General features: G+C 44.6%; 2 protein-coding genes and 1 long non-coding RNA gene across 7 annotated transcripts; 2 read left to right on the top strand and 1 right to left on the bottom strand.

The window, feature by feature from the left end:
* Positions 1–6020: 6020 nt before the first annotated feature.
* On the top strand, positions 6021–9163 carry LOC310865745 (uncharacterized protein; the record flags this gene model as incomplete). The annotated part of the gene is made up of 5 exons (XM_083774954.1): positions 6021–6140; positions 7221–7324; positions 7820–8185; positions 8866–9060; positions 9101–9163. Exons 1-5 carry the CDS (start codon positions 6050–6052, stop codon positions 9161–9163), a joined length of 819 nt encoding a protein of 272 aa, XP_083631080.1. The 5' UTR covers positions 6021–6049.
* Positions 9164–12283: 3120 nt separating this feature from the next.
* Positions 12284–65190, top strand: LOC310866103 (apoptosis-stimulating of p53 protein 2-like). Of its 5 annotated transcripts, none has more exons than XM_083775447.1 (23): positions 12284–12330; positions 12744–12986; positions 31635–31782; positions 33633–33746; positions 37024–37091; positions 37692–37793; positions 40586–40760; positions 41926–42107; positions 42707–42871; positions 44233–44271; positions 48156–48203; positions 49405–49603; positions 53315–53464; positions 53849–53970; positions 54198–54633; positions 57600–57993; positions 58442–58593; positions 59141–59526; positions 61749–61886; positions 62664–62797; positions 63211–63377; positions 63559–63764; positions 64610–65190. In XM_083775447.1, the coding sequence occupies exons 2-23, from the start codon at positions 12960–12962 to the stop codon at positions 64649–64651; spliced, it is 3594 nt and encodes a 1197-aa protein (XP_083631573.1). In that variant the 5' UTR covers positions 12284–12330; positions 12744–12959; the 3' UTR covers positions 64652–65190. The 5 variants fall into 5 exon arrangements, with proteins under 5 accessions (XP_083631573.1, XP_083631574.1, XP_083631572.1 ...); XM_083775448.1 differs by having other exon boundaries at positions 37021–37091; positions 44239–44271; XM_083775446.1 differs by having other exon boundaries at positions 37021–37091.
* A 292-nt stretch (positions 65191–65482) lies between these two features.
* LOC310866104 lies at positions 65483–66888 on the bottom strand. Its single transcript, XR_014569881.1, has 2 exons — positions 66353–66888; positions 65483–66135 (listed from the first exon to the last, which is right to left on the bottom strand). It is a non-coding gene; the product is annotated as an uncharacterized lncRNA (long non-coding RNA).
* Between the last annotated feature and the right edge of the window lie 5201 nt (positions 66889–72089).

The following is a 72089-nucleotide window of genomic DNA, read 5'->3' as shown; positions in this document are numbered from 1 at the left end:
CCAAAGTAGGCTTTCTAATGACACAACTCGCCTTTGTTTTTATGTGTAGCAAAAACGTTCTTTTTATTTACGCCAAAGAGTAGAGGCTGGTCTGCATTCATGCGAGCGGGGAAGTTTAGAGTAACATAGCTCTAAATGAAACGCATTAGAGCTATGGACCAGAGCTAGTAGTCATAGCACTTCATGGTATATGCATAGTTTATATAGTTTCATTATAGATATATTAAACAGAGAGGACTGGAGTCAATTGGGTTATATTATGTTTAACACTAATTTGAAGCTGTCAAAATCTGACAGACTTCTGGCGGCCATGGCCACGCCCACCTTTTGGTAACGCCCACTTTCGGCCAAGCCCACAAAAAGGACCCCCCATGTCATTTGCCAGGCAGGCTCCACTCTCAGACAGATATTTGGCTCCGTCTTATGAGCTAATTTAGAACTTCCTGTCTGAGAGCTAGCTAATTTAAGACATCCGGTTGCCTTCAGAATAAAATAAGGTTATTTAATTCGTTAATTAAATAATTGTCAATGCCCCAAGGCACAGCACTTTTTTGAGCGTTGACCTCAGTAGAAGGTCTGCTGCCGTGAATTTTACACCTCTCCCACTTAGCGGAGAGTGGGGTGTGGTACAGGACATCTCCCCGAACGCGTGGGTATACTGCATCTACAAGTAGTACAAGATAAATTGAAACCATTGACACCTACTTCGATGGTTCAGTTGTCATCTATGCCGGGGAATTTAGCAGCTCTCATTCAAGGGTTTTTTCAAAATCCAGGTCACACATTTGATTGCAAAACAATCTGTGGTGTCACTCAACAACTAGTGAATAGCATCTTACTTGGCCTTAGGAATGCACAATGACCCATTAGATTTTATACACAAACTAGTAGTTTGGTTGAGTATGTGTGGTGTCCACACAGTTGTTCAAGCAAAACATACAGACATCTGTACATTCTGTGCCTGGACAGTTGAAAGCAATTAACAGAACAATAACGGAGGACAATTTGGAAGAAGATGATGATGATGTGGTTTTATGCAATGAAAGTCTAAATGACAATATGTGTGAAGCTATACCATTACCAATTCTAACATTTCTACAACAGACATCTGCTATCAAAAAATGTCACACACGGCTTGAAGAAGCAGCAGCGCAGGACTCAACATTTAGACGGAAACTTGAGAAATTCAATCTAGCCAACACATCAGTGTCATTAGTGTCTCAGAAATGTTCTAGGACAGAAGTATGCACCATATTAAATAGATTTGTAGAATACACACTTCGGTCTCCTTTCCTTGGAGATGACCTGCTTTGCCTGAAAAGTCTTAGTCTGTATAGTTGTACTCAATGTGGTGACAAGGCCTTACCATCTACAAAGAACATGTCACAATTCATAGTGCAGCCACTTGACGTGTCACAAAAAGGCATCTTAGACACTATTGCACAAATATTACCTGCTCAATCTGAACAATGTGAAACATGTCAGCAGGAAAAGAGCTTATCAACATATGAAGTAATTAACAGCCCACAGACCTTACTTCTCCTGTTAAGAGCTGGCACAAGAATTCCAAAAACGTTCAATTTATCCTGTCTGTACCACCAAAATGAGTATGCTTTGACCAGTATGTGTGTATTTTTCGACAGGCCACCATATGCGTCATTGTACATCCTTAAAGATCATAAATGGCATATCTGGACAAATGAATCGAATGACACAGCAGGCTATACCTTTGAGCTGATGCAAAGAACATCCGCTCGACAGCACACAAAGACAGTAGTCACAGGTAGTTTCTATGTCGTGTCATACGAGAAAATAAACAGTCGAGAAATAATCAAGTTTCGTCAGGACAAACAAATGCATAAATGCACAGACAGATGCAATCAACGCACACAAGTGACACCCATTCCAAAGCTAGAGGTAACTCCTTGACCTGACTTAGCTTGCGTAGAGAAAGTGATTTCATGTCAATGCCCCAAGGCACAGCACTTTTTTGAGCGTTGACCCCAGTAGAAGGTCTGCTGCTGTGAATTTTACACCTCTCTCGCTTAGCGGAGAGTGGGGTGTGGTAGAGGACATCTCCCCGAACACGTGGGTATGTCCAGATAGTTGCCTCGCGGAGGCCTCTTTGTCCAGTGTCCATTCTGGGTCCGGAAACGGTACTTTTTGTCAGCATTGACCCCAGTAGAAGGTCTGCTGCTGTGAATTTTACACCTCTCCCGCTTAGCGGAGAGTGTGGTGTGGTAGAGGACATCTCCCCGAACGTGTGGGTATGTCCAGATAGTTGCCTCGCGGAGGCCTCTTTGTCCAGTGTCCATTCTGGGTCCGGAAACGGTACTTTTTTCAGCGTTGACCACAGTAGAAGGTCTGCTGCTGTGAATTTTACACCTCTCCCGCTTAGCGGAGAGTGGGGTGTGGTACAGGACATCTCCCCGAACGCGTGGGTATGTCCAGATAGTTGCCTCGCGGAGCCGTCTTTTGTCCAGTGTCCATTCTGGGTCCGGAAACGGTACTTTTTGTCAGCCTTGACCCCAGTAGAAGGTCTGCTGCTGTGAATTTTACACCTCTCCCGCTTAGCGGAGAGTGTGGTGTGGTAGAGGACATCTCCCCGAACGTGTGGGTATGTCCAGATAGTTGCCTCGCGGAGGCCTCTTTGTCCAGTGTCCATTCTGGGTCCGGAAACGGTACTTTTTGTCAGCATTGACCCCAGTAGAAGGTCTGCTGCTGTGAATTTTACACCTCTCCCGCTTAGCGGAGAGTGGGGTGTGGTACAGGACATCTCCCCGAACGCGTGGGTATGTCCAGATAGTTGCCTCGCGGAGCCGTCTTTTGTCCAGTGTCCATTCTGGGTCCGGAAACGGTACTTTTTGTCAGCCTTGACCCCAGTAGAAGGTCTGCTGCTGTGAATTTTACACCTCTCCCGCTTAGCGGAGAGTGTGGTGTGGTAGAGGACATCTCCCCGAACGTGTGGGTATGTCCAGATAGTTGCCTCGCGGAGGCCTCTTTGTCCAGTGTCCATTCTGGGTCCGGAAACGGTACTTTTTGTCAGCATTGACCCCAGTAGAAGGTCTGCTGCTGTGAATTTTACACCTCTCCCGCTTAGCGGAGAGTGGGGTGTGGTACAGGACATCTCCCCGAACGCGTGGGTATGTCCAGATAGTTGCCTCGCGGAGCCGTCTTTTGTCCAGTGTCCATTCTGGGTCCGGAAACGGTACTTTTTGTCAGCCTTGACCCCAGTAGAAGGTCTGCTGCTGTGAATTTTACACCTCTCCCGCTTAGCGGAGAGTGTGGTGTGGTAGAGGACATCTCCCCGAACGTGTGGGTATGTCCAGATAGTTGCCTCGCGGAGGCCTCTTTGTCCAGTGTCCATTCTGGGTCCGGAAACGGTACTTTTTGTCAGCATTGACCCCAGTAGAAGGTCTGCTGCTGTGAATTTTACACCTCTCCCGCTTAGCGGAGAGTGTGGTGTGGTAGAGGACATCTCCCCGAACGTGTGGGTATGTCCAGATAGTTGCCTCGCGGAGGCCTCTTTGTCCAGTGTCCATTCTGGGTCCGGAAACGGTACTTTTTTCAGCGTTGACCACAGTAGAAGGTCTGCTGCTGTGAATTTTACACCTCTCCCGCTTAGCGGAGAGTGGGGTGTGGTACAGGACATCTCCCCGAACGCGTGGGTATGTCCAGATAGTTGCCTCGCGGAGCCGTCTTTTGTCCAGTGTCCATTCTGGGTCCGGAAACGGTACTTTTTGTCAGCCTTGACCCCAGTAGAAGGTCTGCTACTGTGAATTTTACACCTCTCCCGCTTAGCGGAGAGTGGGGTGTGGTATAGGACATCTCCCCGAACGCGTGGGTATGTCCAGATAGTTGCCTTGCGGAGCCGTCTTTTGTCCAGTGTCCACTTTATAAAGTCCATGCACTCCAGTGAATAGCATTTATCCATTTAGATAACTTTATTATTATTATTATAAGGATTTAATTACTTATTCTTACACAGAAACATAATGTGTGTCTTATAGCATCATATAGCATCATTTAAATGCTTAATTTGTAGTTTTAATGTGCAAATTAAACTTTTTTTCAATACTCTAGAGGGTACTCTTATTTTGAAGAGATCGTCCACCGGAAGTCTTAAATTAGCTCACTAGATTAGCTCACTAGACGCTGCCAACCAGGGAGCAAACCGTTCTTACCAGCACAGCAGTATCGGCAGCACAGAGACTAACCTATAACCTAGGCTATAATCTACTAATAACATCACTGGATCACTCACATCACTGGTATGTTCATGTTCATGCTCAATTTCATTTCTGATTTCTGATAAATAAATAACACTCAAACTGGATCAAAGACTGGACATCCATCTGTTGCAATTTTCTGTGTGTACTGTGTAGGATCACTCCCATACCTGTGAGGTAACAGCCAAAGGAGATTGGAAACTGGAAAAGTGGCAGTTACACCGTCTTTACTTTTAGAAAAGCGTGGATATCTCGCCCCACAGCGTGGATATCTCGCCCCAAAGCACGGTTATCTCGCCCCATGTTTATTTTACCTTATTTCTCATATTAGAACATTTAGAATCAATGTTGTTTGTCAAAGGAGAACATTTAGAACCAGTTTTGTTGTTGTTGGTCAAATGAAAAGTATGCATGGATAATGAATGGCTCACCCCTGGCCCCCTCCATTGTTCTGGAAATTCCATTCTGGAAAGGTGTTCCATTCCTCAATTTCCATTACTGAAATTGTTGTAGTTGTTGTTGTACTATATTCTGCTATGTCTGCCAGTGCCTAAAAGTACAGTACAGTTTTCTCATGGTTTTCTCCCTGGAAATAAAAAAAGGTCTGGGTTTCCGAGGCTATATAGCCTGGTTGACTACCTGCTTTTTTTGATTGATTGAAATATTTATTAACAGTTTGTAGAATTTACAGTACATTTTAAGCACAAACTCAATACAAAGACTGTTAACTGTGAGTGGACGACCCAATTAAGCATTACACTTGCAGAGCTTGTTTCAAGATTCCCATACCAAGATAGGAGATTGTGTTAAAAGTGTTAATTAAGTTAACTCTATACCTACCGGTATAGAGTTATAGAGACTATGGTCACTACTCACTCGGTCAGGGTTTGTAATTTGAAACTTCCCAGTTTCCTGAGAAGATAGAGCCATTGTCTTGCCTTTTTGATAATTATTATATCTGCATTGGACTGAAAGGTGAGTTTATTAAATATAGTTCCCACTTCCCAGATATATATTCACTAACCTGCTCCTAGACTCCCCACTCGTAATAACAGGCCTAAAGATGTGACCCTGGTCCCATCTCCTAATCCTCTCCCATGCACCTCCCAAACAGTTTGACTTAAAATAATAATAATAATATTTTATTTTTAGAAGAAAAATCCTCTCTCTCACACTTATGCCAGTGTGCCAGTGATCACCCTCCCCTATGCCAATGTAAATATGCCCCATGCATTTGCTTAAGATTGTTGTTGTCTTCCCAGACATTTAGACTATAGGATAAAAAAAATACTTAGATTTTAATTAGTTAGTAGGCCTAATAGTAGAGTGGAAATGGACTTTATTTAAATATGACAAAACAAAACAGATCACATCTCAAAATGAAGATTTATTGTAAAAGAACATATATCTTGCAGGCGTCATCATCAAATACTGCAAAGGCATCAATTATATTGGAACAGTTGCATACTTTTACAATTGTATTATTAACACATCACTTATGTTCGGGACATTCAACTATTTTACAGTTTTTAAATGTTTCTTGTACAACAATAAACGTATGCATTTCTATTTTTTATTAAAAGTTCAGATTTCTGTCTTGAAGGAAGGAACCATATAACCTTGCAAATGTTTTTGTCGGACTGTAGATAGAGTTACACCGCTACAAATCAGCAAGCCGCGGGTAAAATGTAAAACTCTTGATAGATGCATCCAAGTCAACAACTTTAAAAAGCTGTAAACAATGAATCCTGAGATATGATATGAACAACTGCTCTATGTTGTGAACAACCGTTGACGTACACGCGTTTGTTTTGACTGAAATGGCTCGATCAGAACTTGAGCCATGGATAGAAAAATGTATCCTCCGCTATGATGGCAGCGAGCAGCAGACAAACAGGCGACGGCTCAAAGGTAGGCTATTGATAAAGGTCAATTAAGGACCACTTTTCAACGTAGACCTGGTCCAGTGTAGCCTCGGTCCCAGGCTTACTTATCTGCGAAAAGAAAAAAAGGGTCTGATAATCTGATTGATTGATTGAAATATTTATTAACAGTTTGCAGAATTACAGTACATTTCAAGCACAAACTCAATACAAAGACTGTTAACTGTTAGTGGACGACCCAATTAAGCATTACACTTGTTTACAAGAGGGTCCACCATGTTCAATTCATCAAAACATTTAGAGACGTACGGTACAAATATAGACACTTCTATATAGTCAAAGAACAGAACAGGATTTCATCATAAAGGAGGTAAAAAGGGAAAAGAAACTTATACAGTGAGGGGAAAAAAGGTGGGGGAGGGGGTCCATGCAGTTGGAGTCATCCCTATGTTTCCCAGGTTCTATGTTCCCCAGGTTCAATGTTCCCGACTCACCCAGCCCCCCAAAAAAGGTTCTATGTTCCCCACTCAAAAAAGGTTGTTCTATGTTCCCCACATAACTAAGAAAAGGTTCTATAAAAGGTTCTATGTTCCCCACTCAACCATGGAGGCTGTGGACAGTTCAGAAGTTAACATGTTATTATGGAGAAAAACAAAAGGGGGGGGGGGCTGACAATGATGTGGGGGTCATCCCTATGTTTCCCAGGTTCTATGTTGTGTACAATTTTTAGAAACAACAACAACATGTCACAGAGACGGTGACTGCTTAATTAAGTTAATTTAGGACCTTCTAGGAGTTAATTTCGTTTTATTAAACACATTTCTTCCATGTAACCCATGTTGTGTAATGGCATCATCATGCTATTATGCCCATGGATATACAGAGTGAACTTAAAAATGATAAATGAATATGATAATACCTTTCATATAATCACCAACATGAATTATGTTTGTTATTTACAGCTATGTAGAGAAGAGAGTGGCGCGAGATGGAAAAGGGGCGACTGTACCTGTTACCCCCCAGAATATGGATGCTGGGGGTTCAAGTGTTAACACCTTTTTAATCAATTTGTTTTTCTTCGTTTTAACCTAAATGTATCTCTTTCCAGCTCATGTGGTTGGAGTAGGACACATGTCTCAGTCTCAGGCCCAGACAGTGCAGCAGCAGCAGGGGATAACCGAGTTGATCTTCCTGTCCGACGGAGTCGTACAGGTACGTACGGACTGTACCTGTGGGGGGAACAAGTACTCGGATCATGGCAGATGGTTTACTTAAATAAAAGTGTCAAATGTTTCACGAAGAAAAATCTCCTCTTGCAGTACTAGCAGCATCAATTGTATACACTGACTGTACGACAGTCCCTCTGAATCTTCATCATGAACATTCCAGAGGGAACCAAGCGTTGGCGCGTGGATTAAATTCATTGGAGTGAGAAAAAATTGCAACGTTTGCCTCTGAGATGTAGTGGAGTAGGCAACAGTATGAAAGTACCTCAAAATTGTACTAAAGTAAAACGTCTGTCGGCTGGAAAGAACCTTCATATGTACAACATTGCTACTCTTTATGCTTTTGTGTGACACTATGGTATGATCACGTAGGGCGTTAATTTACGAATAAACTAAAAATTAAAATATGGAGAATAAGTACTTTCTGCCCGATAGCCCAACAAATAATGTACCTTCCCACCACTGTTGTTGTTGTTGTCAGGTGCCGGCTATTCTAACTGCATCTGCCTTGGAGGACCTCCAGGAACGAGAGGACACAGACAGTCAGTCCACCCTGGTGCACAGCACGGTGTACGTGCAGTGCCGCGTGGACTTCTATGCGCATCCACGGCAGGACAGGAGCGGCTTCTTCCTGTCCGTCTGCAAGTTGGCCACCGTGGCGGCAGGACCGCCTAAAGGCAGAACCCCTCCCTGTACGACTCTGGCCTCCGTGAGGCAGCACGTCTGTAAGACGTGGAGACTGGCCCGCCAGCAGGACTCGCTTCATGGGTCTCAGAATGCCCAGCATGGTTTTGATTTGTCCCAATTGCTGTGGACGTGGGATCACGACGCCCTGCGCGATGTACAGGTAGACAGGCGCGTCACACTTATTTACTTGACCTGCCAAGGACGGACCCCCAAATTCATGTATATTTGACCACGGACCGTCCCCATCTGAAAATGTTTTGTGCCATGGCGATTGGGGACCCCCCAGAAGAGAAGATTTGTGTTGCAAAAAATGCTAAAATGATTCAAGATACAAGATTTCAGATGTACAAGCTTGCAGAACTGCACAAGTGCTGTGAGCTAGTACAGTGCATCTGATATTTTGATAACCGCTGTTCTAAACCAATCTTCTAAATCCTAAGAGTTTTCTGAAAAACTAAAATCTAAAATGACACAGATATTTTCCCAGTTTTAATTGGTTATAGGGGTGGCAGTGGCTCAGGCAGTGGCTCAGGAGGTAGAGCGGCCACTTGGGAAATAAAAAGTTCCCAGTTCAAACCCAGGCTCTCCCAGAGTTAGTTAGTGTCAAATTGTCCTTGAGAAAGTGCATTATTTATTCGGACTATTGGTACCAGTCATTTCTGTGTATTTAACTTCTAATCTGCCCTGTGTAATTTCAATTCACAAAGCCAAAAAGGTAAACATACATAACTGTAATTTGTATTTACATGTTCCAACACATTGGAACGATTACATCGTTAATCACAATCATTGTTACGACGATTCATGATGTCATGATCCTTAACAACCCTGTGTACACAGATGGATGCTCTGACAGCCCTGCAGCCCTCGACGTCCTCCTGCAACCCAGCCGGCTGCCACGCAGACGCACGTACAAGCTGGGAAGCTGACCGAATCGCATACAAGTCTGCGGAGCCTTTCGTCATCCCTGTGTGTCATCTGCTTATCCCGGAGCCAGAGGAAGAGGCTCAGCGGCCACTAAAGGCCGTCGAACAAGTGAGCAGCGAGACACCGAGCGGATTCCTCAGTCCCCCAGACGACAGAGTTGGAGATGTACCAAACCGTTCACAGGCTGTTCATCATATGGCGGGTCACTTGAACGCCCAAACCTTCCCTCCAGAGACCGTGGAGACTCTCTCTCCCCCTGGCAGTCAGGAGGACACATCGCCCCAGGAGAATACACTAAAATCTGACGAGACCAATCCTTGGGATGCCTTTTCTCCACCCATTGAAACGCTGCTGTGCACTCCTTTTTCACGCGTGGATGAATCCATAATCCCAGAAGCAATCCCACCTAAGACCCCGACTGATACAGCCGGGATTACATTCCAGGTGGAGGGTGTTCCCTTCTTGGCAACCAGCACACAAGTATTCTCCAGGGGTTCATCAGACATTTCCCAGACACCGGAACGAAGCAAAGGAGAACAGAGTTCCATTCACCCGTACCAGAAACCACAGCCCACTCTTCGCCCGAGTCCCCCGTCCGATTCTTCAACTTCTGGACGTTCAACGGGATCTGTCAACGGGTAGGCTGCAAGTTCTATTTTCTTAGTGATTATTCTATCGATTACGTTTTTCCAATTCATTGAATAATCCAGAATTGCAGTTTATTTATTTTTTAAATGTATACCAATAAATCGATCTAAGCATTGTGAGCTTGTAGTTCTGCTATTCGCAATTTTAGATTTTTTGAGGGGGAAAATGTTTTGCCTATATCTGTTTTGCGCCTCTTTTGGCAGGTCTCTGAATCTGTCTCCCCACGCAAAGAAGCGCTGTTCTCGGATCTCCACACGCCCTCTCCTGCTGACAGGGACATGGGAGGAGGTCGCACGGAGGAAACGGAAGCGAAGGTTTCATCACTGCAATTCAGACGTGTTGCCTGCCTTGGAGGAGGGGGAGGAGGTCCGCACTTCCAGCAGCCCTCCCACTTGGCTGTTTGCAAGCCAGCAGGTTTCCAGGGCTCAAGTAGGGAGCGGTTTATTAAACCAGACACGGTCTACGGAAGAGAGCGTGTTGTTGACTGTGCAGTCCACTGTCCACAGCGACGGCACACCGCTCTCGAATGCGTACGACGATGAACCTGCTGCACGTAATCGGCTGTTGCAGGAGCTGTTCAAGTTTAAAGTATCGGAAGGCATGCTGCAGTGGGCAGTCAACTACCTGAAGTCGGATATTGTTTGACAAATTGATTTGATGTAGAGGTAAAAGAAAATGAAAAGAAAAAGAGCGCACCCCAAGTACAGGGGCCAACTCGGTTCTATTCACTGCACTTCAGGGTTTATCTCTTCAGTTGGTGAAGGGGGTTAAATAGTTTCATTTTCAGTTCAGTTATTTTTATTTTATCTGATGGTTAAATGGGTCACACAGCTATCACTGTGGATCCTCACACTACAAGAGCGTTGGATTTTGTGTAGAAGGAAACACAAAACAAAAAAACAGAGGTTTAAGTTTGCCTGCTGTACAGTCCAGGTCAAAATGATCCATTTATTTATTTCCCCCATAAATTAATGTTCTGTTTCTTTGTGCATCAATGTCTCACAAATGTAGCAAACATAGGCGAATCTACAAGCCCACAATGCATCGCACTGCAACATGTTGTGAGCTTGTAGATTGTCTGTTGGGTCTATAAATATTGAACCAATAAAGTATTGGCAGGATCCTGTGACTAAATAATTACTACATTGCATCACATGTTCAGTTTTTTCCATACCCTGTAAAGTGTAAATTATGTTTTGTTTCCCAGTAATTTCACTTATTGTTAATCATGTGTTGTATTAAGAATAAATGCTGTCTTTGTCCAGACGCTGTCGCCAATTACCTGACATTACAATTTAGGTATTTACAATAAGCAAGGTATCAAAGAAAAGACAGTGAAGTGCCTCAGTAAACTAGTAAACCAAGAACCTAGCATCAATCTAAACTAACTGTCAAAATAAAATAATGTATACATTGAAACTACAGCATACCAGATAATCAATGTATCAAGCTTCTGTTTAAATAATGTGGTCAAGAAATAAACATTGACATTATTTTCTAAAAGCTTTTCTATTTTAACTGGAGACGTGCCAAACAGTTAGACACGATAAATTGAATGTGTATCGAAAAATAGGTGCTGCTTCAAGTTATGTTGGTCCCTACCAACATTTTATTTTAGGCATGATTGCCTTACAATAAGTGCAGCAATAGAATACAAAAAAAAAACAATCACATTTCAAATAGAACTGAAATATGACTATATATTGTCTCCTAGCTGGTATGGGAATCTCTGGGATAGAAACAAAGGCTTAATGTTAATTTCATGTTACATTTAATGGACAATAAAGTTGTCTTTATTTTAACCCTGTTCTACAAGGCTAGCCTTTAGGCTTGGATCAAGACTGAGATGTATTTGTATTGATCGAGTCTAATCTCTCGAGAACAGAGAAACCGAACAGCAGAGGGCGCTGTTGTTCCTTTTTGCCGATGGGTTCCCTCTGTCAGATCTATATCTAACGGTATATATCATCTATGAATAATATGATGGTTGATGGTCATAGATAGGTATGCAAATGTCTAATCCAATCGTTCTCAACCAGTGGTCCGGGGACCACCAGGTGGCCCCCAGCTAAATGATGGAGAGTTGGTAACCACATGGACCCTTATAGATAGTGTAAAATGAAACACACTCTCAAGAGTTACAATTATTGTTAACATCTGCATTACCTAATTTTCAAGAAAAGAAGTCAACACAATTTCCTATGCCTGTTGCCTGGTACCATAAGTGGACAAATTATTCTTTAGTTTGGGTCTGAGAGGCTAAATCTCATGAAATGGTCACATGTAGCTCTGATTCCATAGCTCTAATGCAGTTCATTTAGAGCAGATTTAGAGCTATGCACCAGACCAGAGCTATAGGTCAAATGGTGGTCCATGGCTCAAATGCAGAATAAATAATGGACCTTGTTTGATGAAAAATGTTGAAAACGAATCACTCCCCATCTCTACTGTCTCTACTATAAAACCTTATATCTTAATCGTGTCTAAATACATCTTTTCTTTAAGAAAAAAGAAAAGAAAATGCATACATCTAGTGTGAAGGGTCAACTGGTCTAATAACAGGTCGCGACGACCCCTAGCACTATTTAGGAGGGGGAAAAGGAAGCCTTGTTCAAAAAAGAGGCGTGGCTTACATTCCACTGTGGGATGAGTTTCCTCCCACTACGTCACTCACTTCGGGATAGGCTGCTGTGTGTGTATGTGTGCTCGGGCTGCAGCGTCCTACCTCTGGTAAATATCTACACTCAATGCTACCCATTATATCACCCATAGTACTTTTATAACAGTTGAATAGCCGAACTTAATATGTGTGTTTCTATGAAGGCAAACAAAACAACGCGCTCGCAAAAAAAGGCACGTAAAAATTAATACAAATTAAACTTCCAGTTAAAAAAGAAAAACGATGCTCAAAACGACCGCTACGCAAAACTTTCTTTCTCGCCAAGAGAAGGCCTCAGTGTGTGTTGTGTTTATAGTTAGTTTTTAGATGCAACAAGTCCGCGGCGTAGCGTAGCCCAGTGAAACTAAACGACAATATACGTATTATTATTGTTATCTCGTATTTATTATTCACAAAGATGGAAGCATGTTCTGTTGACTTGACTCTGAGCTAAGCTGCAGTGCATATTGTGTGTTCGGAACAGAACAGACAGGGGGACAGACAGACAGACAGCGGACAGGGAGGAGAAAGTCTCTTGGATACGGACGGGCTCTGCTCTGCTCTGGGAGGATTACTGGTTGACCGCATTCTTCTGTCGAAACTCCGAGCCAGCCAGCCAGCCAGGGCAGGTGTGTCTGTACTGTACTGGGATCACTGGAATTCGAACCGTAACGTTCTCGGTCTGGAAGAGGAGAACTAAATGCGGTACGACGCCAAAATGATGCCGGTGAGTTTCTTTAATCTCGCCTCTATTATTCACTACTCTACTAATTTTATTTTTTTAAAGCCCAATTTTATTATAATCCATTTGGTGCGATGGTGTCGCTTATATTGATGCCAAAGAAAAGAACAGAATCTCATCCAAACTGTTCGTTTTGAGCAGGGACAGAAGTAAGTGGGACGGGATGGGACTGCGTTAACAACTTATTATTACTTTGTTGCTGTTAAATACCTTGATGTCATATTCGACCATGGGCCTAATATTGCCTAATTTGGTTATTAAACCACTCTGGTGTCTCACGTTTTGTTTTGAAATACTAATTTTGGTCATTCGGTGCTATGGCCGACTTGGTAGCCTACTGTAGCTCAGGTGATATTTCTCATGTTAGCCTTTTATAACATCCTTATAAACACATCTCGCAGGAAATAAGACTTTACAGCAGAAGTCCAACTATACTCGATTTGTGTGACGACTGAAAAGTCTTGGAAATGAGGCACTGTTGTACTTTTTGGCAAGTGACACCCTCCTCCTCGCGAGATGGATAGGCCTACATTGTATGCATATTGTAGCTGGATATTATGTTACAAGCCGGGGTGTAGCCAGTCTTGAGATCGACTACCATACCTGGTTACTTGGTAGGCTATTTAAATTGACGTGGCATTGTTGATACAGTTGCTACTTATCTGCAAGCTTCATATTTGCAGAATAAGTTTGTGAAGTTTTGTGTGTGTTGTGTGTGTGTGTGTGTGTGTGTGTGTGTGTGTGTGTGTGTGTGTGTGTGAGAAACACCTGTGGTCTCCGAGGCTAGGTTAAACCTAACCCTACTCACTCACTACTAGTCCTACAGACACCTACAGAAGAAATCCCAACTCCACACTTAACCTATATAGCTAAAAGGGGTGGGTTACACTTAACCTAAGTATTATGTAGGACGGTTAACCATGTAACATGGTTAGCCTACATACAACTTTATAGTTAAAGCCAAACTTTTAAGTTAAAGCCAGATGTGATCCTGTATTGTTTTCAGTGATATATCCTGCATTTTCACCTACATGTGTGAAATGTGCAGAGATCGAGCTGCTATACCGCCAGCTACAGTATATTTAATTCAGTCCTCAGGCTCCACATGTGCATTTGCTGTTTTTGAAACAACAGTTCTCACAGATACCAATGTAATCTGTGGTAAACGGTAGAAAAACAATTCTTTATCATGTTGGGACAGAAGTGAGATGTATCAGTGGGACAGCGTGACATGAAGATACAAAGGCACCTGATTAAGTCATAGGGGGATGATAGGGCATATGATTACGACATCCACAGACAATTAATGTCTTAATAATTCAAAATTATCCATCAGAGGGCCTATGCAGAGCTTTGTGTGTTTGTGTCTATGATGAGCACGGAATGTGTTCAGCTGATTGGCTAGCACGGAATGTGATGTATGATGATAAGAAGAGTGCCACTCACTTCACAGGAGTGTGATTTTATTATTATTAATATTGGAACCCCTTTTGGTGTTTCAAGCATTATGTTATACCATAGCTATTGAAAAATAGCAGATCTACAATACAAGTTCAAGAACTTGTAGGTCTGCTATTTTTGAAAAATCGTGAAAATGTGGCGCAAATCTTTGAATATATATTCTTTCAGAGCAAACATTTTAAGTCAAATCTTTGCTTGTGGTGGTCCCTGGAACAACATACAGTAAATTCAGATGTGGGGTCGGTGTCCAATTACATATATTTTTGAGGGTCCTTGACATGAAAACGCTTGAGAATCACTTCAACCACTGACATAGTAGCCTCGGAAACCCAGACGTTTTTGACATAGAAACATGGGTTTTTCTGAAAACTGTCAGAATTTAGAAAGCATTTGTAGAAATGGGTTAATATTTTATTTGCACACATTTAGTGTGCTCAGAGCACCCACCCACCAACCTCTAGCTCTTAGTTCTAAACTACACTAAAAGCCTTGATTTTTGGAAATGTGCCCATGTCATCACCAGTGCCTCTGTTGCTTTTGCTGCAGTGCTAGTTGGCTCTCCAATCTCTCAGCACTTCTTTAGTATGTATTGTATACAGTGAGAGCAGGGAGTTTTGGTGTGTATACATACAGTGAGAGCAGGGAGTTTTGGTGTGTATACATACAGTGAGAGCAGGGAGTTTTGGTGTATATACAGTGAGAGCAGGGAGTTTTGGTGTATATACAGTGAGAGCAGGGAGTTTTGGTGTGTGTATGCAGTGAGAGCAGGGCGTTTTGGTGTGTGTATACAGTGAGAGCAGGGAGTTTTGGTGTGTGTATACAGTGAGAGCAGGGAGTTTTGGTGTGTGTATACAGTGAGAGCAGGGAGTTTTGGTGTGTATATACAGTGAGAGCAGGGAGTTTTGGTGTGTGTATGCAGTGAGAGCAGGGAGTTTTGGTGTGTGTATACAGTGAGAGCAGGGCGTTTTGGTGTGTATACAGTGAGAGCAGGGAGTTTTGGTGTGTATACAGTGAGAGCAGGGAGTTTTGGTGTGTATGCAGTGAGAGCAGGGAGTTTTGGTGTGTGTATACAGTGAGAGCAGGGAGTTTTGGTGTGTGTATACAGTGAGAGCAGGGAGTTTTGGTGTGTATACAGTGAGAGCAGGGAGTTTTGGTGTGTGTATACAGTGAGAGCAGGGAGTTTTGGTGTGTATATACAGTGAGAGCAGGGAGTTTTGGTGTGTGTATACAGTGAGAGCAGGGAGTTTTGGTGTGTATACAGTGAGAGCAGGGAGTTTTGGTGTGTGTATACAGTGAGAGCAGGGAGTTTTGGTGTGTGTATGCAGTGAGAGCAGGGAGTTTTGGTGTGTATGCAGTGAGAGCAGGGAGTTTTGGTGTGTGTATGCAGTGAGAGCAGGGAGTTTTGGTGTGTGTATGCAGTGAGAGCAGGGAGTTTTGGTGTGTATATACAGTGAGAGCAGGGAGTTTTGGTGTGTGTATACAGTGAGAGCAGGGAGTTTTGGTGTGTATATACAGTGAGAGCAGGGAGTTTTGGTGTGTATATACAGTGAGAGCAGGGAGTTTTGGTGTGTATATACAGTGAGAGCAGGGAGTTTTGGTGTGTGTATACAGTGAGAGCAGGGAGTTTTGGTGTGTGTATACAGTGAGAGCAGGGAGTTTTGGTGTGTATGCAGTGAGAGCAGGGAGTTTTGGTGTGTGTATGCAGTGAGAGCAGGGAGTTTTGGTGTGTGTATGCAGTGAGAGCAGGGAGTTTTGGTGTGTATGCAGTGAGAGCAGGGAGTTTTGGTGTGTATGCAGTGAGAGCAGGGAGTTTTGGTGTGTATGCAGTGAGAGCAGGGAGTTTTGGTGTGTGTATGCAGTGAGAGCAGGGAGTTTTGGTGTGTGTATGCAGTGAGAGCAGGGAGTTTTGGTGTGTATATACAGTGAGAGCAGGGAGTTTTGGTGTGTGTATGCAGTGAGAGCAGGGAGTTTTGGTGTGTATGCAGTGAGAGCAGGGAGTTTTGGTGTGTGTATGCAGTGAGAGCAGGGAGTTTTGGTGTGTATGCAGTGAGAGCAGGGAGTTTTGGTGTGTGTATGCAGTGAGAGCAGGGAGTTTTGGTGTGTGTATGCAGTGAGAGCAGGGAGTTTTGGTGTGTGTATGCAGTGAGAGCAGGGAGTTTTGGTGTGTATATACAGTGAGAGCAGGGAGTTTTGGTGTGTGTATACAGTGAGAGCAGGGAGTTTTGGTGTGTATATACAGTGAGAGCAGGGAGTTTTGGTGTGTATATACAGTGAGAGCAGGGAGTTTTGGTGTGTATATACAGTGAGAGCAGGGAGTTTTGGTGTGTATATACAGTGAGAGCAGGGAGTTTTGGTGTGTATGCAGTGAGAGCAGGGAGTTTTGGTGTGTATATACAGTGAGAGCAGGGAGTTTTGGTGTGTATATACAGTGAGAGCAGGGAGTTTTGGTGTGTGTATATAGTGAGAGCACCGGTGAAAATAGGGCCCTTCTTTACTGTTCAGCAAGATGAAAAAGGATGCAGTTGAAAAGTGTATTAAAATAGGAAAACGCAACGTTTCGGCATAGGACCTAAATGGAAACAAAAACCACAATGCCTTTTTTTGTGTGCTATCCCCTCTGTACAAAGTCAAGTGTTAGACTGTACTATGTTGCTGTTTTTACATTGTCTAATCAACTATTCAATCAATGAAAAATCGGCTAGGCCTGCCAGGCTGCCACCATCTACCAAAATGTCTTTGGTTTGTAGATCTTCTATTTTTTGGTGAATGTCTCTTGCTTGCTGGGGTTCTAGTGGTTGAATTGAGATGAATCACAGTCAGTACATTATCGTTGGGTGGGTGGGTGAATGGTTTTATCTTTTACTACATAGTGGTTTTAGCCTGCTGTGGGTGGAGGTGGATCAAAGGCCATACATGTCAGTAAAGAGTAGGGCTGTCATGATTACACATCAGTGTTGATTTTGTCGACTAAAACTATGAAAAATGTTCGATTGTTCGTCAACTACCTTTTTTCACTGACAAAAACTAAATGAAAACTATGATGACAAAAACTAAGACTAAATATATTGACAATTTCGTCAACAAATAAAAACTAGACTAAAATGTTAGAAAGGTACTAGATTATATACCCTGAAGAAGGCAACTTGTTTATGGCATCGTGACTACGAGCTGTGCGGCCTCTTTCCTCTCTCAGTCAAAGTTTTATCTCCTGCGGTCAGCACCTCCCCACTACTGGTGTGCGCTCCTACCTTTTTTTTTTTTTTGAGAAAGGTACTAGTGGACAAGAGATCCAGTATAAGTCATCTAACACTTGGTTGCATACTGAAAATGGCAGATCTACAAGCTCACAATGTGTCGCATTGTGAGCTTGTAGATCGGCTATTTTCAGTATAAAATCAGCCCGCCAAAATACCTTTCAGTCGACTAAATCAACTGTAGATTTAGTCGACTAAAACTAGACTAAACACTAAAACATTCCAGGTGACTAAAATGTGTCTAAAGCTAAGTGAAAACTATTCAAGAGACTATGACTAAAACTAAAATCTGCCGCCAAAAACAACACTGTTACACATTTAAGTTGATTAATTGTCACACAAATAATTGCCATTATCGATTTATTTGTGTTTTTTAGCATTGGACATTGGAACGTTACAAATTGTATTTCTTTTTGCCTTTTAGGCTTCGTAATCACAAATTGCACAGGGAACTAACTTAAATATACAAACAAACCGTGGCGGATTAAACCCTTCGTGGTGCTACGACCCGTTTCGGTGCAACCTTTGTTTAATTTTTTTCTACATTTTGTATTAATTATTATGTTCCAATGTTCAACGTCAATTAAATTGTTCATCGCAATTATTTGTCTGACAATATTAATCGTGAAGTAAAGCGTCATTATCGTGCAGCAGCAGCACCTCAGTATTTTGTGCACAGGTAGTGTCTGTACGTGTGTAATTTGTAATATGTGCTCAGTGAGTCAGGCCTCCCCTTCCAGTAAGTCATGTGGGGGATCAGTGTGCGACGCTGTGCATGCAATGCATTCATCATGTTGTCAGTGGAGACAGATTGGTGTTGGGAACTTGGGAATGCCGTCTGCTTCAGGACCTAGGTCATCTGCTCTGCTCTCACACACAACAAGTCGTTTGTCAATGCCAGGCCAGCTACATTTTCATGGACAACAATATCAATATAAATTGTTACGGTGCCATGCTTTCCCATAATGTCACACGAGACCCTTGGCTGCTGCCCCCTGCTCTGCGTGTTTGTGTGTGCACTGTGTGCTCGTGTGCTTGTATTACTATAGCCTACTTGGGCCACATGTCTCCCAGTATAGCAGCATTTGAGAAATGGACGTTGTACAAGAGAAATGTGGTTTTATGGTTGGACGAAAGAAACTCCTTATGCATACTGTACCTACGGGGGACATGTGTGTCGGATAAAATTAACTGGAAGAGTAGGAAAAAGCATCATGCTGCCACACGTGAGCTTGTAGGTGGGTAAAATGGCATTCATAAAATTACCATCCTTAATTAAATGTTGATGTTCTAACACATGTCTGTCTGTCTGTCTGGGTGTAGAATGGTCGTTTAACTTTAAGTGTGAGCTATGGCTATGGGCCAGATCAGCAGAAAAAGGGGCCTCCACTCTCCCCACACAGCCATGTTTGACTATGAGGTAACTATTGTCTGAGCTCAGTGTACAATATCCCCTGGTCCTGCTGGTACAGGCTACGCCATCGACGGGACGCCGGTCAGAATAGAATGCAGCAGCGTGGTAATTGCTGGCCGCGATGGTAAAGAGAGAGGGGCCAGTGTTTTTGGAACACAATGAATGGCCTCTCCCAGCCAGCCAGGGGATCTTTACGACATGCTGTGGGAGTGGGAGGGCACCATTGTTGTGTGCAGGCCTGCTCTGTGGCAGCCAGGCAGGCAGCACCCTGATAAGGGATGCTTTTCTCTGTCATTGTGGAGCCTTTGCAGGGTCCAACAACACCCTCTACCTTAATTCACCCCCCTATCTCTCAGCCTTGTTCTTTCGACATGGATTGATGGATGCCAATATGCCACCTTTTAGGCCACAGTTTCCGTGCTGGTTTATTTATTGGCCCATTATGTCTCCAACGACAACCCTACAGTACAGAGTATACCGGTACATGACTTTCCCCTTGCGTCTACAAGCTAGTGTGTCGCTTTGCGACGTGTTGTGACTGAGCTTGTATATTTTACGTTGCATAAGAAATACAAAAAGAAAAAATAACATTTTGGGGGGCATGTTTTCTGTGACAATTTTGCTATAAAATCATATGTGTCTGTCATACACTATTTCCATTGGACTCACTTCACTGAAAGAAAGTTAACATACTGTACGCAGATTTTCTCCATTGCCATTTTTGTAGGGGGGGCGAATGTTCCCCAAAAATATCTTTCTTCTCTACGTGTTTGTGTTTGTGTGTGTGTGTGTGTGTGTGTGTGTGCGCCTGCGTGTGTGTGTGGAACTTTCAAGCAGGTGAAAGTTTGTGCGCTCGCCTGCCTGGCCTGCACTTTCTTTCAGTTGTGGTGTGTTGCTCTCTTTGACTGCACACGTCTTCTTGAGACTGTAAAATGTCAGGCTTAACACCATACCACGACAATCTATCTGTTATGAAGGTGGGAAAATGAGGTAATGCTCCGGGTAAGCAGACTTTAGTGTGTGTGTGTGTGTGTGTGTGTGTGTGTCAACAGAAACCTGAGCCGCTGGCTTCCTCTGTAGTCAGGCACAGGCTTTGTGTTTACTCTGTTTGGGGGGGGGGGCTCTCTGTGGTTGTTACGTAAGCAGCACACAGTCACATCGCCTGGACGGGCATACTAGCAGTGTTGCCATGTCCGGCTTACTATAAGCCACTTTGAGCTCCTTTTTCTGTAAAGTTGCTTGTAAATATTGGTCGTTGTGGGTTGCGGTTTTAATGGGCTCGTTTCTAAAGTGTAGTTGCTTATTTGGGATTGTTCCCCTCCCTGTTGCTTTTTAAACCAGTGGTTCTTAAAACATTTTCATGTCAAGGCCCAATCTACAACATCACAACGCGTCCCATCGCAGACCGCTGTGAGCTTGTAGATCATCTGTTTTCAAATCGTTTATGTAATGGAGCTCAAATGGTAAAACTGATCACTTCTTTTGAGCTTGTTTTCATAGACCTGGTTGCTTATTTCTCTCACACTAATGTGGCACTAGACCGGCACTAGATACTGGGCAAACGTACGTACGCACGCACGCACGCACGCACGCACGCACACCAAGGCCGGTGTTATGAACCGCCGTCTGCTTTTAAGAAGAATGGATTATAAAAGTCAGTCAAACCCATTACAGTGGTGGATGTAATAATAACTCATAACTCTGGGACTCGTACCATTTCCATAATGGCAACGTTGTAATACCCGACCATAAACTGGTCTCTTAAGTGCTGTACCGTAATAATTTAATTGATGTAGCACTGATGATTTAGCACTTTTGAGATTTGTTTCAAATGTAAAGTGCAATCTAAATAAAAATGTAAAGATGTGTTTATAATAAGACTCAGCACACTGAGCACAGAGCATCCAGCTTTTGTCATGAAAAATGAGTTCAGTTTCACTCACCATTTTTCACACACACTCTAAATAAATGCTAAACGAATGTCTTTTTAAATGCATACATGCAGTCTGTGTGGTCCCTCGATGGCCCATTCCTGCAGTGCTGCACACAAACCTGTTCTCCCTACGAGAAAGACAATACACATCACAAGAGTTACCCGAGCAGGTATCGGTTTCCCTGCCTTAGAAAAGTGACTGTGATACCTGTGAGGAATCCAGGTGAAAACACCACTGCTTTCTTTAACCTCTTATTATAATTAGGCCAAGTTCACACGCTACACAATCTGAGCGCCGGATGTCCACTCTCTAAGACATTTATTGGTCGCTCCCTGAGCAAAGCCCTCTGGGCTGAATCTGTGTTTGCTCCTTGCTTGAACTGTGAACCGGTGAAAAGTTGACCGATAAGGCGTGTAAGGGCTAGGTTTTTAAAGCAGTTAAAGCCACTTGGTACCAGAAAATTCTGTTGTGTGATGGCCATGCTTGCTTGCCGACCCAATGCTGACTATGTACGTGCCAATAAATATACGCTACTATATTTCTTTTGCCTTAAAATGTTGTAGGGGGAATGTTCAAAGATATTTCTTCTCTATATGCCAACAACAAATTAATATGCATTTGGCCAGGACACCCATTTTGAAAATATTTAGTTCCAGGTGGGTCCCATTAACTGTTAACTCCCATGCAATATTTTAGTTGTTAAAATATAAAAAATATGCTACGATATGGATAAAATCTAATGTCACTAAATGTTTGACCAAATTACTATTGCTGCTTTCATACAGTATGTACTCTACTAGATTTTTTGATCACCAGTAATGCCTATGTAATTAAGGTCAATGGGTAAAGGTGAATAATAGAACTATTGTGGATACGTTTCATAGTTTGTCTATAGATATTACAAACTTCCGGACGATAGTCTTGTATATCATGGTATGGATATAAATAATGTCAGTGTATTGCACATTGCTATAAAGGACGCACAGCGTTTGAACTCATCATGTAGATTAGGAACAGCAGCATCCTGCACGCTGTGAGGTTAGATTATAAATTTATACCCCTCGTGTACTGCAGTGCAGATAGTGACTTGCTGCAGTTTCAGCATGTCTGCTCCTGCATGTCTTCCTAAATATTGCAGTCAACGGGAGAACTGCATGCCCCCCCCCTCCTCACCCCCAATGTTCTGTCTCATGCATTGTATTTGACCTCTGACCTTTTCTAACTTGCCCCTTCATTTCCCCCAATGAGGCAGAGAGAGAGAGAAGAAGAGGAATAATGCATATAGCTGACTGTAAACTGGGTTATTTTATTTCTTTATTCTTTTTGCCATCATGCCTTTTTGAAGGTGTACTCTGTGCTGGAACTGTGTCAAGTCTTGAGGCACAGTGTTTTGGCCCCGGGAGGACAGAGATGCTTCTCGCGGGGCTATAATACGGGACGGGGAGATCCTGCCGCAGCATTCTCCGTGCAGGGTGCAGTTCTCCTCATAAACTCACAGTAATCACATTCAGAGGTGACTCGCTCAACAAGACTTGGTTGGCTCGATTGCTTACCACAGCAATATGTGTAATCATGGAAAGTGAGTGTGTGTGTGCGTGCTCATGTGATGGGCAGAATGCACCCCCCCCCCCCCCCCAGGCAAGCCCCTCAGCCATGGTCAAGGACAGCGGACGGCCTCTGTCGCTGTGTCTTGTCGTTCCCGCTGCCTCCCAGAGGCAACTGCTGTTGTTCGACATGCGGCATATCTAGCCATAACCCCTTTTCGCACGACAACTTCACTTGCCAAAGTATATGAAATAGTGTTTAAGTGATTGAATGACCTGTATCTCTCTACCCCTGGCCTGCAATTATTTATATACAGTACGTATATATTCAGTAGGTCTATTGGAGATAAAACAACAACATTTGGTTTGGTTTGTTTCTCGTGCTTGTTTCACTTGACTTTTTCTACACACATGTAGACTACAGTGTGTAGTGACATTATATGCAGGTACATGCATGGTATATGCAGTAAGCAAGCTATAAATGAATGCATCACATTTGTGTGGCATAATTAACAACAAATCATTTGCATTGTCATCGTCCTGCAAGCAGGTGAATGTGATGGGGGTAGAGGAATGGAAGCGCTGCAGGGATCTGTTAGTGGCTCTTAGATGGGTGCTCTTTGGTGATACAGGTAAAACCATATAGACAAAAGGTTGTCAAAGTGGGAATTGCAGACTTGAAAAGAAAAGAATCCAAGGCACGTCTTTGGTGAAAAATTAAATAGTTTATTTGATGATGAGCAAGGCAAATAAATAACAGGACCTACGCGTTTCGACCAAAAGGTCTTCGTCAGGGTCTATCTGCCAGCTTGGCTGATTGTGATGGGGGTCATAATTAAGTTAACAGACCGGCTATAAAGGTCTACTGATTAAGTTCTGTGTGGGATTTTTCTGTAGTCTCTCTCCTGACATTCTGAAATAGTCCGACACTGTTTTCTCTGCTCCTATTACAAGGTAAATTAATCATTTCTCTTCCTCATTTATATGACTGCTTATTTACAGTTTACTTGATAGGGACAGATCCATTGACAGGCTGAGAATAGCCAGAGTAATCTAGTAAGAGTGGCGACACTAGCGTTGACTCCCATTGTAACAATGGAATTGCGAAAGTGCTCATTCTATCTCAATGGGATAGTTCCCATAGGCGAGATCAAAGCGTGTCGCCACTCTCTTACTATTCCACTCGGAGAATAGCTATCCAATGCAAGTGCCAAAGTGTTTAATAGCCCATTAATATTGTAACGGCGAGGTAGCGACGATTTTAGTAATGAGCCTCTAACTGTCTAACATCAACGTTTTTAGATAGCGCTTGTAATGGCGGTGGACTCATTTCATTGACGGGACCACTGGCGAGCCGAGCTCTTACCTAGCGACGGGGACGCTGCTAGGCGGTGGATATACCAGCGAGACCATCAATAAATAATAATGAATCAATAAAGTTACAAAAAGATGTCAAAAGACGAGCTTTGCGGCGAGTGAGTTTGAACCGGGAAAGCATCCCGTGTCATTTTAGATTTTAGCGTTGGCTATTCAAAAATAGCAGGTATACAAGCTCACGGCGTGTCACTTTTTGTGCCGCGCTGCGAGCTTGTGCATTTGCTATTTCTTTACATTTTCGAAAAATCTGGAAAGTGTTTGAGAACTACTGACCTCCCAATCTTAGGACGGACACTCAAACACAAGGCCACTGAGCTGCCTGGTAAACAGGTGTATGTTAATACCAAATGAGCATTAGACATACGGTTGTTGCAGCAGTGACTTTTGTTTTTATGTATTTTTCCATTTATAGCTGCATCGATGTTTATTCCCTATAATGGGCTTTCATTTGGTAATGAATGGGCCTGATGCGGCAGAGTGATTGTATTTGGACCCGTCGTGCGTAGTTTATTCTTGGCGGCGTGAGATAGGAAACTGCAGCGGCAGACAGTTCTGAACGCTCTTTTATTCTAACTCGATAAGAGGGCAATCAGGTTTACACGGCGGTCTCGGGAGATTAATGCAGCAGAATTGACCCTTTACAAGGAGAGAATGGGCTCGCGGCGTCCGAGAGGGACGTGCACGATCGAAAGGCTAAGCCTCTTAAAAGCCGACTGAAGCGTAACTGTTCTGACGAGGAAATGGAACCACCAGCCCGCTCCCCAAACCCTGAGTCTCATTCTGTTCAAATGGAACCACCGGCCCCTCTCCCCAAACCCTGAGTCTCATTCTGTTCAAATGGAACCACCAGCCCTCTCCCCAAACCCTGAGTCTCATTCTGTTCAAATGGAACCACCAGACCCTCTCCCCAAACCCTGAGTCTCTGAGTCTCATTCTGCCTGTTCTGGGATTCAGGGGTCTTCCCCATGCTGGCTTGTGGTGACCATTTTGATCAATATTCCGTTTTTGCCACGGACGTACAGAATCAGAGATTCTGTATAGATAAAGAGATCTAGACCTGAATGACCACGACAGGTCTGTAACTCTGTGTGTAGTAGTACTAGACTGCTCTCTGCCCTTTTGTGTTGGAGCACACGTGTGTCAGTGCACGTTATCTTAATGATCAGTTAGAATGACACACTGTGCGTGCGCGCACACACACACACACACACACACACACACATACACACTGACGCACACCCCCCCGATAGCATGCCTTTGTCTAATTGGCCATGGGTTACATTGTTTATGTTTGAACTGCAGGCATCCTAAGTCTTCTGGCAAAACAAGCGGGGAGGCCTGAAAAGCCAGTTCCCAGTGGACCTCCCCTCTCCTCTCGCTGTTTAGCAGAGGGACATACAGGAAATCAATGGAACACACTTGTGTCCCTCAGGGGGCCTCTGGTAGCCAGAGACAGAGACAGGAGCACATTGAAGCTCGCACGGGTATGGCCGGCCGACGTTATTTCAAACTTTTTGCCTCGATTAAGCTTTTGTGTGTTGTGAGCTCCTATTTATGCATGCAACAAAGGTGATATAATATAGGGCTTAAATTGTTTATCGGATTAACCAATTAGGGCGTTTTCACCCCACTGCTACATGCAGTGGTGAGGGACATTAGACTGAATCGCGGGAGGCAGTCAAAGCGGGAACCCCTTTTGGTGTTTTAAGCATTATGTTATACTTTAGCTATTGAAAAATAGCAGATCTACAAACTCATAGCGCGGCACTCGGTGCCGCGCTATGAGCTTGTAGGTCTGCTATTTTTGAAAAATCGTGAAAATGTGTCGCAAATTTGGAATATATATATTCTTTCAGAGCGGACATTTTTAACTCAAATCTTTGCTTCTGGGAGGGGGGTCCCTGGAACAACATATTTTCAGATTGGGGTCGGAGGCCAAATACATATAATGTTTCTTGGGGTCCTTGACATGAAATAGTGTGAGCACCACTGACATAGAAACGTGGGGTTTTCAAGACAAGACATTTGTAGAATGGAGCTCAGGTCTATATTGCCCAGGGCCCTTTGCACAAGGGGCCGAGCTCAGCACCTGAAGGGCAGTAAAGAAAGAGCATGCATCAGTGAGATTGGGACGGACTTGGCAGAGACTTTGCACCCTCCCCCTCCGGACTATCTGTCCTGCCTGATGATGGGCACATGGGGTTGGTCAGATAGAGGCAGGCAGGAAAGCACTGAGGTGATTTACAGTAAACCGCATGAAACCCCTTATATGTGTCTGTTTCTCTCTCCGAATGAGAGAGAAAAGAGAGAGAGAGAGAGAGAGAGACAAGTCTGTCCAGGAGATATACAGTAAGGCTGACCAGCATTTTTCAATGGGGAGAACTCTCTCCACCCCCCGGTCTTACATTGGCCGTTTCAGATTATATTTTCGCTCTTCTCTAATTTTAAAGTGTGTGTGTGTGTGTGTGTGTGTGTGTGTGTGTGTGTGTGTGTGTGTGTGTGTGTGTGGTGTGTGTGTGTGTGTGTGTGTGTGTGTGTGTGTGTGTGTGTGTGTGTGTGTGTGTGTGTGACAATAGCATAATGTGACTCATAAATAAAACTACAGACAAACGGAAACAACAAGTGGACATAAACACACAAGACCTGGACAATGCAATTTGGGTGTGTGTCAGAGAGAGTGCTCTACAGTAGTTTGACCTGGGAAGTCAGAATATACACAAAAGCTGCAAATGTCATTATCATCATAATAATGTGGAAGGGGGAAGAGTAATGGAGACGGAAACGGAGAAATACTTGGACAGAGTGATATAGTAAGAGAGTGGCGCCACGCTTTGGTCTCGCCACAAGGCGGGGTGCTATGGGCTATAGTTCTAAACATTGGAACTATCCCATTGAGATAGAATGAGCACTTCCACATTCCATTGTTACAATGGGAGTCAGTAGTCAACGCTAGTGTCACCACTCTCTTACTAGAGATTACTAGTAAGACTTGGAGAGAGAGGAAAGAAGCTTGCTGTCCTCTGGCCGCCGATGCTCGGGGTGGAATTATAATTCTGTAAGACTTGGAGAGAGAGGAAAGAAGCTTGCTGTCCTCTGGCCGCCGATGCTCAGGGTGGAATTATAATTCTGTCCCCCCCACGCAGCAGCGGCATGCTCCCCACTCCTCCCCAGCCTCCCCTCCTTCCCCTGGGTAGGTACTCTAGGAAGGAAGCGTGATATAGCAGTAGCTTGTCTCCTACGCTCTCTCTCTCTTTGGCTCGTAGAAGATTTAAGCGAAGCGTCTGAAGCCCCCCCCCCCCCCCCCCAAATGTGTTTATGCAGTTTAAACCGCTTGAACCCTATAAACATTGGATATTTGAAAATAGTCGATCTACAAGCTCGCAGATCAAGCTTTTTAATCTAACACATTTTTTCTAAAAGGGGACACATTTTATTATTTGGGGGGGGGGGGGGGGGGGTGTCCTCGTCATGAAAAGGTTTGAGAGCCAAAGGCCTACGGTCACAGGGGCTCTGTGGTTTAACTCCTGGCTCTGCGGGTTTAGTGGGTCTCATCATGGAGTTGTTATTAGTGAGCTGTTTAATTCCTCTGGACAGTGGTGTCTATCTAATGAATATTTAATGTGCTTAGGAAGGAGTTGTTTTGGCTGAGGGGAAAGCAGAGTGTCAGAAAAGAAGCCTGTGCTAGCCTTGTCTCCAGCTAGCTGGACCGATTACATTCATTCCCCCATACTTCCAAGATCACACAGGAGACTCAGCGACGTTGCATATTATTCACCGGACCTCAGTCAGCACATTGTCGCTGTCGGATCGGGGCAGAAACCTTGCATGTCCCAAAACGTTTTCAGAAAATGTGAACCTGTGTTCCAGATTTAGTTTGTTAATACCTTTCATTGGTAACTGGATAACTTGCCCTTTTTCCAACTTTTTTTCAAAAGTGCGGACATCTCACCCGGAAAGTCCGGATAACTCACCGGTCATGTCGCCCCAAAAGACCGGACATGTCTCCCGGGATGAGATGTCTCTTAACCTTTCATTGGTTCAGTTACAGTATTTGTTAACCGCTCCCCTCAGACACACAGTTTCACTAGTTGCACTGGGGGAGCCGAACCTTTTCATATACTGTACTGTAGCTGCCACCACCAACATATTTTAGGTGCACCCTCCCACACATACTGGGGGAGGAGGAGGGGGGGACACTTGAAATATCCTCATTCCTCACACCCCACCAGCGGGGCCACTGCCCACAGTTTGTGAATGGCTGGCATAGACCGTATAGGCGTAGTGGGACTGTACTGGCAATGAGTGAGTGAGGGGGACGGTCAGTTTGAGTTAAGGACGGTGCATGAAGGTCACCGGTACGGTACGGCGTCAGCAAAGTGCCAGCAAATTACGGGATGCAGCCTGGGGGCCTGAATCCCGTAATTTGCTGGCACTTTGCTGACACTTTGCTGGTAGAGTGGTCTGTGTGTTTGTGTGTGTGTGTGTGGGCCGAGGGTCCTGGATCATTAACTCCTAGTGCTGACTTGGAGCGCCTCCCCACCTGACACCCCCCCTCCCGTTACTGTTGTGCTGTCCTCCATTCTCTTATGTGTTTTTTTTCTTCCCACACACACTAAGCCCCGCCTCCTCTGTAGTTTCTCATTGACTCTGTCTGTCTCTCACAGACATTAACGGGGTCATTTGAATGCCCTTACTTACTCAATGCTAACAGGAAGCCCTGACGATGTCAGCTGTTCCCAACAAGCTCTTCCGAATGAATTACTGACGAGCGTCAGAGATGTCTGTGAGGTGTACTTTACTCTACAGCAGGGGGGGGGGGGTGGGGGGGGGGGGGGGGGGGGGGGGGGGGGGGGGGGGCTTTAATGATGGACTTCTAAAGAGTCCTGGCTTTGGTATTATTTAGCCAACTTAAGGACACCCGTGTTCAAAAATGTTTTGCAAAATAGTTAAAAAAAAAGAAGAAAAAAAAAGGCAAAGAAGTTTAGGATAATGGGTTTAGCAGTGACAAAAATGGAGCCCTATGCTGCCTGCTGGGAAATGGAAGGTCCCAGGTTCGATTCCCCGGCCCCAAGGACTGTCTAAAGAGGACAAGAAGCGAAGACCGTACGGGCGGCACGCCATGTTGCTCACATGGTGCTCCATGAAGGAAAGAAACATGCGCAGTTGCAGACCAAGGAAGCTGAACGCGGAAGTGTTGGCTGCATAAAGCCCATTGCGCATGTTTCTTTCTTCCATGGAGCACCATGTGAGCAACATGGCGGCGCCCTTACGGTCTTCGCTTCCCGTCCTCTTTATATAGTCCTTGCCCGGCCCCCGGAAATCTTGCTGAGGTGTCCCTGAGCAAGATCAATGTAACCCCTAAGTGCCCCCCCCCTGCCCCTCCTGCACTTAAGTCTGACCATTTAGGCAGCAAATCAGTCGGTTGAAGCTGAAAACAGAATTTCCCCCAAGGGATCAAATATGTCTAATAATAATAAATGGGTGGTGGTGAGTCAGTCTGATCAATCCAGTTCTGTTGTCGTCGGTTCTCCTCTCCCGTGGGGGTCTTCTTCTTCCTGCGAGAATCGTCAAGACCCCCAGATCTATTCTCACAGCTGTGTGTGGGAACTGTAGATTAGCGAGCATGATGAATCACTGATCGTTAGCTCCATTGAAGAGATCATTCATTTGCATATCCCCGGGGAACAAAGACACCGGTGTGACTCAGATCCCCTGAGTCACGCACGTACACACACACACACACACACACACACGCACGCACGCACACACACACACATACTCACACCATCCAATCCATCACTTCCGTCTTATCTGCTGGCCATGCCACGCTTACACTGGTGAAATAATTTATTTATATTTTCTTTTTGGAAGAGACTTTAAATGTGAGGATTAGCAGTGGAGGAAAAAGTACTTTTAATACTAAAAAAAATAGCAATACTACAATATAGAAGTTACAGGTAGAAGTCCGGAATTAAAAATGTACTTGAGTAAAAGTAACAACCGTTTTGGCATCAAAATGTACTTAAAAGTACTAAAAGTAGAAAGTACTCATTACGCACAATGTCCCATTTCAAGTCTTCAAATGTATTGAAATCCTTTGAAAATGCAGATCTACAAGCTCACAATGCGTCGCTATGCGACACATTGTGAGCTTGTAGATCTGCCATTTTCAAATTGCCACAATGAAGTGGTTAATGTAGCCTTTATGCTTTGTAATAATCTAAATCTGCAAACTAACAACTAGTAACTAAAGTTTTTCAAATAAACGTAGTGTAGTAAAAGTACAACCGAGTGCCGCGCTATGAGCTTGTAGGTCTGCTATTTTGTTTTAAATCGTGAACATGTGCCTCAAATCTTTGAATATTATACTCTTTCAGAGCGCATGTTTTTAACTCAAATCTTTGCTTCCGGGAGGTCCCTGGAACAACATATTTCCAGATGGGGTCGGCGGCCATTTACATATATTTTTGGGGGTCCTTGACGTGAAAATGTTTGAGAACATAGGGTTTTTCAGAAAACTGTCAGGATTTAGAAGACATTGTAGAATCGTCCTCAGGTCTAAATAGGTTAAGCAGTGCGTCCTAACAGTTGTAAAGGCTAAAGGCCTCTCTGACAATAGTTTGTTTTCCTGTCGGGGGACAACAGCTGCTACTGGTGCTTTGTGTCTGTGTCTGTGACCCTTCCTGACCTCTGATGTTCCCCATAGTCCCTGTAGTCCCGCTGACACTTCTAGAATACTAGGGAAAAAACCATGGTCCGTAATGCGGATTTAGGACACTGTCCCCCCCCCCCCCCGAAGAGCCATACTTTTTATGGTCTCTACTCTACCCCCAACACATTGTGAGCTTGTAGATCGGCGGATGTGAGCGGATACACTGCAAGTGTCCAAGAACAGACACTCTGTCCTGTTTCGAGTGTAGTTGTTTTGGTGACTCGTTTGGATAGCATATCGCACAGGGCCGAGGTTTGTTGCACAGAGATAGACCTCGCTCAGCTCAGCTCGTGCCACGTCACACAAGGCACCTGTGGTCTAATAATATTATACCAATAGAAACAATATTATTGCATCTATTTTCAGCCTTATCTAAGCTCTCATTCCATGCCGACGGACACATCAGAGCCGTGAACATATTCCGGTACGGCTACGGCTTTAAAAGCCTTTTAATCGCACTTCCCGTTCATGATTATGACACACTGACAGGGATATTGTAGGTTATTTATCTATGTATTAGACACACTGACAAGGATATTGTAGGTATTTATCTATGTATTAGACACACTGACAGGGATATTGTAGGTATTTATCTAGGAATTAGACGGCATCACACAGAGTACAATGGAGCAGCAGACATTTTGCTGGATAATGTTTACCCATCAGGCATCACATGAGCCAGGGAATAGTATATTCCAAAAACATGGTAACACTTGACCAAGGCATGCAGGGTTGTCATATCTAAGTTAAGTACTAAGGTGGGAATTTGGAAGCAGTTCTTCAGTTCTCCCCTGTGTCTCCGTCTCTCCTCCATGTGTTCCTGACATGGTATCAACCTCATTAACATGTCCGTGTCTCCTCCCTTCCTTTTCATTCCTCCATTATGTTCCTGACAGCGTGCCAACCTCATTAACATGTCCGTGTCTTCCTCCTCCAGATGTTCCTGACAGTGTACCTCAGTAACAATGATCAGCATTTTACCGAGGTGCCCGTCACCCCGGAGACGCTGTGCCGGGACGTGGTGGAGCTGTGCAAGGAGCCGGGAGAGACGGACTGCCACCTGGCCGAGATGTGGCGAGGCTCTGGTGAGTGGCATTAAGGAGCATAGAGTCCTAGAGCATAGGATGTTCTGGTGAGTGGCATTAAGGAGCATAGCGTCCTAGAGCATAGGTCAGGAGGTTCTGGTGAGTGGCATTAAGGAGCATAGCGTCCTAGAGAATAGGAGGTTCTGGTGAGTGGCATTAAGGAGCATAGCGTCCTAGAGCATAGGTCAGGAGGTTCTGGTGAGTGGCATTAAGGAGCATAGCGTCCTAGAGAATAGGAGGTTCTGGTGAGTGGCATTAAGGAGCATAGCGTCCTAGAGCATAGGTCAGGAGGTTCTGGTGAGTGGCATTAAGGAGCATAGCGTCCTAGAGAATAGGAGGTTCTGGTGAGTGGCATTAAGGAGCATAGCGTCCTAGAGCATAGGTCAGGAGGTTCTGGTGAGTGGCATTAAGGAGCATAGCGTCCTAGAGAATAGGAGGTTCTGGTGAGTGGCATTAAGGAGCATAGCGTCCTACAGCATAGGAGGTTCTGGTGAGTGGCATTAAGGAGCATAGCGTCCTAGAGCATAGGAGGTTCTGGTGAGTGGCATTAAGGAGCATAGCGTCCTACAGCATAGGAGGTTCTGGTGAGTGGCATTAAGGAGCATAGCGTCCTAGAGCATAGGTCAGGAGGTTCTGGTGAGTGGCATTAAGGAGCATAGCGTCCTACAGCATAGGAGGTTCTGGTGAGTGGGTGTGAGTATCTATACTTGACAAAGTATATTGTATTTTCTTCCTGCCTGTCGTTAAATAAAGTTTGGAGCATCTTAAAGTGAGTTGTGAGCCCCTGCTTTATTTTTTATTGTTTGACCACATTTTCTTAACATCAACAAACTCCTAGTGATTTGTCAATTATTTGGGGCGGTTTGGATTGGCTGCTCCGTGTGCTCTGTGAGTCTCAGGTAAAGTGGGAGGAACATTAAAGCCCCTCCCCCGTCCTTTGATTCTCACTCAGGAAGTGAAGTATGCACAATGCCACAATCACAGCTCGAGGACCTGGGCTTCACAGCCGTTGCCGTGACAACGCTGCCTTAAGTGAGTGAGGAGAGCGCCAGCCAATCTGCTCAAGTGTTTCCACAAGACAAAGACATTGTCAAGAAACCTCCACACACACAAAAAAACAAGAAACAAACCAAAAAAAAAGAAATAAGAATGAGACCACTGATGGCTTTACAATTTGGGTATCATTCCCTCTTACCCACAGCGAGGTAAATAATCACGCACATAGAATGCAGAGAGAATGATGTAGTGCCAGTGCCTCCAGAAAGTAGGACACAAAGGTAATGAGCCTAGTATCTCTCTAAACAACGTGCCATCTACATGTCAATATACCAACCATACCATACCATCTTTATTTATATACCACATTTAAATAACAACAAAGTTGTACCAAAGTGCTTTACAATAAAATAATAAAAACCACAACTTCATTTAAAAACAAACAACATACACAGTGTCAGTGTCACTTTCAACATAAAAAACACCTCATACTATGCTTGGAAATGCCAAAGAATAAAGATTCTCCCTTAAAAGGTTTTCCAATTTGCACCCCTTTTCTTTATTTTTCTTTGTTTTTATTTCAGTTTGGGCAACTTCACAGAATTATAACATGCATACTATTTCCTACAACTGCATCCTACCTGGGTCACGTTTTCCCCCCCCATTAGACTTGTTTAATGTCGCGTAAAATAAACAAATGATCCCGGGGGAATTGACGGTGAGAAATCGCTAATGGCCGAATTAGTTACATTTCCCGCCAGAAACGGACTGTATCAAATATGAGTGACTGGCTATCGTAAACGATACGGGTACAGGCTCAATCACTAACCTAACCATGTGTATTGTCTTTGCAGAGCGTCCCGTAGGCGATGGGGAGAGGATGCTGGACGTGTTGCAGCGATGGGGCCAGCACCGAGCAGAGGTCCGATTCTTCCTCCGCCACGACCGAGCCCCCAGCAGGGAGTCTGGTAAGCAATGGATTCAAGTTCTCAGTCGCCACGACTGATTTCAGTCTTTTTGATTCCAAGCCGTGTCCATCGTGTCGTCTTTTGGGGGCATGTTGCGCAACGAAAACGTGCTCTCAATGCATCACGCATTGAGACGCTTGTAGATCGTCTATTTTCGGTTATTATTTTAGAGCATCTTCCATAAAAGTCTCCTTTCATGCAGCCTTACAAATCTTGGTCATGCAAACATTTTCAGTCGTGAGACCTGTCTTACCTATGTAGAGCTGACTCTTAAAGGGGAAAAAAACATTTGACACCTGGTCCGTCTGCTCCTGGGATTCCTCGAAAGTTGCGCAGGCACGCAAGCACACACACACGCACACACACATTCTCTTTCTCTCTGCATGTGGGATCTTGTGGAAAAGGTGTATTACATAACGGCCATAGCAGACTCTTTCCAATAGCACAGCTGCACTGTAGCATGTATCTTATTAGGACCCCCTCTAGATCCAGACATGGATTCAGATGAACGGGCTTCAAATCCCCTGTCAAGCCTTGTTTAGCCTGCATGTTAGAGACACATGGGGTCTGGGGAATGGTGTCCCACTGTAGAGGTGCAACACTTCATCCGACTAAGCAATTTAATTGATTTTAATAATACAAAGAAAACATATATATGAAAACAATAGTTTATTTAAAAGAAGAATATGTAAATAACCTGTCCTTATTTTGGTGTCATTATAAGAAAAGTTAGATAAATAAATAAAAAGCCTACAAGCTCACAAACTCGAACTTTTTTGCATGACACAGCTGAGCGACAAACTATAAAACAGGGATTATTCGGTTAATCTAAAACGCAATCAAATCAACAGTTGCAGTCCTAGTATGTCCCAGCAACATTGTCGTTAGTCTGCTACTTTTCACTTTTCTTAGAATTGCAGACGAAACGTCTAGTATTTTAGTCTATCCTGTCCGGTTGCATAACTAAGCCCTCTTACCAACCCCCCCCCCCCCCCCCCCCCCTCACAGCTTGAGTCTGGGGCAGGGATTAGATGCCCGTTTTCCTTTCCTGTTATCTTAGCCTGCTCTTGTTTTCCCACACGGTTAGCTTAGCCCAGCTCAGCCCCTACAAAACAGCCGGGTGTCAAGTAAGGTTGTAACGCACGTGGATCATCATGGCACTAACCGTGTTCTAACTCAACTCGACTGGAGTTTTTTTTTTTTAGAGTCACGTCCCAAGTTTACACTGTGCATAAAAACAAGTGGATGCTGCACTTGCATGCTTCCCGCGAACTGCAGTAACATTTTAAATTAACAACGAGATGAGCATAGTCTTTTGCGCACCTGATTGAAAGGCTCTGCGACAGGTGCGTAGGTAGGTAGAGCAGCAACATGCAAGGAGAAGGAGACACCCACACACTGTCTTCGCTTTGCTCAGTAAAGACACATTTGTATTACATTTGCAACGTTTCGTTTGTCAAAAGACCTGAGGAACGTCTGCAAAATGTAAATAAGAGCGTTTATTTATTGAGCAAGTGAAGACGGTGTGCGGGTGTCTCCTCCTTTAGCTCTACAAAATGTCTTCTAAATTCTGACAGTTTTCTTGAAAAACCTCATGTTTCTATGTCAGTGGTTTTCAAACATTTTCATGTCAAGGACCCCCAAAAATATATGAAATGTGCCGCCGACCCCCATCTGAAAATATGTTGTTTCAGAGACCCGCCTCCCCCCCCCCCCCCCCAGGAGCAAACATTTGAGTTAAAAACGTTCACTCTGAAAGAATATACAGTATATTCAAAGAATTGTGCCACATTGTCACGATTTTTCAAAACACCACAAGGGGTTCCCGCCCGAAATGGGTTAAATAAACGACAAGCAAAAGAGTTGAAGCAAGAGCAACACTATCTAATACGTAAATGTACGACAGAGTGCAAATAAAAAACGCATGTGAAACGGCAGCAGAGATCAAATATGCAAAGTAATAGACGCCATTCTGTGGTGTCCTCATCCTGAGCAGGTGGACTAAGCTTGTTCTTCTTGTTGCTAATAAGTCTCCCCATGTGTCTCCCTTGAAGGCTTAACACGGTGTGGCCTGGCTCACTGAGACTCACTGAGTGTCGGTACATGCATGTACCACATGTCAAAGGGTCGCTGCTCAGAGCCATTATGTAAGGTTAAAAGGGGCTTTGTTCAACGAGGGTCTGTGTTCCGCTCCACCGACTCCCTAAGACCCCCACGGCCGATGTGTTAATAACCTGGATCAACAACATACGTGCTCCACAGACACGTGGAATGTACGCACACGCAACGCACGTACACACACACACACACACACACACACACACACACACACAGACACAGACACACAGACACAGACACACAAAGGGCGCGGCCCGCTGAGTTGTGGGTTAAATACTCTGGATTATGACGGGTCCGAAGACGACCACTGATCTCTTTGTGTGTCCCTGCGAAGAAGTGAAGCTCTAAAGCTGCTTCAACACAAGCCAGTCTGTGTTTGTCTAAACTCCTGTTGGCCTCTGACCCCCGTGGCGGAGCCAGCCTAACAAGGACGTACACACGTACACACCTGTGTGTGTGTGTGTGTGTGTGTGTGTGTGTGTGTGTGTGTGTGTGTGTGTGTGTGTGTGTGTGTGTGTGTGTGTGTGTGTGTGTGTGTGTGTGTGTGTGTGTGTGTGTGTGTGTGTGTGTGTGTGTGTGTGTGTGTGTTGAGACTGTTTGTCTGAGGAGGGAGGGAGCAATGGGGGAGAGAGAGAGAGAGTAAGAAAGAGATGGGAAGCTTCTTGCCACTTTTGTGACAGCATTCTGTGAAGGCAAACTGTTTGCTTTGCCGCTTTGTCGTTTGCTGGAGTTCGGAGTAGGGCTGCTGAGCCAATTAACTTAAAATATAATAGAAATTATATCGATTATGACCAATAACCAACTTAAATCTTGCTCATGCAGGTTAATTGAGTAATCGAGACGCAGATTATAATTTATTGTTTTTTTTTTAAATTATGTCGACCCGTAATTTGTTTTTCCAATTATTTTAAAAGAATCGGTTAAATCGAATATGCTTCGTTGTGCAATGGTCGTGTACAAGAAACGGATAAACAGCCGATCTACAAACTCGCTATTTTCGGTATTATCGCCCATTTCTTTGTCTTTGCTAATGGTTTACGGGACGCCATGAGGACCGCCTATAGCGTGTTGTGAGTTTGGAGTAAACAGACGAGACATATCATGATGCAGCTGATGATGACTGAGCGGGTGCTGTGTCGTTTCCATGGTTACTCAGCAGGTTCCAGGAGCCTGGAGCCCAAGAGGAACGGAGTGAAGGCTCCCCCGGACAGAAGGATGGAGAACGGGGTGAGTCTATATGTACACTACAACACACATTGGTGACGTGACGTGACGTGACGTGACGTGACGTGACGTGACGTGACGTGGCGTGACGTGGCGCGGCGTGGCGTGGCGTAGAGGTACCACAGCAACAGCACGAGAGGTACTCTCATAGGAGGCAGCCAACCAATTATAACGAGCCCCGAGAGGTACTTTCCGGAAGTCAAGTCTTCCGGGTCCTTCAAACGCTATTTTTGAATAGCCGATGCAAAAAACAAAAGAAAATCACACAGCTTTCCCGGTTTTAATAGTTTCATGTTAACATTTGTTATGGCATGCCTCTTCAAACGTTCAAACGTTCATCAAGAGTAAGTTATGTGGACAGATACAAAAGGCATAGGCGGGATCATGTTAATGTATGTGGTGTTACATTATAAAAAATACATCATAATTACTATTGGTACGACATTATACTCTCCTAGGTGTTACATTATAAATATACATTACTATTAGTAATAGTATTAGTACAACATTATACTCTCCTAGGAGAGTGTTTTTTTGATGAAATGGATAATATCATAATACATCAGAATGTTTGCTGAACGTGCATTGTGTCTTTGTGTCCAGGTGGGCTCTCCCAGGATGGACATGACCCTGGCTGAGCTGCAGGAGATGGCCTCCAGACAGCAGCAACAGATCGACGCACAGCAACAACTACTGGCCTCCAAGGTACAATTTTACAAATGTAGGCATTTAGCCAGACTGCTCTTCTTCATGAGCAAGGTAATCTGCACACATCGAATGCAGAGAGACAGACAGTGTAGCGCCTATGATGTAAACGATAGGATCGCAGGATGTGAAACCAAGAACCAAACAATCTACTATCAAAATGTTAGTATGTACATTGTAACTATACGATACCATGCAGGTGGGGGGGGGGGGGGGGGGGTAGATACGACAAAGACAGAACGCCTGAAAGAGACAGATGAAAGTGTAAATGCCAGCGAGGAGAGAAAGCAGAGAGACGAGGAGATTAAAGGAGAGGAACACAACAATCACAACAAAGTGGTTCAGATCCGGGTGGGGGGTGAAGGGGGGGGGGGGGGTACCAAACACTCTGGCAGATTGGACGTGGGGGAGTGTCAGTCGCCATTCAGGATTTAGAATATAAATTTGTGTCGAGTGTAAACGCGTCCAAAACCCCTTCCCGAATCACACTTGTGTGAAGTGAGGGGAGCCCACTGTATCGGCCGCACAACGTCTCACGTCGTCATTTGGTGCCCCCTAAGGCCTCATTCACACCTAAAAGACACCTGTCTTGTCTCGTTCAATCTCTGGGGGGTGTTTTTCTTTTTTTATTTACCGCACAAATTTCTGTTGTGTTCCTGCCTAGCTGCTGAGGCATCTTAAAAAACGCTGTCACTCTGCTGAGCAGGACATGTAGTAGTTGGATTTATTATAATATCTATATAAGCAGGACATACAGTAGACTATTATAATATCCAGGTTTGAGTGTCTGTATTAACTGAAGAACATTTGTCTCAGACAGCTGTCTGTCTGTGTCTGTTTATATGAACTGCCAGAAAAAGTTTCTCGAGCGATTCACATGCGCACACTTGTGGGTGGCCTGGCTGGTGGTGTAACGACTCCCGCTCTTATGTTGGGTGTGTCCAGTCCGGCCCCACCGAGTCCTGACCCACAGCTTTAGAACCAAGTGTCATGTCAGTGAACTGGCTTTGCTGTGTGTGTGACATCACCTGGACAGAGCCGAGCAGCACAAAGGCTGCATTGTGCTCATCCAGGAAGCGCTGCTTAGCTTGTTTTTATACCGCGCCGCTGGGCTTCAACTGTCACTGGAAGATTTAGAGGCACTGTAAGTCAGCGCTTCCCAAAGTGGGGCCAGGGAGGGACCCCTAGGGGGTCCTTGAGGGAGTACCAGGCGGTCCCCGGATGAATGAGTTAGGAACCCCAGATGAACCCTTATTGGTCTGTAACTCAGAGAGTGTACAGATGGAACCTAATTCCATTTGGTTCCATTTGTAGACTCGGAGTTAAATGAACATTGATTTTCCATCAGGGCCCCAGAGATAGACATGCCATTAAATGGGAGTCCATCCGTAGACTAATGCATGTCAAACTGGGGCTCCATGAAACTGCTAGAGCTGTAACAAATCTTCTCTTATGGGGGTCCTTGGTGTGAATTTTCGAATGGGGGTCCGCAGGCTTAATAAGTGTCAATTTGGGCGTCCTTGACATGTAAAAGTCTGGGAACCACTGCTGTAAGTGATAGACTTGATGGAACTATACTAGCATTTATTGTCTCCACCAGGCCGAAGGCATGGGGAGAGAGTATGTTTTGCACTCCGTCCATCCGTCCGTCCGTCCGTCCGTCCGTGTGTGTGTGTGTGTGTGTGTGTGTGTGTGTCCGTCTGTCCGTCCGTCTGTCTGTGGACAACTAATCTCCGGCACCGTTGGCTTGATCGCAGCCACCGTTTACTTACTTGTACATCATGTCCAAGGCCTGTACTTACTTGTACATCATGTCCAAGGCCTGTACTTACTTGTACATCATGTCCAGGGCGTGTACTAGCTTGATAACTAGTGTATCAAGCTACCTCACGCTACGGAAACAGGAGATAGGCTCCTGAACCATGAGCCAGCTTGGGGAACTGTTTGTTCCCAACATTACTTACTTGCGATAAGATAAGACCCATGTATGTTTATGTTTATTCAGCTCAAAAGGCCGGTGCCATTAAAATCAAAGAGTTATTTTGATGATTACAGAATAATTCACTGTTTTCTTTTTTTTTAATGGCACCTGTCATTAAAGCCAAGACCTTTATTGATCCCGTGATGGAAATCCAGTCACCAGAAGGCAGCACAGAGGTTGAGAGACAGTTATACAGTGGCAAGAGAGAGGCTGTAGAGACGCAGCAGGGCAAAGACATCACATCACACACAAAAGACTGGATTTTCGGTGGTGAGGTGACCACCGAGCTACAACATGACGTCACGAACCGCGGTGAAGAGCCAACCACCGCCTCAGCCCTTCTCTGTTTTTACTCGCCACCGCTCAACGTTATTTCAGCTCCGGTGGTCAGCTCACCACCGGAGCGGTGGTCACCTCACCACCGAAAATCCAGACTATGAATGAGCCTTAACCCATTTTGGTGTTAGCATCATGTTATGCTTTAGCTATTGAAAAATAGCAGATCTACAAGCTCATATCGCGCCACCGAGTGGCGCGATACGAGCTTGTAGATCTGCTATTTTTGAAACATCGAAGAACGACTGACATTTTTTTAATCTGATCTCAGGTCAGAATGGGTTTAATCAGACCAGTGTGTGTCCAGTGGAAACCTCGTATGAATCTGATCTCAGGTCAGAATGGGTTAAGTCAACTATAGATTTAGTCGACTGAAATTTAAGTCAACTGTAGATTTAGTCGACTGAAATCTTATCACAAACAATGTGCCCCGTCAACAACAACAACAAGTTCAACAGCCCTTCTTTGCTTCCAGGAGCAGCGTCTGCGCTACCTGAAGCAGCAGGAGCAGCGGCAGCAGCAGCAGCAGGCGGAGCAGGAGAAGCTTCTGCGCCTCCGCGAGAACGTGGACAACCAGGAGGGCAGGCTGAAGAAGGTCCGGGCCCTCAAGGGCCAGGTGGAGCAGAAACGCCTCAGCAACGGCAAGCTGGGTGAGTGGCGTGCCCGGCCGGACCGGGTTCCCTGGGGGCCCTGATGCCCCGTCATCCAGTTTTCGTAGACTAAAACTATTATAGCAAAAAATGTTCGTCGACTACGGTACTTTTTTTTCACTGGCGAAAACTAAATGAAAACTAAGCTATGATGACTAAAAACTATTATGCTGTCGATTTTGTCAACAAATAAAAACTAGACTAAAATGTTGGGACTATTGGACAAGAGATCCAGTATAAGTCATTTAACCCATTCTGACCGGGCACCCATTTTGGTGTCGGCATCATGTTATGCTTTAGCTATTTAAAAATAGCAGATCTACAAGCTCATATCGCGCCACCGAGTGGCGCGATACGAGCTTGTAGGTCTGCTATTTTTGAAAAATCGAAGAACGACTGACATTTTTAGATTCTGATCTCAGGTCAGAATGGGTTCATCAGACCAGTGTGTGTCCGGCGGAAACCTCGTATAAATCTGATCTCAGGTCAGAATGGGTTAACACTTGGTTGTATAAACAATAAAACATTCCAGGTGACTAAAATGTGACTAAAACTAAATGAAAACGTTTCAAGAGACTATGACTAAAACTAAAATAGAAATTTGCTGCCAAAAACAGCACTGCCGTCATCATGTGATCATGACATTTGGGCTTTGATGACTGACGACATCAGTATTTTATTTGGCTAGTTGGATATTGAAACGTTTAAATCAAAATTACATTTTAATTTTGCCTTTTTTAGGAATTTTCAAACTGAAATGTGCACAGGGGCAGTCAGGGCATAAGACATAATTTATGCCCCGCCTCTATAATCCACAACGTGGCGCCAGTGCCAAAGAAATCCATGCTATATGAGCTTATACAAAACGTGTCAGTTCCGCCTGCCCCGGATGTGATAGCCGTCCATATTTGAGCCAGATTGTCCGTCCGTCTCCCTGGCCGTCCTCCTCTCCTCCTCTCTCCTCCTCCAGTGGAGGAGATAGAGCAGATGAACAGTGTATTTAATTGTCTCCTCTCCTCCTCTGTCCTCCTCCAGTGGAGGAGATGGAGCAGATGAACAGTGTATTTAATTGTCTCCTCTCCTCCTCTCTCCTCCTCCAGTGGAGGAGATGGAGCAGATGAACAGTGTATTTAATTGTCTCCTCTCCTCCTCTGTCCTCCTCCAGTGGAGGAGATAGAGCAGATGAACAGCCTGTTCCAGCAGAAGCAGAGGGAGCTGGTGGTGGCCGTGTCCAAGGTGGAGGAGCTCAGCAGGCAGCTGGAGATGCTGAAGAACGGCAAGATGGACGCCTTCCATGACAACCAGAGCTCTGTGGCCGAGCTGGACCGCCTCTACAAGGAACTGCAGGTGTGTGTGTGTGTGTGTGTGTGTGTGTGTGTGTGTGTGTGTGTGTGTGTGTGTGTGTGTGTGTGTGTGTGTGTGTGTGTGTGTTTGTTCGTGTGTGTGGGGGGCTGTGCACGCGCCTCGTTATATGTGCATTGGTCACATGTATTTATGTCAGTGGTTCTCACACGTGTAATTAGTATTTATGTGTGTACTGTACCGTACGTGCTAGCCTGGCATGGCCAGTCCGATATCACTGAGTAGATATTGGTCTGGAACTTCGGCGTGGAAGATTTCTTTCCAAAGGGCCGGTTACAAACAGATTTCAATGTCACAGCAACAAACAAAAAAGTCTCACTTTGAATTGTGGGCTCTGATTGGTCACCCACAACTCTGGGGGTGAGCCAAATGTAATTTAAACGGAGGAGTGCCAGACCAATCTCCCCCGAGTTTTTTTTTAACCTGTGGCACATTCATCTGGTTTCCAGGCTAATCTATGCATGTGCCTAAATGTATGTCTAAAGGGCAAAAGCCATAACACAGCAATAAACTGTGTTAACATTTCATTTTAACACTTCCCCGCGAACTTCTCTCTCTCTCTCTGTCTTGTGTGTCCCGTCCAGCTGAGGAACAAGCTGAACCAGGACCAGAGCTCCAAGCTGCAGCAGCAGAGGGACAGCCTGAACAAGCGCAACCTGGAGGTGGCGGCCATGGACAAGCGTGTGAGCGAGCTGCGTGACCGCCTGTGGAAGAAGAAGGCGGCGCTGCAGCAGAAGGAGAACCTGCCGGTGAGTCATGGCGCTTCCTGCTTCGCACGTTAAAGACTAAGCTATGTGTGTGCCGGGATTTTCTTTTCCGCCCTAAAACATGATCATCGGGTATTATTATTATATAAGGAGGAAATTTATTATTATAATTTCTTCAAGTGTACAGTATTTGTTAAAATGTCTTTATGTTTTTATGTGGACACATTAAGTATATGCCTGGTTTGCCTGGTGGGTGGTGATCCACCTGAACTGAAGCCGCACCCACAGCTGTTTGTATGGTAAAAGGGATGATATTGTGATTGTGAGGTATAATTCATACAAATGATTGGACGCAATTCTGTTGATTATTCAACTGTGGTTATCTCAAATAATTGAGATCAGGCAATTATGTAATAATTGTGGCAGCCCTACACACACACACACCTGGCATGGCTCCAACGATAAGGAGTAAATTCATGGCCACTGAGTTTATATTGATTAATTAGTTGATGGCAATAGTTTCACTCAGAGCTCCCCCTAGTGTTCAGATAGAGCAGGGCCAGGCAACCTTAGGCACGGGTGCCAACATTGGCACACGGGAGAGTGATCACTGGCACACTGCGGCATCATGTGAGGGAGGATATTTATTTTTAAATGAATTCGCAACAAAGTCTAATGCACACCTAATATGTATGTAATGTAATCAGAATAATGCACACAAAGTGCATAAAGACCCGCACACCGTCTGCACTTGCAATACAAACTTTATTTAGGCAATGTTTCGGTCAAAGACCTTCTTCAGGCATCTCGAAGAAGAAGAAGAAGCGTTGCCTAAATAGAGTTCGTATTGTCAGTGCAGACGGTGTGCGGGTCTTTGTGCACTTTGTGTGCATTTTTCAGATTTTAAAATGAATTCAAAAGAGGTTTAGTCAGTTAAATAAAGTCCCATCAGGTCTAAAGATTAAATCCTGCACACAATTCTATTCATTCAAACCTGATAACTCTGACTGCAGGGGAGGGAGTCTGGGATCTGAATCTAGTGATCATTACATCCTGATGTGAAAAAAAATATTTCTAAACAATAATAGCGGAATAATAGGGGAATAGCAGATCTACCAGGCAGCTCACAGTGTGTTGTGAGCTCATACATAGACTGTACAGGAGTACTAGGAGTGCCTAGTACAGATCCCTGCGAGACTCTAGTTAAACAAATGTTTTTTTGTGTGTTTAAAAGCAGCAGTTATTTTCACTGTGGACTCTCAGGGCTTGTGATGATACAAGTACATGAGATCTCTTCAGGCTCATCCAGATACAGTAGATCACATGCAAAAAAAAGGTTGTCCCACCAACAGGAGTAAAAAAAAAAAAAAGACTGTGTTTTTATGTGTTTTTACCTCCGGAAGCCACAGATTCCCAGGCAGTCCCAATCGGCACGCACAAAAGTAAGGTTTCTACCCGACCTCTCGACACACTCTGCTATCTTCTCTGTACCAAAGGAGCCATAACCCATTTAGACCTGACGTCGAAATTTAAACAAATCTTGTAAATTCTGACAGTTTTCTGAAATACCTCATGTTTCTGTATCAGTGGCATCATCGCTGAGCGGAACATGAAACAGGCCTTTAACGACCTTCTCGACAGGAAGAGAGATACATGTCTCGTCCTCCTGGGCCCTTCTTTGATCTCTATCTCTGTTTGTGTGAAAAGAAGAAAAATAAAGAGAGGCTGACAGGGATTTGATCACATCTCAGACACTAATAATGATGCCATCTTGGAGTGTTATTACACTAACTCTGCCGTTTTCCCCTCAGTTCCCATTGGTTTAAAACAGCTCTGTGGAGGTTGAGGGGTTAATGAAAACAGGCAGACTCCCAGGAATGTCCTGTGAGATGTTAATCTCTCTCTCTCTCTTTCCACCGCGGTCAAACCGGTTCCGTTTTTTTTTTTTCCCTGCCTAATTTTGAACCAATTAATTGGTTCGGACTTCGGATGTTGTTTTTCAGAACCGGACCCCAAAAATGACTTGTTCTGTGTACTGAAGTGGGAACCAAAGTGGGCGTGTCACTATTCTAGGTTGAACCCTGAGGGAGAGGGTGATATATGATGTAAACCACCAACCAAAAAAAAAAAGAGATAACGGAACCGGTTCTAGATCTAGAACCAAAGTTCTTTTGGTGGAAAAGGGGCCTAAGAGTGCGTCTCTTGATGGGGCAATGGAAACTGCAGACGACATAAAATCTGTGAACCATATAATAATGAACTCCAATTCGCTCAAGACCATTACATACTTGCAATAACTCATTATATCATCATTTGTTATCATCAACAACAATACAACAAACACTAATTGGATGTTGTATTTAGTCCTTTCGGCTGCTTACGTTTAGATTCCTGAACTGACTGCCCTCACATCTCCTGTTCCTTTTCCCCTCTCCTCCCTTCCCGAGTTGTTTTCAACTCCAGAGTCGCCATGGGAACCGTTAAATCTGAGTAAACAAACTCCCCTTTGGAAATGCTTTATTAGAAAGGAGAAATTAACATACTCGATGTCGCAACTGTTCAGTCAGAGAGTGATGCATTCACTGGTGTAGCGAAAACATGGGTGACAACGAGGATGGCAGGCAACACAAATAAAACGTACTCACCTCGCCTAGCTGATGTGGATGATTTTCTATCCTGTTCTTCTTAAATAACAACACAGGATTTCTACGTGTCCTGAAAAAGAAAAAAAACAGCAACACTTTATTTCTTTATTTCCCCTAATCAACTTGAACCTGGCTGTTACACAGAATGATGGTGTTTTGGTGTCGACGATTGGAGATCTCTGCCTACCTATCTATCGTCTGAGGGAATTTGATGTGGGGGCTAGAACAGCGGAGAGAATCAGCGCTAAGATTACCTAGACTAGTGGTTCCCAAACGTTTTAGCCTAGCTCACAACATGTCGCTTCGCGCCGAGTTGTGAGCTTGTAAATCAGTTATTTTCACTGCATTTTGAACATTTAGTTTTACTAATTTATGGTTTTTCTTAGTTTTTCTTTAGTTTCTTCATGAAACTACTAGAAATAATTGGAACATTTGTGCTTTTTTTAAACTGTTTTGAAACAAAAATATAAATAAAATAAAAAATGTAGGAAAAAAAAGAGGGACACATAAAAATGTGTCCGCGACCCACAAATGGGACCCACTGTTTGGGAAACAGTGACCTAGACCTACTACTACTGTGTTGAAACCGAACCCTGGCCCCCTGAAGGACCACTCTTATGGTCTTTGCGTTGGTTCCGCGATGCAGTTTAGTTTTTAAAATGTCCAAACGGCTGTCAACCCAGCTCCATCCCCTACGTTGAATTTAGACATGCATCTATGGGCAGAGATCGCTGATCACCTGGCGACGCCAGACTAGTGTTTCGGTGACCTATGCTAACTATGCTAAGTTTCTTTTTCTCAATCAAATTAACCAAATGCAACCACTTAACTGTAATGTGTATATACTGTGCTTTTGCATAGTGTAAATATTGAAATACTGTTTTATACAAAGATACTTTTGGAGATACACACAGTAGGAGCAGTCAGTAGTCATGTCATGCTTTAAGCGTGCTGCTCAATGCATTTACATTGCAAATACAGCCTGCCCTGCTCAGCGTAGAGATGCTCTGGAAGTTGGTGCCTCAATAGTGGGTCCCATAATGCCACCTTGAGGCCTTTCAGTTGAAGCAACCTGCAGCGTTGAGGTCGGAGTAGCAGACATTTAATTATAATAATTATAATAATATCTGGACTCTACAGAAGACCACCTCGTTTGATTGTGCCTTCGTCACGTAATGAACTGTGCGTGCGTGCGTGCGTGCGTGTGTGTGTGTGTGGTCATCCCTATGTTCCCCAGGTTCTATGTTCCCCACTTACCTTAGGGTTAGCGTTATAGGTTTCTGGTTTAAGGACTTTAGTGTTTTGTATGCAAGTACAGAACAGAGAATGTTTGTTTTTGCCATCTTTGTTGAAGAGTCTGTGACCTCAGAAAAAAAAAAGATGGGCGATATTAGTCAATTTATCATACATGATCACCCCCCAATGGACACTGTTCTACTTTTTTAAATTAATATATTCAGATGTTCAGTGCCAAAAACACAATAAATCGTTAATCACAATTATTAGTGTGACAATTTATCATCAACTTAAATGACACTAAAATTTTAATTGAGTGTGTGTGTTTGTGCGTGTGTGCGTGTGTGTGGCGCGCACCAGTGTCGGGTCTGAATAGGCCCCCATGAGGTGGTGGTTTGCCCACCACTCTGCCTAGAATCATAATGAGTTGGTCTTTTTCACTTCACGGCCACACAAAGCCAGGCTCCCTCCATCCCATCCAGGCTCTGCCCCGCGCCACACACACACACACACACACACACACACCCAGGCTTTTAGGTTTGACATCACCCGACAAGCATGTCACCGCTGTCCGGCAGAAACCTCGTAACTCCAAAACCCTTCGTTTGGCCATGGAAGAGCAGAACCCGTGTTCCGGTGCATTCAATGTCCTTATTATTTAGCTACGAGGCCCTCGTTGATAGTTTTCAGTGGTTTCATACAGGTGTTGCAAAATAATTAATTAGTTCTACGTCAACCGGCCTGTCCAGACCAATTTAAACACCTGCGTTGGTCCTCGACATGGCAGGTGTAAGACTACATTTGAAATTCGTGAAAAAAAACCCACAAGCACGTTCGCTTTCCCCTTGAACCCAAAATTCAAAACATTGTGAGCTTGTGAGCTACATTTTGTTGGTACCATAGGAGAGGTAACACACGATCAATATAACAATTCATCTACTTTCTCTAATTGTGTAGACTTCTTCTAAATTAAGTATTGTGTTTAACATCTTCAGAGCATAAATGATTTGGTTTCATTGTATGCTCTCAAGAGTTATATATCTATAAGGGTCCATTTTGTTACCACCGACTCTCCCATCATGTAGCTGGGGACCACCTGAAATGCCCTCAAGGACCACTGGTTTAATGAAATCCACTGCTTTACAGAAACGAACATGTAGAAAAAAACAAACGACATGGACATAGGAGGTTTCTGGCAGACACAGACAGAGAACAGGCTCTCAGTCCCACAGAGTGCATCCACACATTCACACCGTTGGTTAGGCCAGCGATCGCATCAAAGGGACACACCGTTTAAGATGCTGTTATAAGGGCTGTGTATATGTAGTGATCAGCAAAGGGACTGCCTGACATTTATCCATCTTTTGAAACTGTTACTGTTGCATTCTTGTGTTGTTATTTTTTACTTTATTTTTAATTATTATTTTTTGTTTACTTTCTCAAAGAATGGCTATCCTGGTAAAGAGCGGGCTTCAAAAGACACTCATCTCCAGGTAACTAAAACTAGCCTCGGAGCTGAACCTTTTCTACCCCCCTCCACCACGCATGCACGCACACACACACACACACACACACACACACACACACACACACACCTTTCATTTGAATCGCAGAATGACTTGACACAATCTGTTTTGTTGATTTTCTTTTTCCTTTACTTCGGCACCGTAACTCTTGGCAGGAACTAGGCGTTCATCTCTGAATTAAAGACTTGCTTTTGTGCAACACCGTTGTAAGACGAAGGATAAATCAGGCTTTTAGAGAAGTCTTCACTGGAGGGATGAGGGTCTGAATATGGGTGATACACTGTCTTATTAACATTAGAGGGATGGGGTTTTGAATTTAGCAGCTCATTATGGGTGACACTGTTATGTCTTAACATTACAAAGTACATGTCAGTCAGTTTATAATGTGTGCATACAGTATGCTGTCACTGTCCGGTGGAAAGCTTGCATGTCCAAAATTGTTATTTTCAGGAAATGCAAAGAAAAAAAACCTACGTCTATTCAAAAGTTGCAGCTGAAACTACAGGAATTTTGTTAAACATGGGGGCGAGCCCAGCAGGAAAAGTGATATAGGAGTGGGTGTGTACCTTGTATTTCGCTAACCAATAACGGTGCAGAGGGGCGTCGCTCCCAAATTGTGTTCTCTGCTGCATTCTACTGGGGAGGGGAGGAGGAGGGGAGTGGGGGAGGGGAGTGAAGGAGGGAGGGGGGGCTCATAGGTTGGTGAACCAATAGGAAGTTGGCGTCGGATTCCAGTGCTAGTTTGTCCCGCCCCTTTATGCCCAGAAAAGCACAGGGCTAATTCGATAATAGACGATCTATAAGCTTGTAGATCTGCTATTGTCTGTACTTTTGTGCGACACTCGATGATATGCTGATATGATAAAGTAGGGCATTAATTTATGGGAAAGAAAAATTGATTAGAAAATATGGATTTATGAGGTTTCTGCCTGACAATGGATTCACTCACTGTTGGAGAAGCAGTGAAACTAAACATCTTCACACACTCATCTTCACACTGTCTTTTTAGACTCAAATGAACAGCTAGACAGTAAGTCACAATGAAAGGGCAAAACGTTGTTGTGTTGTTTTGCTGCTGCACTCACATCTAACAAATTATCTCTCTCTCCCTCTGTCTTCTCTGTGTCTCTCTCCCTCCCTCCGTCTCTCTCTCTCCGTGTGTGACCAGGCTCCCTCTGACGGTCCCGCGGTGCAGCAGTCGGGTCCGTCCCGCGTGGCGGCCGTCGGTCCGTACATCCAGTCGTCCACCATGCCCCGCGGCGGCCCAGCAGGCCCAGTGAGACATAACGAGCTGCTGGTCAAACCCGGAGCCTACCCCGACGGCACCAACACGCTGCCCCCTGCACCCCCCCCGCACCACACGCAAGGTTAGTTAGTTAGTTTCATTTATTGTCCACGTGTGGAAAAAAACACTTTTTCATGGCAAAAATGCAGGACAACAGTGGCAAATGCATGAACACATTTATGCCTGACGTTTATTTATGCCGCCGACCTCAATCTGAAAATATGTTGTTCCAGGGACCCTCCAGAAGCTTTGAGGCACATTTTCACGATTAAAAAAAAAATAGCAAACCTACAAGTTCATAGCGTGGCACTCGGTGCGGAATCGTTACAATCATAAAGGATCCCAATTCTACACATTATTATAACACCATGTGACCTCTGCCTCGCTCCTCCTCCTGAAAGAAAAGACGAGTGTCGGGTCACAACAACACACGTCGTTTTCCCAACGTCCGGTTTACGTTTCGGGTTCCCGGTGGAACCTCCAAAATAAGGGTTTTCACTGAAAACATGCTGGCGGTTAAGGAAGAATTAATGAATGAATAATACCTGGCAGTGAGTGTGTTGAGAGCATGAAGTATAACATGAAATGTACTGCTGCCCCCCCCCCTCCCCTCAGCTGAACCCAAGGAATGTGACACATCTTCTGCTAGTGATGTCAGCCTGAGCTCTGAAGGTCTGGTCCATCTCCTGGATGTGATGCCTATAGAAACCTCTGCTTCTCAACCCGGGTCTGTAACTCTTGAGAAAATGTGCAAATAGAACCACCAAATGGACCCGTAGTAGGTTCCATTTGGTTCCATTTCACACTCTCAAGAGTTCAATTAATACTTTGAGGATAATTTCCTTGTGGATTTGAATCCCAGAGCTAAGAAATGGTAGGGGATGTTACATGAGGATCTGTGAAACTAAAACGTTTGAGAATCCCTAAACTACACTGGAACCCCAATATGCACTATAGAATCCTCAGTGTAAATTTTATTCTGAGAGAGAAGGAAGAATGGTAAAGGGTTACATTAGGCCCCCTGGCGGTTGAGAACCAGTGGCCTAAATGTGTCCACACACGCACACACACAGACACACACACACACACACACACAGACACACACATATCAGCTTATGGGTGTTTTCTCACCTGTAACCGTTTTGCTTATTTTTTCTTGCTGTGTTTGGACTTGCAGTGAGGCTGCTAGCTGTGCTCTTAAACCTGAGAGGAGGAGCAGGGGGTGTGTGTGTGTGTGTGTGTGTGCGCGTGCGTCACCATTCTGTTGGTCTCACCATGGCAGGAGAAATGGTGTGATGAACGCATTTCACCACTAGATGGGGGTAGAGTGCAGGTCAACATGTAGGTCTTGTGGCGCTTTTGCCGACCCTGCGAGTTGCAGCCGCGCGCAAGCTTCATTTCCATCCACCAGCTGTTTAAAAACCCGGAAGAGACGCGCGTGCTGTAAGCTGCATCTTCTTGAAGCGACTGTCTGGGGAGTAGCTATCTTCAGTGTGTGTGTGTGTGTGTGTTTGTGTGTGTGTGTGTGTGTGTGTGTGGATACATACTGGTCTCATTTAGCCAGAAGCTTCCACACACACACACACACACACACACACACACACACACACACACACACACACACACACACACACACACACACACACACACACACACTGCATGCTCTCCTTAGATGCCCCCCTGGGCCAGCAGAGAGCTTGATATTAAAGATAAATGAGCTGAACTCCAGAACAAAAAACACAGAACAACAGCATAATGGATTCCCCTCCCCCCTCCTCTCTTCCTCATCATCAGACCATCCTGGGGTTTTTATTGCAATTGGAGGGAAATAAGTACTTGCATGTATTATTTAAGTAAAAAGTATGAATACTGCAATATTACAGTATTAGAGTAGAAGTGCAAAAAGTTATTGGCATCAACATATACCAAAAGTAAAAGTAGTCATTGTTCCAGAATGGTCCAGAAAGTTTCAAATGTTGACGCCCGGGACAACACAAGACAGACAGAGAGAGAGAGGCGGCCAAGTTGTACTGTGGTATTGCTACTTTAGTACTTTTACTTTTAAGTATAATAAACAAAGCAGAGTACCTCCTCTTCTCCCACTGTTTTTTTTCTTTTCCCTTTGATGTTGCATGCATTCTGTATCGCATGGTGAGTTGATGTTGTGGGGGGGGGGGGGGGGGGGGGGGAGCAGCGCAGCACAGAGGCTGGAGTGCGTTGGAGGGTTTGAAGCCCCAGATAGCTCACAGCCTGGCCGTTGAGCAGCAGACAGACAGACAGACAGACAGACAGACAGAACCCTGGGAGGACAGACAGACAGACAGGCCCCTGGGAGAGCGCTGGGGTGCTGATGGAGAGAGCAAAGGGGGAGATCGGAATATCTAAGGTGGTCTTCTCTCTCTCTCTCTCCGCGTGTGCATCTTCTCCAGAAGCCATGTTCTTACTAAAGCCTGTGAAAGAGCTGCGGGCAAAGAGAAAAGGTACATGTGTGTGTGTGTGTGTGTGTGTGTGTGTGTGTGTGTGTGTGTGTGTGCGTGTGCGTGCCCGTGTGTTTTTACCCTGCGTTGCGATTCTCTGTGGCGGTTGTGGTGGTCTTCTTAGCGTCTGTCCGGCACTTGTCTGTCCGGTAAAATGTGAACACGTGTACAAACAAATTTGGACATTTTTAGCGAAGACATTTGGTGTAGGCTGGAACAAAAGCGTTCCAGAGTACTGGACCTGACGTCCAGTTCACTACGTCTGGAGGGGTTGACTGGCAGCGACCAGAAAGAGCCTCTACTCTCGTCTCTCTAGTGGCTGCTGTCGTTGTACAGTAAGCTAATGGGGATCTAATAAATAAACCAGATCAAGTCTCACAGCAACATACTTTATCCGTCCTGTCTCTGTTTGCTGTGTGTTTGTCCTTCTGTTGGCGTGTTGGCTCAGTTCTCCTCGGATCCTCTCTATTCTCCCCGCTGTTCTTTTTTTTCTATCCATCTTCAACCGCTTATCCGTAGTCGGGTCGCGGGGGCAACAGCTCCACCAGAGAGCTCCAGACATTCCTCTCCAGAGCAACATTAGTGACTTCCTCCTGGGGGATCCCGAGGCGTTCCAAGGCCAGTGAGTCGATGTAATCCCTCCATCTGCTCCTTGGTCTGCCCCGAGGTCTCCTCCCAGTGGGACGACCTCCCTAGGGAGACGCTCGAGAGGCATCCTAACCAGATGCCCGAACCACCTAAGCTGGCTCCTTTCCAGGCGAAGAAGCAAGCTTGTATTCGCAACCTTATTCTTTCGGTCATGACCCACACTTCATGACCATAGGTGAGAGTAGGAACGAAGATTGCTCTGTAGACAGAGCTTTGCCGTTTTTTTTTCTTCTTCTTTTTGTTAAATAATGCTCACCCTAAGCACCTCAAGAGAATGCATTTTTGGTGTCAATCCTCAGGCATTGCACAGTACTGGTGGTGATGATCCGTTGTTTCACCATCTTAGTTGTGATGCTAGTCTAATGTCTCTGGTTGAGAAGAGCCTCCCCATTGCTGAGGCATTGAAGGCTTAGGAGACTATTAGCTAGGTTGTTGGACAATCAACCAAAATGTGGATGATCAGCAGAGAGAGAGAGAGACATTATGGCCTCCTCTTGTTGCTATTTTCTTTTCATAGTGACAAATAAACTGGTTGAAACTGGTTTCCATCTGTGTGTGTGTGTGTGTGTGTGTGTGTGTGTGTGTGTGTTTATTCTTCTATCATTTCGCTTTGCTTCCATTACACGTTAACATCCTCCCTGTCTCCTCTGGTGTGTTTCTCCATGCAGGCCTCCAGTCGTCCAAGCTGGCCGAGTGGGGCTCCTCCTCCTCCTCCTCTGGCCCCTCCCCCGGTGAGTCCAGTGCCAACAGCCATGGAGGCTCAGCGTCCACACTGCCACGGATGGCCTCTCGCTCCAGCCCCAGCACTGCTGAGCAAGGTAACTCACTCTAATTTAGTTTTAGTCATAGTCTCTTGAAACGTTTTCATTTAGTTTTAGTCACCTGGAATGCTTTAGTGTTTAGTTTTGTCGACTAAATCTACAGTTGATTTAGTCTCCCAGTCCACTCTCTAGTATTATATATATAACTTTATGGTTGATAAAACTGCCTGTTTAGTCGGCCTGAGCCAGTGGCGTAGCATCATGGTGATAGCAGGCCCCGGTGCAAATACTTTGTTTAGCCCCTACTTTTTATGCGATACTGTAGTATGAAGAAGTAGTGTATTAATGTGTGTGTGTGTGTGTGTGTGTGTGTGTGTGTGTGTGTGTGTGTGTGTGTGTGTGCGCGCGTGTGTGTGCGTGTGTGTGCGTGCGTGCGTCTAGATGAGACGGAATTAAAGAGGGACAGAAAGGTGCGTCCGTTCTCCATGTTCGAGCCCACTGAAGTGCCCGCCTCCTCCCTGCGCAAGAACCAGAGCAGCGATGACCTGGTCCGGGACGCTCAGGTGAGAGAGAGATACCAGCCACACACACACTACCTTAACCCATACAAACATCTGTGTCAGATTATACTTTTGGCTATTCAGAAATGGCAGATCTAAAGCTCATATGAGTTTAACCAGTTACCTAGAGGTACCCAGGAAAGAGAGGCCCCAATTTGACCAGGAGGAAACCTCGGACTGTACCCCACTGTAGATCTGCTACCTTAACCATCTCTCTCCTGTGGTTGCAGTCTGCTGCCAACAACAAGGTCCCCGTCGTCAAGGTGCCCCCGCCCGTCCCCAGCAAACCCAAGGGCCCCGCCGGCGGGCCCTACGGGAAGCCAGCCCTCAACACGGGGGGAACCTTCCCCAAAGCCGCCAAGCCCCAGCAGCAGAGCCAGCAGCAACAGCAGCAGCAGCAGCACCCCCAGAGTCGCAGCCCGGTGCCCCCGTCCCAGAGCCAGACGCTGCCCCTGCCCTCCAAGCAGCAGGACGCCATGGCCCCCCCCGCGGCCGCGGTGCGGCCCTTCACCCCGGAGCTGCCCTCGTCCAAACCGCAGACCCTGGCGGCCAGCTCTATCTACTCTATGTACACGCAGCAGGGTGGTCCGGGGAAGACCTACCACCAGCCTGTCATTCAGGGGGCTCTCAACCGCGCCACGAGTCGAGGCAATGGATTTGTCAGTGGTAAGAATCAGTGTTGATTTCGTCGACTAAGACTAAGACGAAAAATGTTCGTCGACTACCTTTTTTCACTGAGGAAAACTAAATGGAAACTAAATTAAAACTAAGCTATGATGACTAAAACTAAGACTAAATATACTACTGACAATGTTGTCAACAAATAAAAACTAGTCTAAAATGTTAGGAAGGGACTAGTATAAGAGATCCAGTATAAGTCATTTTACAATTAGTTGCATGCTAGTTGCATGATACGAAAAAATCAGTCATTACGACGGCATCAAGGCCTGCCAAAGTACATTTTGCTTCGACTAAATCAACTGTAGATTTAGTCGACTAAAATCTTATGCTACTTAGTCGACTAAAACTAGATTAACACTAAGACATTCCAGGTGACTAAAACTAAATGAAAACTATTCAAGAGACTAAAACTAAAATCTAAATTTGCTGCCAAAAACAACACTGGTAATAATATTATGCAAGGGATACAATGTACAGTATGACACGGCAGTAGTTGTTGGAAAAATAATGACCGACAGGATGTTTAAACAAAGAATGTTTAATCATCCTGAAGAGCATTATCCCACTTATTACACGGCTACTTTATTAATAAATTAATACATTTTTACCCAACAGTATCAACAAAACGAGGTATTTCCTTGCTTACGGACGGTAATGAAAGTATTGTATTGTATATGACAATGGCCGTCTGCACGGTCAAACAAGGAAGTTGAGTTGAACAAAGAAAACATTTTCGGTTACTGCCTTGTCATTTTCTTGCTTCAAATGTTTTCAAAAACATTCTTGAGAGCAATGTTTAGCTGTAAATGACATGGTGTGTTTGTTTACATGGCTGTCATGTTTGGGTACAGCATAAAATCCAAGCAGCGCAGCAAGTGCTCTTGAGTCTTTGATTGGACAGCTGAGCGGTCATTATCAAGACATAGCCGCGTAATAATTTACTTTAAACACTTGAACCCTAGCATCTCTATTCTACGTGGGAACATTAGCCAAAAATAGAGGTTTAGAGGGAAGAAACTGCAGACCAAGTACAGAGCCAACGGTCAAGTTCAAGTATGGAGTGTTTAAGTGGTTAAATGTCAAACATGTCTATGAAGCTATCTCTGAAATCTATAAAATAAAATAAAAAGTTTAACCTGCAACACAATTTTATCCAATCTGTAGTGGAGGGGGGGGGGGGGGTCTTGAGCTAAAAGGTTTTTGTATATGGCACCCTTTAAAAGTGTCACCCTGTCAACAGTCTCTCTCCATAACGGAGAGGAGTGCTCATCTGGTGCGTTAGCACTCCATTTGAGTCCATTTAACTGGAGGACACAGTTCATGACCCTTTTCCATTGATCAGAGAGCTTTTCTGGAGGCCATTCTCGTTGGGAGTGGCAGTTCCTGGTTCCTCCTGGCAGCAGTGTCCTTGAACAGGTCACTGGCGCTTCCAACTCAAAGTCCTGGCGCTAGTTCTCTCTGACAGTACGGCCCTTTAGTCCATCACAATTAGCAGTAGTTGCCTTTCCATCAAGAATTTTCGAAAATAAGATGCAAGTAAGTAATTAGAAAAAAGAAAAGCATATTTTTCTTGTTTCCATCCGCTGATAAAATGTACTTCTTGGGAGATATTAAAGAAGCAGTAAATGGCACTATTTTGCCATTCAAGTGAGACGCACAGAGAGGCGCATATTATCTGACATTTATTTTACCGTTTGATGTCTGAAATCTGATAGCTTCTGCATCACACACTACAGGATAATCTTACACGATTATTTTATCACGCACACACACACACAGTTCTCTGATTTATTCTTCACCACGGTGCATTTGTCGTTCTTTTAGGCTATTACAAATATCATACACAGACTGCCTGCGGTTGGTCTGCATGAAGTCGTCTGTCCAGAGGGCCACTGGGCCAGGCTGTCTGTTAACCCATTCTGACCTGAGATCAGATTCATACGAGGTTTCCACTGGACACACACTGGTCTGATTAACCCATTCTGGCCTGAGATCAGATTCTAGAAATGTCAGTCGCTCTTCGATTTTTCTAAAATAGCAGACCTACAAGCTCGTATCGCGCCACTCGGTGGCGCGATATGAGCTTGTAGATCTGCTATTTTTCAATAGCTAAAGCATAACATGATGCCGACACCAAAATGGGTGCCCGGTCAGAATGGGTTAAATAAATAGGCGTGTGTTTTTGACTTGACAGGGGCTGGTATAGTTTCGTTTTCAAGTACATGGGCGAGGGACTCCTCCCCTGCGACTCGACAGTACTCAATTTTCATACCCAATCAGACTTTTCGTAAAGTACAAAAAGAGGTGATCACCTAAGGGGACCCAGCACTGCTCAAAGGGTGAAAGACCAGGCATGTATAGCTATGTGAAAGACGTGAGGTCGATTATTTTTCCCCGTGCTCCGATATTCATCCCAAAAAAACGAGCTCTGTGTGTAATCTAATAATTTAATTTCATATGTTCACATTTCGTTCAAATAAAACGTTTAAAACAATAAAATATCACTATTCAATTTTTATTTTTTTTGACGGGAATTCCCGGGTACGGGTAGCCCGGGAAAAGGTTAGCAAATTCCCAGGGATTTAATATGAGCCAAATTCAGGAAAAATATTAAACCCTATCCACCAGTTTTGGAGATATGGCTTATAGAGTAATGTCTTGTTGACAAAACAGGCTTGAAAGGTTCACTTCTGTGGTCTCTAACATTATACCTAGCTAGCTACATGTTTAAGCATTTATTTCATAATTACATCTCGATTTCAGCTCTGACATTCTCATGACATGCTCTAGTATGTGAAGAGTCTGCCTGTGCTAAAAAACAAAAACTGTTTTTCTCCTCCTGAACAGTTAGTCTTGCCGCCATGACTGTGTTTGTATAAAAAAAAGAGTCACACATATATATTTATATGACATGCTGTTATATCTGGTATCTGTGTGTTTGTGTGTATTAGTGTATGGTAAACCGGTGATCTCCAGCGGTCTGCAGCACCCAGACAACCCCTACACGGAGCGCCGCTCCCCCCCGGCCACAGACGAGGTGGACCACTACCCACCAATGGCCCACCAATCTGAGACCCCGCCCCCCCAGCAGCAGCCGGAGACGGAGCGCAACCCGCGGCCGCTCAGCCCCACCAAGCTCCTCCCGTTCATCTCCAACCCGTACCGCCACCACCAGAGCGACGGCGACCTGGAGGCCCTGAGGAAGAAGCTGTACAACGCCCCGAGGCCCCTGAAGAAGCGCAGCTCCATCACGGAGCCCGAGGGCCCCGCCGGCCCCAACATCCAGAAGCTGCTCTACCAGAAGACCACGCTGGCCGCCATGGAGACGGTGGTCGCTTCGCCCAGGTAGGGTTTTACCTTTTTTTTACCCCTTTTGGTGTTTTAAGCATTATGTTATACTTTAGCTATTGAAAAATAGCAGATCTACAAGCCCATAGCGCGGCACCGCGCTATAAGCTTGTAGATCTGCTATTTTATTTTAATCATGAAAATGTGGCGCAAATCTTTGAATATATATTATTTCAGAGAAAACGTTTTTAACTCAAATCTTTGCTTCTGGGTGGTTCCTGGAACTACATGTTTTCAGATGGGGGGTCGGCGGCCAATTATATATTTTTTGGGGGGTTCTTGACATGAAAATGTTTGAGAGCGACTGACATAGAAACATGAGGAGAAAACTGTCAGGATTTAGAAGGCCTTTGTAGAATTGTCCTCAGGTCGAAATGGGTTAATATCCACTTTGTCAGCAACAATAAGTTTAAACTATTACTAACTACTTACTCCACGCCCTCAGCACACCCACTTATCCCAGCGGCGAAGCGGAGAAAGCTGCGGAGGGATCGATGGCTCAACCTGGTGTCCCTCTGAGTGGCGGTGCAGAGAACGGCCAGCAGGAGGCAGCAGAGGGAGGACAGCTTCCACCTCACATCCCCGCTTATAGTCAAGGTTAGTGGAATGGTGTTGAATTTTTCATCTTTTGTCTTTATGTTGTCAATTTCAGTTGAGTTTCAACTTAGGACATAGAGCCTATTTCTTCAGAATATATAGGACATTGATTGAATTCATGCCAAAATACTAGAATTTAGAACTAGCACTAGAAAGTTGGCATGCTAATATACAGAAGCCATTGTTCTTGAAACGGCAATCTCGTTTGAACATAACCCAAACTACAGTCCGATGATGTCATTGGTAGGCATGTTTCTGAACTGTCCACAGCCCTCCTCTGAGACACAGAGAGTAGACAGGTTTGTGAACTGTCCACAGCCCTCCTCTGAGACACAGAGAGAGTAGACAGGTTTGTGAACTGTCCACAGCCCTCCTCTGAGACACAGAGAGAGTAGACACAAATGGTTCCATTATTATAATGAGCATTAGTGAGGACAAATTATATGAATATAGGTTGTAAATGTGTGAAGTGGTGATGCTGTTTGTTAAGTTTCTGGTGACTCTACTAAGCTGGTCCGGTCCTAATGATACTGTCCCGTGTCCACAGCCCAAAGCGAGCAGCACCCCGGCCCGGCACCCTCCTCCTCCTCCTCCTCGGTGGTCACCGCAGACAACAAGGACATGGTCCCCCCTCCCCCGCCCTCCCACCCGGCGCCCCGGGGGCCCGACGCCGGCGCCCTGTTCCCACCGCCGCCCCCCTCCGCAGGAGGAGGAGGGCCGCAGGAGGAGGAGGAGGAGGAGGCGGCGCCCACTCCTCCCAGCATGCCCCCTCCCCCGCCGCCCCCCGCTCCTCCCGAGGGCTTCCTGGAGGAGTTCCCCCCCTACCCGCCGCCCCCCTACCCCAGCGGCGCCGAGCAGGAGGGCATGCTGGGAGAAGACTCCTTCAGCATGAAGGCACCGGAGGTCACAGGACAGGTCACCACACTGCCACCGGTACGAACACCCAGTTCATTGATTGGTTAAAAGTCACACCCGTAAGCCGCTCTTATCCTCATGACGTAAAACAGACACTATGCCCATTTGCTCAGACACTATGATGTCAAATTTTCCATTGATTGTCAATGGGGAATTTAAGTGAGGGGTGCCTGGTAATGTTTGCTTAAAGTGCTCTAAACAAACATTTAAAAAGTCCATAGACTTGGCTGCCACATGACGTCATGTCTGAGAGCCAGAAGTTGGAGGGGCTGGCGCCTCTCGAAAAAAGGAAATCAATAATAATAATAATGGGGCGTGATGTCATTATTATAAGTAGAAAGAAAAGAAGAAACACAAAGGAGACCTACAAGCTGAGATGTGAGCTTGTACGCCGGCATTTAAAAATAAAATCTGTATTGCCACGCACCCACGCATGTGCGTGCGCACACACACAGGTCAACATGCTCATGGGTCACTCCGCTGGTCTGGAGTGGACTCCAGACTGTACATTGCTGATTACTAACAAGCTGTTCTCAAACATGTTGCATAATGGACTAAATCCCCACCATTGTTGGGAGAAGAAAGCGCCCTCTGTTGAGTCGTCTCCGCTAATCGGCTGCAGGCTCGCAGGTTATTTACAGCACATTATGCCATGCTGAAAATAACTAGCAGTGTCAAATCTACACCAGTGATATAACGTAACTGAGTATATTTACCGTAGTACTGTACGTACCAATATTTCCGATTTTCCAATACCTACTTTACAACTCCACTACATCCAAAAGGCGAATATTGTACTTTTACTCCACTTTTACTTACTTGAAATGTTTAGTTACTAGTTACTTTGTAGTGGTTTTTATACATTAGAAAACTTGAGAAATTCTGCATAATGGGTACTTTCTACTTTTGTACTTTTAATTACATTTTGATACAAATACGTTTGCATCAGTACATTTTCGAATTCCTGACTTTTACTGTATTTCTACATTGTGGTATTGATACTTTTACTTAAGTAAAACACATTAGTACTATTTTCCCACCATTGGTCTACACACACCGTTGGTTTTAGCTTCCATTAATCCTTCAGAAGAGGGATTGACCGTGAGCTGGCAGGGATTACCCTAAAAGTGTCAACCAATCAGCGATCAGTGCTCTGACCAGTACAAAGGTGTACTGGTCATCGAAATATATCAGTGCCAAAAGTTAAAGAACTTGTTCTGCGTGTATCTTTTTTGTAATACCGTAATAATCAAAATCTACAAAAAGTTTTCAAATAATCTTAATGGCGTAAAAGTACAATACTTGTGTACTAAATGTACTAAATTATTTTTCCCACCACTGGCTATGCTATGACCCATTTCTCTCCCGCTGCCCCGGGTCCTGCCTTGTACCCCCTAACCCCCAGACAACAACAACACATTGCATAACCACATTTCAGTGAAATGGGTATGTGTGGTAGCGCCCTCCGTTGCTCAATTGGATCAGTGGCGTGAAGTAAGAGCTTCTGGAATGAGTACTGCCTCTTTTCTTGCCTCTGAACACAGAAGCAGGCGGACATAATGGACAAGAACCCATAGGCTGTGTAGACATAATGGACAAGAACCCATAGGCTGTGTAGACTTAGTCGCTGTTTTCTTTCTTTCTTTTCTTTTTGTGGTTGTTGCTTAGACTCCTGATGCCTGTGTGTGTGTAGTCTGGACTCCTGATGCCTGTGTGTGTGTAGTCTGGACTCCTGATGCCTGTGTGTGTGTAGTCTGGACTCCTGATGCCCGTGTGTGTGTGTGTGTGTAGTCTCCTGATGGCCGTGTGTGTGTAGTCTCCTAATGCTCCTAAGTCTCGCGTAGCCAGACAACTATTCGACAATCTCTGAATGCTATTCAGAGTCTGGAACTACACCTCCCCGAAATCCGAGTAAGGAAGCTGGCATTTCCAATCACGAAAATATATTTTAAAATATCTTTTACTATTATTTTTTTATTTCCATTTCTGCCAAGCAGCAAGCTATATCTGCTTAGATGATTTGGATTTATATTAGGATAAAGTTGCGGCGACTGTAAAGACAAAACAGAAAGAGGGGAGGCTTAACTTTATATTTGACTCATGATCAGAGCTTCCGTTGGTCCAGACTGTATGACGGACGGAAGCATTTGAAAAGTGCGAGAGGCAACAGTCTGGCCACGCGAGACTCCTGTGTGTGTGTGTGTGCGCCTCCGTCCTCACCGCTGTGATTGTGTCTCCAGGGCAAGAGGACCAACCTGCGTAAGAACGGCTCGGAGCGCATCAGCCACAGCATGAGGGTGAAGTTCAACCCGCTGGCCCTGCTGCTGGACTCGTCTCTGGAGGGAGAGTTCGACCTGGTCCAGAGGATCATCTACGAGGTGAGGAGGACGCAGCCTGGCACCAGAAAAAACATTTTAGTTTACCGTTATTAATTGCCACAAATACCGGTAATTGGGATTAAGGATTTAAATTGTTTTTGTTTTTGTATTGTATTTTGGCAGATATGACAAATAACTTAAATGTGCAACGCAATTACTGACACATTTAATAAACACATTTTTAATAATGAAAAATAACAGATGAACAAGTTTACAATGGGTCACAAACTGACATGTTGTAAACTTGCTGATCTGCTATTTTTGGAAAATGTATGAACATTTTCAACATAGAAATGATTGACGATTATCTCAAATAATTGCAATTATGTAATAATTGTGACAGGCCTATATTCACTTGTACAGTGTGTGTGTTTTGTACTACCGTATTTGAATTATACTCCTCTTCTGGCAGCCCTGATTCCCTCAAGCCAGTTGTTGCTGGCTTAAACTTGAGTTATATGTGCATCCCCGTTGCCTCGCACCGAAGACGGTGTTTAGGCATTAAGCTTGTATGTAGACAAAAGTCAAAGCCGTACAATTTGTCACACACGTTACCGCAGTGAAATTTGTTCTCCGCATTTGACCCATCTGAAAGAACATATATTCAAAGATTTGTGCCGCATTTTCACGATTTTTCAAAAACAGACCTACAAGCTTAGCTAGCTAGCTTGTAGATCTGCTATTTTTCAATAGCTAAAGTATGACATAATGCTTAAAACACCAAAAAGGGGTTCCCGTCCTGAATGTACTAACGAGTCAATACGGCGCCCCCTATAGGTGGACGATCCGAGCCAGCCCAACGACGAGGGCATCACGGCCCTGCACAACGCTGTGTGTGCCGGACACACGGAGATCGTCAAGTTCCTGGTGCAGTTCGGAGTCAACGTTAACGCCGCAGACAGCGACGGCTGGTGAGTGGCCGCCGATATACTAATGCAGTTGTGTCGTGTCAGGTGCTTTTTTATGTCTTTTCTTTCTATCTAATTTTTGAAAAATGTTTGAAAATGTATGGACATTTTTTCTACATGGAAATGATTGACGGTTATGTGACAGGATTTCTTATTATTATTTATTATTTTTTTAAGATTTTCTTTTGGCTTTTGTGCCTATTGATAGCTACATTGAAGACGGACAGGAAAGAGGGAGAGAGAGAAGGGGACGGGACTCGAACACCCAACGCACTGCTAGGCCAGAGCCTATAAGTGTCATTGTGTCATGCGCCTGGACCACTAGGCCAGCAAGCACCCGATTAGGGGATTATTTAATAATTGTGACAGGCCTAACTCTCTCTCTCTCTATGTCTCTCTCTGTGTCTCTCTCTCAGGACGCCGCTGCACTGCGCGGCCTCCTGTAACAACGTTCAGGTGTGTAAGTTCCTGGTGGAGTCTGGTGCCGCCGTGTTCGCCATGACCTACAGCGACATGCAGACGGCCGCCGATAAGTGTGAGGAGATGGAGGACGGATACACCCAGTGCTCGCAGTTCCTCTACGGTAAGGCTGCGTGCGTGTGCGTGTGTTACAGTATCTTGTGTGTGTGTTTGTGAGTGTCGGATGTTCCCACAAGTATAGCAGTATTTGATAAATAGACCATTGTCCAGGTTCCCCCTCTCCCCCACTGACACCCCCAGGCGTTTTGACCTTATTCTCTCTCTCCCCCACTGACACCCCCCAGGCGTTCAGGAGAAGATGGGCATCATGAACCGCGGCGTGGTCTACGGCCTGTGGGAATACGCGGGAGAGAACGGCGACGAGCTGAGCTTCCACGAGGGCGACTGCATGGCCATCGTACGGCGAGAGGACGAGGACGAGGTGGAGTGGTGGTGGGCCCGCATGGGGCCCGATGCCGCTGAGGGCTACATCCCCCGCAACCTGCTAGGGGTGAGTCACTGGAAACAACACCACTGGCCGGCCAATTATAGTGGATCCATGGGCTAGTTTCACATAAACGGAGGTCTCCGTCCTATCAAATAATCCCGCTCGTCGCCCAGGACGGAGATTAATCACAGGACGGAACATTAATGATATCATATTACCGAGCGCACCGCTCCACAGGCTGGGAGCGTCGATTGAGCAACATCCGATGTCATTTCCGGTTGGGACGTCGTCCAAAGTGGTCCCCCTCCATTTTAGTGGACGAGAGGAAAAATCCTCAAATGTGAATAACTGTAAATCAATCCGTCCAATTCTAACCAAAGATTATGTTTTTGACGGCCCATCGCGGGTGTTTTGGCTACATTTAGCTACTTCAAGCTACTTCCAAAATGGCACGGAGCAACCTTGAAATAGGCCCGCTGGGCGTCCTGATTTAATGGTTACAAATACCACCGGTAGTTCTAGGTGTTAATAATCGCTTAATTCGTACGTTTGTACAAAGTTCATAAACTTTGGCTGGGATGGGAAATTTATAGTTAAGGCTCTCGACAAACATTAAATGTCCATAGACTGTGCTGGCCTATGACATAATTTCGGGAAGCCATATATAGCAAGGATTACTTACTACTACTGTAATATAGTGCTTTAACATTTTCAACAAAAAAGAAAAAAAGTTTGACCCAAACATAATATCACTTTACCCTACCTTTTAATTCATAATGTATTGTTGTACATTTGGGTCCCGGCTGGGAAGGCACCAAATCCTTTGGGTCTTAGTTGAGATGCAAAGGTTTGTGAAACCCCTTGATTTAACATTGTCCCTCCCTTTGTGTCTCCTGTCTGTCCATCAGCTCTACCCCAGAATCAAGCCCCGCCAGAGAAGCCTGGCATAGAGGAGGACTGTGAGACTCACAGACAGACTGAGAGGACACAAGCACTCACTGGACGTCTTCAGCTGAGTGTGGACAATGAGGAGACAAAGCAATCAAAATGAAGAATGTGGAATAAGACCAAACCATATGAAGGATCTTAAAATGAACTATTAATGAACACCACACTAATAGCTGGGCCCGGAAACCACAGAACTTTTCTGGTCTAACTGGCACTTTTTTATATATATATATATATATATAATGTCTCCACAGACAGGATTTCCACATCTATTTTTCCAGACCACTCCTCGATGTACTGTACACTAATGACATTATATTGTATTTCTCACATTTTTATTGTTACTTGTTTCATAATGAGATTTAAGCATCTGGGGCCGTTTATAATGCGACCCCCGAGCCATATGTTGGGATGTCAAATGGAATAGGGTTGCAATATTCTATCAATTACTCTTTTTTTTATTAATCAGATAGTCGAGAAGGGGTTAAAATTTGACGTTTTTTATTTAATTTTTTATAATAAACTAAATTGACGAGTCTGACTGATTAACCACTTTAGCCCTATTTTATATGTTGTTCTACAATGGCGTTAAGCAAAAAAACAACCAAGCCGCAATGCAAGCGCATTAAACGTTCACATTTTGTGAACCAGTAGATGGCTATTTTCACTATCTTTGAATCAATTAATGGCATTAACTGTTGCACCCCTAAAATGGAGCAAGCTGTATTTTACAGTAGAAATGTGAATTATTTTTGTTTCCTTTTACACTTTTTTTCTTTTAGCTTACTGTTATTTTCCATAAGTTCACCACACAGTGCATGACATGAATGAGATACCGCGTGCTTTTTGAAAATGTCCCCCTTTCTGTTACCCTGACAATCCCTTGAGGCTTGGTACTTTTTGCTTTGGTCCTTGACTTGGCAACCATGCCTCAGTTTAGCATACACAATGGCTGCATCGAACAGGTGCACACACAAGGTTTTCAAACTGAGATTCTTTCCTCGAACCGCCATTCCCGCTTCCAAAATGGAATGGTGCAATGATCACCATGATGTGTTTGATGGTTTGCTTATAAAGACCTACTTGTTGTTATACTTTTGACTATTCTGTGGTCCATGACGCCCCCAAGAAGCCAGAGTCCCTCGTCTTCCCCACAATGGCAATGTGGCCGAGATACCCACAGAAACACTACACGAACACAGTGTCACTGATACTAACATACTGCAGCAGGTTGTGTATTGGTGTGAAGAAGGAGTTTGGAAATCATAGCCAAGAGACCAAGGAGATGCTATACATGTTGTTTTCAATCACTTTATTACAGATCGTTTGGTTTGCGATAAGAGGGACGCTCTTGGAGGAGCACTCTTGTTCAACCTTGTTCAAGCTTCATGTAATCGGTCCTCACTATAAGATGGCCCCATTTCCATCTGCATCCACTCTTGACTGTGGCTCATTGGTGACTGTTGACTGTGGACAGTTCAGAAGCCTCAAGCATGCCTACCAGTGTGACACACTGGATGTGTGTCACTGATGATGTGTGACACACATCATCAGTGAGGGATTCCAAGATAAGCTAAACTACAGCCTTTTCTCTTCCTGGAAACATCCATCTTGTTTAAAATTACCACAGATGATGTCATCATCGGTAGGCACGGTTTCCAACCATCCACATGGTCCAGCATTCCATAATACGTTATGGATACATATATCCCCAGAGGTCCTTGAGGGGTCCCCGGCAAATAGGAACCAAATGGACTCTTATGTGTAACTCTTGAGAGCGTATTTGTACTACAGTGTAGATTGGGAGTCCAGGGAATGAGAATGGTATCAAACGGGCATCCGTGTGGCCTAACGCTTATCAAACCAAGGGGTACTTGAAATTGAAATGGTTGAGAATCACTGCTATAGTTGTAAAAGTTACCACGGGCTAATGTGATAGTATAAAGATCCATAGATTCCATACCCTCTTCAAGTTTTAGTTTTTTTTTGTAGCAACTGATTGATACCGTTCTCTTTCTAATGAGTGCAGGTGCAGATGTTTTTTTTCTAAGTCTCATGTTTCACTAAACCTGTCTGCCATCAGTTGATGCTTTCTAAATTCCAGACACCTCAAACGGCTCAACGCATCACGGCTGTCCACGCAGATATATATTTATTTTTGCTACCTATCACTATTTTCTTGTCAATACTGTAACACCACACACATAGTATTTCCCACATTTACAATAAAAATACTTTGTACTAAGTATTTGTGTGATTCTTTTTTTTAATACTTGCACTGGCCATTTGGTGGAATTTCTCTTGTGTGTTACTTAGCTTACCTGGAGACTAGAGGTATATGTATAAAAGGTATTTTACCACGTATTGTTCATTTACTGTGTCACATATTTTTGTGTAGGTATTTGGTTTGTTAGCTCTTTAAAAAAAAAGAAATAGCGTTTGAGTCACCGGGTAGCTCAGTCGGTAGAGCTCTCACCTTTGGACCACAAGTTCAAGGGTTCGATCCAGGGCACCGGCGCCAGCTCTATGAGCAGCACGGCTTGGGTGGCTGCAAGTGGTGCTGTAAGTAGCCCACTGGGAGCTGATGGTAGGTGTGGCTCTCCACCTCGACAATCCATCTCCTAGGGGTCTTTGTAACGGGGACAGACTCCATCTCCCAGGGGTCTAGCGCATTGTAACGGGGACAGACTCCATCTGCCAGGGGTCTAGCGCATTGTAACGGGGACAGACTCCATCTCCCAGGGGTCTAGTGCATTGTAACGGGGACAGACTCCATCTCCCAGGGGTCTAGTGCATTGTAATGGGGACAGACTCCATCTCCCAGGGGTCTAGTGCATTGTAATGGGGACAGACTCCATCTCCCAGGGGTCTATAGCACATTGTATGGGGACAGACTCCATCTCCCAGGGGTCTATAGCACATTGTATGGGGACAGACTCCATCTCCCAGGGGTCTATAGTGCATTGTAACGGGGACAGACTCCATCTCCCAGGGGTCTAGTGCATTGTAATGGGGACAGACTCCATCTCCCAGGGGTCTATAGTGCATTGTAACAGGGACAGACTCCATCTCCCAGGGGTCTATAGTGCATTGTAACGGGGACAGACTCCTGTAGAATGTTCCATTTCACAAGTTTTCAAATGTATAAAAAAACATTTAAAATAGAAGATCTAGCTTGTCTAGTGTCTACGCATTGTGAACTTGTAGATCGGCTATTTTCAAATGGTCAAAATGGATAGGCTATAGTATACTGTAGGCCTGAAGTGGCTAATTTATGTAATGTATGTTTTGCAATCAATGCCAATCAGTATCTATAAAGTAACTAGTTTTTAAATATTTTTTGTGGAGTGCAATATATAAGTACAATTATCTTTGCCTCTGAGATGTAGTGGAATAATTGTAAATTAGTCGTCTTGCTCAGGGACACTTGGACAGTTCGTCAGGGGGCCGGGGAGCGAACCGGGGACCTTTTGTTTCCTAATAGGTGGTCTCTCTCTGTGTGTCTAGTGTCTAAAAGTGACTAGTTATAGTGAGAGTTGAGGGGGCCCAAGGGGGGTCACTCATCAGCCTCTTTTGTTTGAGTGTGCTGGGTCGTTACTACAACAACAACAACAACAACAACAACAACAACAACAGATCCATCTGTTGGTGGCGCTAGCCTGTAACTGGCCAATGTGAAAAGGGTGAGATAAAATGTAGTATCCTATTCTTCACAGCACAGGGCTTATGTCAAAACGATAGGGTGAGAATTGTAATGCTAATTGTGTCCAGGAGGTGTCAGACAAACACCGTTTTATTGAATGGCAGAAGGGGACAGACGACAGACAGTACTGTGTGTGTGTGTGTGTGTGTGTGTGTGTGTGTGTGTGTGTGTGTGTGTGTGTGTGTGTGTGTGTGTGTGTGTGTGTGTGTGTGTGTGTGTGTGTGTGTGCGTGCGTGCGTGCGTGCGTGCGTGCGTGCGTGTGTGAGTGCGCGCGCGTGAAAGGGTCCGAAATTGAGCCCCCGACCCATTGATTGGGAAACCCTGACTGGAGAGGGCGTGCCACCTGTGTGACGGTGAGGATCCGAGAGAGAGAGTGTGTGTGAGTCAGACAGTCACACAGTCAGAGACAGAGACTGTAGTGTAGATATCTGGGTCTGTCTGTAGGTATCGGGTTAGGTACGGGGTTTAAAGTCCATCGGGATTTTTATCTGGACTGGACTGGAGCTGATCTCTCACCAGACCACGCACCGTTGTGTCAACTGCAGCTGTGTGTGCTTCTAAAGCTAAAGGAATCCCTCCACAACATCACAATCCAGGTATTGTCATAATATCACCTGTCTTTATGTTGTTTATCGTGTCTTAAAGACAACGGAATATATAGCCAGTCAGTGGCAGCAGTATAGCCACTGTCACTGATCAGTGACTTGACTTAAAACAAATTTGAAACTCTATACGATACGATCACGATACCGTATCTCTGCTGTGGATATAGGTCTGTCGCTTATTATGTCCTTTAATATTATGCACATAAGAATATTTGCACAGTAATTATATAAGCTTATACTACAGTACTCATGCACTATGCAGTAGCCTATAGTCATACTGACTGTACTGTGTGTGCTGCCTGTCACACAACCTACAGCCTATTCACTTATTGTCTTGGATAAGACGAAAACTGTCGAAAGCCGAGACATTTTTCGTCTTATTCAAGCGTGTCGTTAGGTGGCTTATCTTATTCTTAATAATCAGTGCTTTGACGTTTCACGGGCGTGTTGCTTCATTGTAACGTTTCCTACGCAGGAGGGTTCATTGTCTATGATGATCGCCTGCATGGCTTTTATTCCCTCCTCCCATGTTGCAAACTGAGCTACTATAGTTCTGTCGCGCACACTGTAGCCCACTACTAGACTGTTACTGTACTTTGTGCGGGTAAGTTGGATAACTGTAGTAGGCTATTGTATTGCAACACACCGAATTTAAAAGTTCCAACTGCCATTTCAAGTTGCAACTGTCATTTCTAGACGGGTTTTTTTGACTGGTATATTCATCAGGAGGAGGGTGGTCGACGACATTTTTGATGAATTGAACAAGGTGGACCCTCTTGTAAACTAGTGTAATGCTTAATTGGGTCGTCCACTCACAGTTAACAGTCTTTGCATTGAGTTTGTGCTTGAAATGTACTGTATCTCTGCAAACTGTTAATACATATTTAAATAAATCAATCAAACATGAAAAGGTTTGAGAACCACTGCTCTATTCTATTTCTATCCTATTCTATTCTGTGCTGGTCAGCCCTATCATTTCATATGGATAATCCCCCCCCCCGCCCCCCTCAGTGGATGTAAATGTATGAATACACTCAGTCAGCTAAGTACCTCATTAGTTAACTTGAGTTAATGTTTTCATATCTATTGAAAACATATTAAAACTGTGGGGCCTATTAGAACATAGACCTGTAGGGTCTATTTGGCTCCATTTGTAGGCCTATTCAACTAAATAGTTCAGGGGGCCGCATTGTCAGAAACTCAACGGGCCGGGGGCCCCTTGTTGTTTTTTTTTTAGAACTCTTCCGTGGGCCGGTCCAACTTCATTTGCGGGCCGGATTTGGCCAGGATTTGAATAGCCCTGGCCTACACTCTCAAGAGTTACATACTCCCATAAGGGTCCACCTGTTGGTCACTTTCATGTTGTAGCCCCTTTCCTTTCGGGACCATTGGTTACCTTTTATAAATACAGAAAAGGTAACTAAGGGTCCCGAAAGGGCCTGCACTTTCATGGACCCTTCATGCATGCTGAAATCCTCATTGTTCTCTTCTTGTCCTAAAGAGCATTTGAACCACCACCACTACTACTTTTACTTTCACCAGTTTCCCTTTAACGATCCATCGGAGGAATCGTTTATTGTTTGTTGTTTGCTTGGATGCCCATTAGCCACAGTATACTCCCTTAGCAGCGAGCGGCTACACTCCCTGGGGTCCACTGAGGTGAAGGGTCAGTTTAAATTAAAACACAGTCCCCAAAATGATTATTTCTTTCAATCAATTACGGAGACTTGACTTGAATTCAGAGATTCCTGAATCCCCTGAATTCCCATTCAGCAGGTCGCTCTTAATCCAGACCGACCTATAGTAAGCAACACAAGGTAATGCATCAAATGCATAGAAATGGTCATCTAGGATCATAAGTAAACTAAGAACAGTAACATAACATTATGTAACTTTGCCTTGTGTTTCTGCTCACATAGCAGAACAATACACGATTGTTTTGTCTCTCTGTATGTCTCACTCTTGAGTCTTGACCCATCATTTCCCTCTATAGACGAATCCACAGAGGGGTACGTGCCCTGGGCACCGCCATAGCTGATATTTGAACTGGTGACCCCCCAAAATAATCATATTTGAGCTGGGGACCCCCCAAAATAATTATACTTGAACTGGGGTCCCCCCAAAATAATCATATTTGAGCTGGGGACCCTCCAAAATAATTAAACTTAAACTGAATTATACTCTCACCCTGACAAGCACTTGGAATTGCACATTGGAATGGAGGTGTTGCCGTTTTGTAGGCGACATTTACGTAGTTTGTCGTTTGTAGTTAAATCGGCACAATTGTTTACCTCTTTCTTATATTATTTGACAATTTGGCCAATGTTTGACCAGTTTTTATAGTAGGCTGCCTATACTAGTGTGTTGTTACTAGAGATGTTGTTACTTTTCCGATACTGTATCGGTATCGGAAAAGTATCTGATCTGCCCTTATTTGGTCATATCGGGTCATATTGGTATCGGCAAATATGCCAGTCTAACCACAGATCCGACACAGGGGTAAAGGGTTGACACTATGGAAGGTAAATAAAATGTTGGGTTTGCTTTCGAGTTGCCCAAACTGCTTGTGCACATTTGAGTGAGGAGTCTGCTATAAACACAACACAAGATATATAGCTATAAACACAATTCCCGGTTAGTGGACTTCAAAATAAGATCTTTTTTCTTTTTGTATTATTATAAATATTATTCTCTGGTATCGGTATCCGGTATCGGCTAACACAGAAATTGTGGGATCGGAAAGGAAAAATTTGTATCGGGACATCCCTAGTTGTTACTTTTGATGCAGTAATGCGCTCAGTCAATAGTATTATGGTGCGACAGTGTCAGAATATGACAGTGGTCTTTTTATATAACACAGATGCGGTTCATTCAGGCTCTGTTTGTCCGTCATACACAGTGTGTGTGTGTCAATGGAAGCACAGTTCAATGCCTTCGACTGGCCCCTTTTCTACCATTTATTGTTAGTTTCTCTCTCACACGCGCACTCTTTGTCTCCTTTCAGCTTGAATGGATTTTTTTTATTTCATATCTTCTCAGGGGGTCTCAAGCAGGACTACCGTACCGTGATATGCTGTCAAGCCTATAGGCAGCTGACCGACATTCATTGATTGATTGACAGACTGACATCTG

This window comes from Protomyctophum parallelum (genome assembly GCF_964188405.1).
Source record: "Protomyctophum parallelum genome assembly, chromosome: 10".
NCBI lineage: Eukaryota > Metazoa > Chordata > Actinopteri > Myctophiformes > Myctophidae > Protomyctophum > Protomyctophum parallelum.
The sequence above is the reverse complement of the archived record's forward strand: the minus strand, read 5'-3'. Positions and strand labels throughout refer to the sequence as shown.

Coding starts and splice junctions, on each gene's coding strand:
- LOC310866103 (XM_083775446.1), top strand. CDS start 12,960: ATGCGGTACGACGCCAAAATGATGCCG. Junction 37,092..37,691: donor ACAGAAGGATGGAGAACGGG/GTGAGTCTATAT, acceptor CTTTGTGTCCAG/GTGGGCTCTCCCAGGATGGA. Junction 37,794..40,585: donor AACAACTACTGGCCTCCAAG/GTACAATTTTAC, acceptor CTTTGCTTCCAG/GAGCAGCGTCTGCGCTACCT.